Raw genomic sequence first — 72,089 nt, 5'->3', positions numbered from 1 at the left:
TTGGAGAAGCATGGGAATCTGAGATGAACAAAGCTCTATATTACGCAGATATTATTGTTTAAATACTTCAATTTCATTATGGTCACGACATTGATGGAAATTAGAGTGCATACAACATATTTATTTACCTCTGCATTCCGCCGTTTGTGATAGGCTCTTCTTACTTGTTTCGGTTTGACAGTTGTGGTGCTGCTGCCACTCGGATCTGTCGGTAGATTTTCCCCAGGCCTAGGGTAAGAATAATGTCTGGTACTGCTGTCGGCTTCAGTCTTGCCCTGGCATTTAAATATCCCAATTCTGCACGTCTTTCTGGATCAACTTCATATTGATCTTTTGAAAAATGAAGGCTGCAAAGTCTATGAGTTACCGGCTCAAAGTTCTCACGGCGACAGTAATGGATCCAAGCCTTTCGTCGGATTTTGTCTTTCGGAAATCGGAAAAAATTACCTGTTGAATTGTTGTTGCATCCAAACGCTGCACAGTGAGGCATTTTGGAAGATTCTTGGAAAATAAACTCGAATACAAACACTAATAAGCTGCCTACACTCAAGCACAATGGATCAACAGGATGCTGAGCAATGGCCGATAGCTGCAAAAGATCCTGTGACGTCACGTTTATTCAGCCTCGTTTCTACTCGACAAATATGCATATCGGAACGCTCGCGCAATTCATTCCCTATAATGTACTGTAAATATTTTTCGGTGTAACTGGGTCGCCCCAAACTATTATTTAATTTATCTTGGGCAACAAATGAGTAATATAACCACAACTTTAATTGTATGTTCCCTATTCCTTTAATGTGTTCTGTGTGCAAATATATTGTGTCATTATTCACATATTGAATTTGTAAATTGAAATCCGCTGTACTCGAGTTGGAGTCCATACACTTTTTTATTTGCTTGTATTTCTCCCACCTAGAGTTAGGCCGTCTCAAATTATTCATTGGATTTCTGCCAAAATCTCTAAAAATGGTTGTTCTTCCCCCCCCCCCCCACACACACACACAGTGGGGATTTACCGTGCAGTGCGAGAGCTGCATATTTAGAGCGAATAGAATTAGAAGAGAGACTTATTAGATCCTTTGTTTTCGTGTTTGTATGTAAAGTTTCCTATATGGGGTGTTTTCCCCGACTCTTTCATAGCCCCATGTCGTCATTATCTCGTACTTTTCCCATATAGTTTCTCTGTCCCGATAATTAAGATTTGTGATAGGTTGCGTAATATAATTAAAGTCTATTTGATTATTTAATTTTAATTTTAATGGATAATAAAAAGAAACTGAAGCTTTTTAGGAAAATTTATAAGAAATTAAAAGGGTGGCGGCTACAGCAGATTCCAATCCGGGGTGGGGGTATGGGGACAAGGGTTCAGTTTGTGGTGGTCCCCTTTAAGGGGAGACTATCCATTGCCCCATCTCCCTCCCCTTCTTTTCACCCTTTGCAGCCCCGTCCCTCCCATTCACAAATCTTCCTAGAAGGTCTTTTTTCTAATTAATTTGAAAGGATTACAAAAAATTGGCCTATTCATCTTTTTATGTTTATGACTTGGTCACATGACATCATGGTTTTACTTATGTAATCTGTTATTTTTCCTATTAAATTTTTGTTAAAGTTGCCGTCTTGATATAAAATTTGGTTTCTTCTGTATTCTTATTTCTTGGATATCTCCATAATAATTGTATCCTGTCTTGTTTCCTAAACTCGCACTGTGCTATCGCATGATATTTCGTGGAGTTCGCACATTTGCACATGAGATATTTTACATGTATGCGTATCATTCTCCTTCGGAGTGCCACTTTACCAGTCAGCCATATGTCGTGTAGATATCTGAATATCAAGCTTTGTATTTTTGGAGAGCCGATGTTGGTCCAGTACCTCCAAGGTCTGTCCCAATTAACCGAGATATTTCCTCCTCTACTTTATTTTTAATTTTAGAGGTTAAGTTTTCCCTTATCCAATTATATGTTTCCTTAGTTTCAATTCCCCAAAGTAACTCATTTTCCCTATATTTACATAAAAGTTCCTTTATACTTCTAAAGGTCCTTGGTTTTTCTAGTCTTTTTACCAGTTTATTATTTTTGTAGATGTCACTTATGTTTTTCATGCTAAAACCAAACCCGTAAATGTATAAAGCTTCCTAAGGGGTTTTGGGTTGGATATTTGCTTCTTTTACATTATAAATGAAATACTAGAGAGGAGGCCTAACTCGAATTGGGAGAAACACAAATAAATAAAGAAAGTGCGGACCCTGAATCGAATACAACCTGCCTCATTTTGAAAATAGACTTTAATGTGAGAAACGCCACGCCATAGTCACTCACATAAAACAATAGGTTTTATTTTAATTTCAACTGGTAGTATACCGTTCATCTCGCCGGAATTCTAAATTGAAATTAATTCAAAAGCAACTAAATTTATACCAGGACAAACAAATAAATTTGAAAAGTCCATAGAAAAATATATATTAAGACAACAGGGACAAATTTGACATAGTATTGCTGTCCCTATACACAGACTATGTAGCATACACACACCATAGCATTGATACACATAGCATACACGGAACATAGGAAATCCTTGGCAAAGATCACTAAAAATCAAGGATATGAAATCTGAAAATGGGAATAAGACCCATGTTTCAGACTACTACCCTTTAGAAAACACTAGGACTAATTATAAACTAAACGTTTGATCAAAATTCCTTTATTAAAACTTTAAACAAGCACACACATCTTGGGGTATACAAGAGTACATGAAAACACTTTATTTTTTTGTGGTGGGGGGTGCATCTCTCTGGTGCGTCCCCCCCCCCAAAAAAAAAATAAATAAAAATAAATAATAATACTTTCGTAACCCATACTAGCGAAAGATTATCATTTGCAGTCACATTGTATGTTCTTTAAATTAATGATTTTTTTTTTTTATTTGCGAGATATCGTCGTATAGTTAACCTGGATACAATACAATCTTGGTCCGTTTGCACCTTGTAACTTATCATGCGTGAATGGCAGGCGCCTTCAAGCAATCTGGTGATATTTTCGTTTCTTTTGCGATATTTTTTTTTATCTGACATTAGCGATACACACACAGTAAGGATGCATACGCATGCCGGCATCCGCTACATTTACGGAGTTCGTTGATATATTTTGTTCTCTAAATTTCGCATGACGAAAAAAGAAGGAATACATTATAACAATGCAAGGTTAGTTTCTTTTATTTTATTTTCCATCAAGTGTTTGTTTATCGTACCGTGCCGGGGTGGGGTGGGGGGTGGGGGCACAAATTCAGCACAGAATTAGTTCTTTTCTTATCTGCATGGAATAATGGAGCAAATATGATTGACGATATTGACTAGTAATAACAAGCTTTCAATTTACACACACGAAGACAACTTGAAAAATAGAAACAAACAATAAAATTAACTGGTAACTTCGCACTTGTTCAAGGTTTTGTAGTTACAATGGGGGGGGGGGATTTTCTTTGCTATTCTTTGGTTAGGCATGACTATTTCGCAGAAATACAAACAAATCTTTTGAGATGAGCATAAAAGACAATTTCTTTTCCTCCATACATTTACGATGCTCTCAAAGGACCCATATATTTAGGTAAAATTATGACCGTTACCAGGCGTTACTGAGTTGAAAAGATGCCGAGTAAACTTACGAATTACGCCACGTACAATGTATAAACAACACTTAGCAACTTTTAATGATAAAAGTTGGTGTTTTTATTTATTTACTTATTTATTTAGTTATCAGAACTCTTTCAGAATAACAATGTAATTGCCGATTATACAGCTCGCCTCTAAGAAGATTTTCGTAGTTTCCAACTGCCATGCATAAAATAAGTTTATGCCAAAGTGATCGTGACCTGCATAATGTTGGCCATTGTCACAGGGCATAACATTCATAAAACAATAAAGAGCATTCCTTTTTGTTCTATCAAAGCAGCGGAACCATAATGAGTTGATAAAACACAAGGATATTTGTTGTTGTTTTGCAAACCATTGCTAATAAAATCAGCTTCAGAAACTATTATTATTGTCCGCCCTAGAGGAAAGATTTTACAAGGTGGAAATCACTGACTGTCAGTATCCCTGGAATGACAACCAGTATGACAACTAGTTTGTGCATCAGTAAATAATCTTGAGTAGCCACTGCACCTGAAATGCATGCAGTCCATTCATCGAATACCTCCTATTCATTTATTGTATAATACACATTTTACTTACTAAGAATACCCTATCACAGTATAAATGTTTAGTCATAAATCGGGAAAGTTTACAACTGGATATGCATATTTATTTCTATTTTAACCGTACTGTCATAAAAGTACTTCTGTGGAGGCTAGTGTGTATATGTCATGATGAAAGGTTATGTCATCAATAGTTTTCTTTCTTTGCTCTTTACAAAAAATCAAAATAATAAGACTTTCGTTCATCTTTTGTTAGAGTTCATATTTTCTTGAGAATTTTTTAAAAAATGTATCTGGAAAGTAAACATAAAAAAATACGATAATTTAAAAAATGAAATTTGGGTCTCCATCTAAAGAATTTATATATTCTTAGTTACTACTCAGTAATTTTTAATTATTCATAAATGATTGTAAGAGAAATTAGTTTTACAATGTAAAAGTGCGAGTTTGCTCCGTTTACAGAAGGGTTTACTTGCTTTTCTCTTTGTATAATTCTCCCAGCTTTAAACTGCAGAGACAGAACATTACATAAGACGGCGAATTTCAGTCTTAACCTAAAGCTCGATGCTGGAGAAGAGGTCACTAAATTACCGTTTCCATAGTTACACACTGATCAGATAGAGCAGTCTCCCGCAGGTATCATTCCCTATAGATGAATTAGAGGCCAAGTAAACTGCCTTCATTTCATGAGCTATACTAGTGTAGTATAGATGAAATAAGTTTTAAATTGCAAAAGTTGTCTCTTTTGTAACAAAGTTGTCTCTTTTGTAACCAAAGTGCAAATCAATAAAGGAATATAATGACATGTAAAATTACATGAACAACAATGAAGGATCTTTTACGAGAGTCGCAAAAGATTGAAACTATTTAATGAATTTCATAAATTTCATTTTAAATAATCTTAAATGTAAGATTATGTTATGTGTATCACATGACAGAAATGATATTCAATAAAAAGCATAAAAATAGGTTACATAATTGACTTTAAATTACAGTCGTCATTACACCTTCAATTCATATGTCGTCATGCCGGCATTTGCTGAGTTATTGGGTGTTATTAAACGTATCATATAGTTACGTATGATACTGGAAAATATCATATGGGTATATTAATCTTAAGAGGAGCCACATTGGCTCAGTGGTTAGCGTCTCAGACCTGCGACCGAAAGGATGCAGGTTCAACCCCTGCCATCGGATCAAATCCTCAACCTTATTGGAAAATAATGAGATAACAAGTACATTCTACAAAGACATGGAACCTATTACTTCCACTGAAACGTACGAAATGATCATCTAAATTTGCAAAAAGTGATCAGGAGAAGTGCGATCTGTTGAACTCGCAAGTTAGATATGTTACACGTTTAAAAAATTATGATAAACAGTTACCGCATTTTGAAGTTAGAAATCAAACTTTTATTTCTGCCATCATTATATATAAACAAGAAATTATTGATGTAATAACTAGTCTTGACCTAAACAAAACCGCTGGAACCAATCCAATAAGTAATAAACTTGTACAAGTATAGTTGAAGAAATGTATGTTCCATTGCAAATACTTTTAAATAAATCACTCCCAGCCAGCGTGTTCCTAACATAGTGCAAGCTAGCGTATGACATACCGATGTATAAGAAAGGAGATAAAACACTACCGTCTAAATACAGACTAATTGTTGACTTCGGCTAAATTATATACACTATTCATAAGTCCAACCTTAGAATATACTTCTGGAGTCTGGGATAATTGCTCTATTGAAGATTCGGAAAGATCAGAACAAAGGGAGGAAAATCAGATGGAAGATGCACGGATCGTTCCAGATCTATACCCATTAATTCTTCTAGATAGTCTCTTTATGCGGAAACTGTTTGGTTTGCACAACGAAGGAAAAGGAAGAGATTATGCATTATGTATTCGATTATAAATACTCAAGTACCTAACTATTTAAGCGAACTTCTTCCACAAAGGAGATATGAGGCATCTAATTATCGTCTACGTTACTGTCAAAGTATCACACCAATCTCTACCAAACTTTATATTTTCACACGACCTTTTACCATATACGATTCGTCTATAGAACTCTCTCCCTGATGCTATCCGAAATCCTCCAAATCTTTCTATTTTTAAGAAACGTTTCTCTAATTTAACTAACGGGTCATCACACAAGCAGAAAGACATCTTATTGTAGCTGGGTAGTCACGTCACTTTTCAATGATAAATCTAGACTTAACCAAGAAGTGTGTTGAAAGGTAGAGCGAAAGAGCTGGGATCTTTGGCATTAGGTAAGGGGCAATAGACAAAGTGCTCAACTTCTTCATTATCATAAGCACATGCACACGTGAAAGAGTTAACTAAATTCACCATGTAAAGGTCGGAATTCAGGAGACTACCTGCTTATCTAAGTTTAGTATGTAGGATATTAAAATGACATTTGTCAGTAGCATAATTTTAGCGTGATGACCCGTTAGTTGAATTAGAAAAACGTTTCTTAAAAACAGAAAGATTTGGAGGATGAGAAACCTATAAATTGATATCAAATGTGTTAACATCGGTGGTTCTTTACAATTGGCATAACTTATTTGATTATATACAAACCATCAAAAAACGGCAAGGGTAGAAGCGGGTGGCAAAAATATGAAGATCGGTAAGTCTCAAGCAATACCGAGACAAAAAAGGCAACTTTCAAGGTAGCATTTTCACACATTTATATTGACACGGGTCGTTTTAGACTAATGAGAAACCAATAAATGGATATCAAATATGTCCAAATCTTTGGGGTTTTTTTACGATTAACATGACATATTTAGCCTTATAGAAAACGATCATGTTGCAAGGATATAGGCGCACGGACAGAGAAATGAAGATGTACTTAAGATACATACACATAACGTTTACTGTTTTATTGCTTAAGTATATGCTTCATATCTTTAGTATCAGCATCGAGATATGGGATACCATCGCAAAACATCAATGGTAGAGGCACGTAACAAGAATATAAGATTGGTAATAGTAAAGTCGCAAAGGATAATTGGTAAAATATATTAACTTTTCTAGGTTGCATTTTCACACATTTCTGTAGGCATAGATCAATTTAGACTGATGAGAAACCTATCAAATAATACCAGATTTGTCAAAATCTTCGTGTGCTTACGATTGGTATGACTTATTCGACTCTAAGATAAACGTTCGTGTTGTAAAGATCTAGGAGCACTAACATTCAAATGATTATCATCGAACTATATGGTACCATCTCAAAGCGGCAAGGGTAGAGGCACGTAGGTAGAATATGATGATCCGTTGATGATCCGTAATATCGCAAGCGACACCGAGTAAAAAATATCAACTTTTTTACTTGCATTTTCACACATTTATATATTTCACAGATCAATTTAGATTGATGAGAAACTTATCAATTGATATCAAATTCGTCTAAATCGCGTTTTTTAAAAAAAATACTAATGTTGTAACTTATTTGCTTATATGGACAACGCACATTGAGAAAGACATTGAGCTGACATACAGACACATAAAGATGTACTTTATAAGATGCATACACATATTATATACTGTTGTATAGCTTTCCCTATATGCTTCAAATCTATAATATTAACATTGAAGTAGGTGGTACCGTGGCAAACGGCAATGGTTGATGGACGTATCAAGGATATGAAGATGGTTAAAGTCGCAACCGATACTGAGCCAAAAATATAAACTTTTTTATTTTGCATTTTCGCACATTTACGTTGGCACAAATCGATTTAGACTGATGAGAAAATATCAACTGATATCAGATTTGTCTAAATCCGGGTTTATTTACTATTGTTATGATTTATTCACCTATATGGAAAACGATCGTATAGGAAGAGAGGGCGAAAGGACAGACAAATGAAGACGTACTTAATAAGATACATGCACATATTATTTACTGTTGTACAGCTGTAATTACATACTTCAAATATATAGTATTAGCAACGAGATATGTGGTACGATCGCAAAACGGCAATGGTAGATTCACGTACCAAGGATATGAAGATCGGTAATGTCGCATCCAATATTCAGTAAAAAGAACAAAACGATTGATTTTGCATTTTCACACATGTCTATTGGCAGATCGACTTAGTCTCATGAGAAACCTATCAATTGATATTAAACTTGTCAACATCGCTGGTTGTTTGCGATTGCTATGACTTATTCGCCTATATGGAAAACGTTCGGATAGGAAGGCACTGTGCGCACGGAGAGACAAATGAAGACTTACTTAATAAGAAACATACACACATATTATTTACTGTTGTACAGCTTTCATTATATGCTTCAAATCTATAGTATTATCATCCAAGCATGCGCTATCATCGCAAAACGGGAAGGGTGGAAGCACGTAGCAAGGACATGAAGACAGGCAAAGTCGTAATCGATATCGAATAAACATATACCAATTTTTTAGTTTGCAATTTTACACATTTCAATTGGCAAATATCGATTTAGACTGATGGACAAAATATTAATTGATATTAAATTTTTCAACATCCGTGGTTGTTTATGATCGGCAGGACTTATTCGCCCATATGGACAATGCTCGTATCGTTCGGATCTTGGCGCACGGACAAGCACATGAAGACGTACTTAATAAGATACACATAATATTTACTGTTGTATTGCTTTAATTATATGCTTCAGATCATTGGTATAAACATCGAAGTATGCGATGCCTTCGCAAAAGGTCAAGGATAGAGGTACGTATCCAATTTATGAAGATTGGTAACGTCGCAAAGGATACGGGGTAAAATATACTTACTTTTTTAGGTTGCATTTTCACACATTTCTATAGGCATAAGATCGATTTAGACTGATGAGAAACCTATCAATTAATATCAAATTTGTCAAAATCTTTGTTTGCTTACGATTGGTATGACTTATTCGCCTCTAAGGTAAACGTTCGTGTTGTAAAATGCTAGGCGCACAAAACAGACAAATGCTTATCATCGAATTATATGGTACCATCGCAATGCGGCAAGGATAGAGGGCACGTAGGTAGGATATGATGATCGGTAATGTCGCAAGTGACACCGAGTGAAAAATATCAACCTTTTTACTTTGCATTTTCACACATTTATATTGGCACAGATCCATTTGGACTGAAGAGAAACCTATCAATTGATATCAAATTTGTCAACATCGGTGGTTGTTTATGATTGGTATGACTTTTTTGCCTATATGAAAAATACTCTTTGAGGAAGGCATTGGGCGCACGGACAGACACATGAAGACTTACTTAATAAGATGGATACACATATTATATACTGTTGTATAGCTTTCCTTATATGCTTCAAATTTATAGTATTAGCGTTGAAGTATGTGGTACCGTGGCAAACGGCAATAGTAGAGCAAGTATCAAGGATATAGATTGGCAAGGTCTAAATCGAAACTGAGTAAAAAATACCAACTTTTTTATTTTGCATTTTCACACATTTCTATGGCACAGATCGATTTAGACTGATGCGAAACCTATCAATTGATATCAAATTTGTCAACATCGGAGTTTTAAAACTATTATTATGACTTATTTGCCTGTATGGAAAAAGTTCTTTCAGAAAGACATTGGGCGGACATACAGACACATAAAGATGCACTTTATAAGATGCATACACATATTATATATTGTTGTATAGCTTTCCTTATATGTTTGAGATCTATAATATTAAAATTGAAATATGTGGTACCGTGGCAAACTGCAATGGCAGAGGCACGTATCAAGGATATGAAGATCGTTAAAGTCGCAACCGATATCGAGTCAAACATACAAACTATTTTATTTTACATTTTCACACATTTCTGTTGGCACAGATCGATTTAGACTGATGAGAAACCTATCAATTGATATCAAATTTCTCTAAATCGGGGTTTATTTACTATTGTAATGACTTATTCACCTGTTTGTTAAACGATCGTATAGAAGACATTAGGAGAAAAGTCAGACAAATGAAGACGTACTTAATAAGATTCACGCACATATTATTTACTGTTGTACAGCTTTAATTATATTCTTCAAATTTATAGTATTAACATCGAAATATGTGGTACAATGGCAAAACGGCAATGGTAGTTTCACGTAGCAAAGGATATGAAGATCGGTAATTTTGTACGCGATATTCAGTAAAAAGAACAGTCTTTTTTATTTTGCTTTTTCACACATGTCTGTTGGCAGAGATCGACTTAGTCTCATGAGAAACGTATCAATTGATATCAAACTTGTCAACATCGCTGGTTGTTTGCGATTGGTATGACTTATTCACCTATATGGAAAATATTTGGTTAGGAAGGCACTAAACGCAAGGACGTACAAATCAAGACGTACTTCATAAGATGCATACACACATATTATTTACCGTTGTGCAGCTTTTATTATATGTTTCAGATTTATAGAATTAGCATCGTAAAAATGTGATACGATCGCAAAACGGGAATGGCAGATGGACGTAGCAAGGAATCGATGATCGGTAACGTTGCAAGCGATACTGAGTGAAAAATATTAACTTTTCTATTTTGCATTTTCACCCATTTATATTGGCACAGATCTATTTAGACTGATGAAAAACTTGTCAACTGATATCAAACGTGTTAAAATCGTTCTTTGTTTGCGATTGGTATGACTTATTCGCCCATATGGAAAACGTTCGTATAGGTCAGATGTAGGCACACGGAAAGGCAGATAAAGACGTGCTTAATAAGATACATACACATATTTTATAATTATGTACAGCTTTAGTTCTATGCTTCAGATCTATAGTATTAGCATGGAAGCATGTGTGACCATCGCAGAACGGGAACGCTGTATGAACGTAGCAAGGATATGAAGATCAGTAAAGTCGAACCCAATATTCAGTAAAAAGTTCACTTTTTTGTATTTTGCATGTTAACACATGTCTATTGGCACAGATAGAGTTAGACTGATGAGAAACCTATATAATAATATGAAATTTGTCAAAATTGGTGTTTGTTTACTATTGGTATGACTTATTCGTTTATATCGAAATCGTTCGTATAGGAAGGCATTGGGCGCACGAACATATATATGAAGACGTACTTAATAAGATACATACACATATTATTTACTGTTATACAGCTTTAATTATATGCTTCAAATCTATAGTATTAGCATCCAATTATGTGCTACCATCCTAAACGGCAAGGATGGAAGCATCAAGGATATGAAGATCGGTAAAGTCGCAAGCGACAATGAGTCACAAATAGCAACTTTTTTATTATTCATTTTCGCCATATTTTTTTATTGTGTGTGTGTGTGTGTGTGTGTGTGGCATAGATCGATTTAAACTGATGAGAAACCTATAAATTGATATCAAATATGTCGAAATCGGTGGTCGTTTACGATTGGTACAACTTATTTACCTATGTGGAACATGTTCGTGTAGGAAGGCATTTGGCGCACGGTAAGACAAATGAAGACGTTATTATATATTAACATGTTATGCTGTTGTTTAGCTTTAATTTTATGCTTGAAATCAGTAGTGTCAGCATCGAAGTATGTTGTAAACTCCCCCTCCCCTTAGTACGCTACTGCAAGCACACTTTGTCAAATTCTAACAGGCACTAACTTTCTTGAAAATTATAATTATCAAAAAAATTCTGGATTCGTATATTATAACTTTATAATGCGCCTTCATTTTCCCTCAGGTAGGTCTCCAGGTCGAGTTGTCAAGAACAACAGGAACCAATATCGTACATTCTTTGTTAAGCGATCGCTCCGGTGGTGCAGTGTCTCTACAGAGCGTCCGCCTTGGATGCGAGAGGTCGCGGATTTAAACCCTGGCCGAATCATACTAAAGACTTGTAAAAATGGTACTAGCAGCTGCCTCTTTTGGCGCCCATCATTAAGAGGTTAGTGTTCGGATTGGTCGGACAGGTGTCAGGATAATGGGATTGGGTGGGACAAAATGCTGTATGTTTGTGGCATGATGCCACATTGCTACACATCATTATAAACTGTCACAATGCAGACATGGTAGCGATATGATTGCATTTTTTTAAAGCTACGTAAAAAATTACACACACACACACTTTGCTAGGGTATTTGCTATTTAAAGAGATGGAATATTGTTCATATTTCAACCGCTTTTTATTAATGATCATAGCTGTGACCAACATATACGATAATAATAATCCCGATGATGATGATGATGGTTGCTGTTCATGATTTGTTTTATTACAACTGCTCCATGGTTTTATTATATATCGAACTTGAAAACAGAAGCACTACCAGCAATAAAGTAACTTTGAAAACAAATCGCACTTAGTCGATATAAATAATATTGACATCAAAATGAACGTCAAATGCTCTTGTGCAAATGTATCGAAATGAACTATCACAAGCTGGGTTTATATCTTATTTTTATAATTTTTTTTTTTTTGTTTTTTTTTTCACATTTCTAAACCGAAATAAGTAGTACTTCAAGGCTCTGTCTATGGTATAAATGTGTTCATGTACACTTTTTCCATTGTAACTTTAAGTGTATAGACTGCAAATACGATGAAGCACAAATCGAGGACGTCGAGTGGTAACATTGGAACAATATTACTACTTCGGTCCAGAAGGATAGCGACCTATATATATATTCCTGCCCACTACCATGTAGGATGTATCAAACTGTATATTACTCAAGCGCTCTTTGTCGAGCGTGCTGGTGTGTGTGTAAATATAATAACTTTAACTGAAATATATACAATTAAATTATATTTAAAAGTGATGCGGCACCTGGGAGTAAAGCAAAAATGGAAGAAACAAACTTCCGGATCGCTACTATCAACAGCAAGGGGATATACAAAGCGAAAGCAGACAAAATAGCCAAAGAAACAAACTTTGAGATAATAATGATACAATAAACACACTATGGAATTAAGCCAGAATTCAAAATTTTAGTAGAAGACAAACTTAACGCAATAAAGATATGCAACAATTTTACAAACAATGATATTAGAGTGGGTTGCAACAATAATATTTTTTAATAAAACAGGCAGTAAGCTAGTAAAGGTTTGAGGTGGGGGAATTTTTTTAAGGGACGGTTGCTACATGTTAAAATGTTGAATTGCCATATTATAAATGTGTACATGCCAGCTAATAAAAATAAGAAACTAATTTTAAAGAAAACTTATATACCTACCTACAACAATATTCGATGGAAATCTAATCATGGGGAAGATTTCAACTGGGTAGGGGACGAAATTGACAGAACGACTGACCTAACAAGTGACAAAATATACCGAACTGAAATGGTAAATTTATTAAATAAACACAATTTACATGACATTCATAGAAAACTGAACATTTTAAGAAGAGAATTTACCTTTAACTATAAATAAAACCAGTCTAGCAGGTTTTATAAATTTTACGGGAATTTTTATGATCCATTAATATATATTAATGCTGCAATAATCAACCAAAAACTATCAGACCATTTCATGTTCACTATTGATCTAAAAATGAAAAAAAAATAATAGAAAAATATGGGCCAAATAATAAAATAAAAAAAGAAATTGAAACCTTCAAAAATGAAGAAAATATTAATATAATAATTGATTGGGATGTTTTTGAAAAACATAATAAAAAGAATATATATTCAGTACTCAAATAGAGGGCGGAAAAACAGAAAAAAGACAAACACGAACTCAAATTTGAACTAAGCAAAACAACAAACGACGATGGAGAAAAAAAAAACGATTGACAGACAAAATTATAATCGTTGAAGAAGACGAAAATCAGGGGAGAATAATAAGGGCGGGAAAATTTATAGAGATCTACAACAAGGCAAAAAACTTCTAGAAACGAGAAGAATTTAGAAAAGGGGGTGATACAATTTTAAACAAAATCAAAATAAACAATGTAACCCATACTGTAAAAGAAGATATCCTAAATAATATTTCCCAATATTATAAAGAACTATACACCACACAGAACATATACTTCAGCACAATCGACAGCTACTTAAAAAATGTCGACTGTGAGATGACATCAGCAGTACATAGAGACCAATGTGATGACGTCATCTCAGATGAAGAAATCACAAAAAGTATATCTACACTCACAGCAATCGCCAGGGAACGATGGACTCACCGTGGAATTCTATCAAAAGTTCCACGGTGAACTGACCCCGATCTTAAACGCTTTGTATAACAATATATTTTTAAGTAAAAATAAAATGACTAAATTTATGAGGGAGGGAGTTATCACACTTATATACAAAGGGAAAGGGGATAGAGACGAGATTAAAAACTGGAGGCCCATATCACTTTTAAACACGGACTATAAGATTTTAAGTAGTATTTTAACAAATAGAGTAACGGGTAGGATAAACAAAATAATTATTGTAAATCAAACTTGTGGGGGAGGGATATACAAAACAAAATTTTAAACATTAAAACTATAATTAACTAGATAAATGAAACATGTATGATGAGTGTTATGGTACTCTTCGACCAGGAGAAAGCTTTCGACCGATTTGAACAAAACTATATAAAGAATGTTTTTAAAAAATTTGGTTTCGGACCCAATTTCCAAAATGGACCAAAATCCTACACACTGGGATAATTAAACGGGAAATGCACGAAAGAATTTGAAATACAGCGATCAGTGATACAAGGATGTCCACTATCAATGCTAGAATACGTAATGGCAATATAAATCCTACGTCACACGATAAGAAACAACCCAGATATACAAGCAGGGGCGTATTAACCATTAGGCAGACTAAGCACTTGCTTAGGGCACCAGGGCCAAAGGAGGCACCACAAAGTTGAGAAAAGGGTGAAAAGAAAAAAAAAAGCGAATGAAGATTTGTAAAAACAAATTGATAAAACTAGTGCCAATTGATCATAATGTTCTGTTTCTTGATCATGGTACACCCTAGAGTTATCTTCCAAGGTGTACGTTGAAAGGAGAGGGTCACCAAGATTTGTCAGTGCTTAGGGCACCAGTGAGCCTTAATCCGCCCCTGAATGCAAGGCATACAAATACCAAACCTAAAAAAGAATAAAAAATGCTCTAACATGCATATGATTGCACCAACTTTATAAGAGAGGGGAAATGCTATATGCATCTAGTAGAAGAATTTGAAAAATTTGGTAAAGCGTCGGGTTCCAAAATAAACCACAACAAGCACGAAATCTTAAAAATAGTAAACTGGAGGGGCAACCACCCTGGATTGCCCCCCCCCCAACACACACACACACCTACTGAGAGACACGGTAAAGACTCTAAGGGTTTACTTTGGTAAAAAAGAAAAGAAGCTGTAGAAAACTATGAACATATTATCAACAAAATAAGAGAAAATATGAAAATCTGGCCATGGCGCCATTACGTATCATGGAGCGGGCCCAAGTGGCCAAGACTTATTTATACTCAAATATTAACTACATAATTAAATCCATATATATGGATAATACTACTTTAAACAAAACAGACAAGGAAATAATAGATTATATATGGAATCATAAAATACATTATGTAAAAAAAGAGACATTATATAGGGCCAAAAGTAAAGGGGGCTTGGGGTTGCCGAGCCCCCTACTACTATAATTAACTAACATAATCAATAGATTAAAAAATTGCAATCAGACCCAGCTACAGCGTGGGAAGCACTGTACATCTATTGGTTCGGCTTCACCTTGAGAAACCGACCAGAGATATACAAAAATAACAAATTAATATAAAAAATTGAAGTGCCACGCAAATTTAAACATATAAGAGAACTAATTTTAAAATATAGAGACAAAACAGATTTATGGAAAATAGAAATAAGTAAAAGTGACGCTTGGATTAGAGAGGAGGTAACCAAAAATATAAAATGTAGATTAGAGCAGGACAACTGGGGGGTAAATTGGACAAACACTTGGAAAAATTGGTGAAAATAAGATCTGTCAAACACAAAGTATAATTTTTTAAATACCTGCACAACACCTGGCTAACAGACGAAGAAGCAATCAAACGTCGTATGCACAGGATAATGCCGAAATGCCCTTTATGTAAAACAGCGAACTTCACCAAACTACATACGATTGCCCAATGTGAAAAAACTAAACATAATAGGATAAAGTTAATAATGGAAATTTGCAAAAACAATATAAGTATAAAAAAAATAACATTTTATTCATAGATGTAGACTACGAAAACAAAATCGTTCTAAAAATGTATAGACTATATAGTAACTACGATGATATCCTGTGAACAGGTGACAAAGATTTTTAAATAGGATACGCCGTAAAAATAAGAATATTAACCACAATACGAACTCAGTACGTCTTACGACGAACAGATACTTACCGTCAGGCTGATATAACGCAATTTATGTTGGAATTGGGGGAGAGAGGAATAGGTATGACAGACCGAAGGGTCGCGTAGCGCAATTGCGAGCTGATGCCATACCCATACCCCCTCCTCGCACCCCACAACAGCCATATTTTAAAGAAAATTTCAGATTATATTTCAAATATTTCAAAGAAACCCATATAACTTTTTTTTTAAAAGAGAAAAGGGAAGAAAGGAAGAAAGAAAACAATAAAAGAATTTTGTAATTATATTTTTTTTCTTTCTATGAAAAAAAAATTCTAAAGACATATATAGTAAGGGATACAGGGAAAATATAAGGGGGAAGTAAATAGCAATGACATCATGGGGCTAAGTCACATGGCGCTAAGCGAAGTGGACAGGCCCATCAAAAGTCTTTGAAATCACGCCATGTAGAACATAAACAGACAAAACAGAGACACAAATACATACCGTATAACACTTAGTTTAAAACCCTACTAACTTCTTCTATATCTTAAAATCCATACAGCTCCCGCACTGCATGGTTGACCACTGCACAATAATGTGGTCTCATACATACGTTTGGATCTTTCAATAAAGCATAATCAGATAAACTAAATGAAGGAAGCCTAACGCGACCCAGGAGAAACACATAAAGAATAAAGAAGCGTGAACCTTGGATCGAGCGTAACCTACCTATCAACATCTTTAAAACCTATTATGAGGAACGACACATATTATCACTCGAATAATAAAATGAGAAATTATTTTTTTTTCAAACAAAATCTAAATAGTACACCATTCCATCGTCAAAATTAGAAAACCATAAAACAAATTAAAAGATACAATATAACATCATAAAGGAAGAAATACAACTGGGAAGATAGTTGATCTATACTTGCTGTCTCAAACATAAAGAAAATATAGCATACATACAATATAGCACCATTACATATAGCAAACACTGAGACCTAGGTGACATATAGCAAAGGTCACAAAACATTTCAAGGGAAGGAACTTCGAGCAAGGTGAGGAAAACCAGACTCGGACGAACAACCCTTTAAATAACACTATGGAAACATAAATACCCCATCAAAATATCTACAAACTAAATTTTTTTATATAAAATTTTGTTTTGAATAAAACATACAACACATCTGAGGGGGAAAGACACAAACATAAAATACTTTTTAATTTTTTGGAAATGGGGGGCATATTTCCGGCGCCCCCCCCAAAAAAATGTGTGTTTGTGTGTGCGTGTGTGTGTTACTATACCCATTACATTACTTGCAAAATATATATGGTGCTGACATTTTCGGCAAGAGGGAGACATACCGATATTCTGCATATAATTATTTTAATGTTTGTCAGAGCGAGAGTATTGGGGCCTGATCTGTTCAATATATTTCTCAACTGATATAGCGGGTATGATAGAGCCCCCCCCCCCCCCCCCCCGAGTTCGCCACAGAGCGCTCGTGTAATATACGGTTTAATACAAAATACATGATCGTGGGCAGGAATATACAAATTTTGGTCGATATACATGATCGTTGGTATCTATTCAAAAGAGGGCCATGAAATACATTAGCAAATCCTTACAGTATTTAAGGCAGGCGATTACGAATTATTTAAACCACATTCTTCATCTGTCACAGATTTTATAATCATTTTGAAGTGGCTGCTTTATCTCGAGGAAAACGAGCGGTAAGTGTTATATAAAACAAAATCTTAATAGCAATTTGATCACTTTTGCGTCATTTTACAGTAAGAATAGTAACAAATAGAGGATAATTTCTTTTCCTACGTTAGGCCTAATACCTGGTATGTTTCTTAGTGTGATACACACACACAAAAACCAAAACAACACCAACAACATTTTAAAAAACCCACAAAAACGAGTGGCGCGCCGAAGCCACGGGCTAAAATGTTTTTTTTAAATATTTATTTATAGTATCAATCACAAATTGAAATATATCCAGTATTAGCGTTGGAAAAGAAAGTTTTATTTTTGTTATATTTTTTTAAAATTATCTCATCCTAGCGAAACACTTTCTGCAAATGACCTTAATGAAGGAAAATAATAAATTAACCTAAACCACTTTGAATGTCGACCGTAACTTGTATTTACACGGCATCATGCGCGGAAAAAAATACCAACTGAACCGGGATTTCAGACAGCAGATGAACTTGATTCGTTGAACTTCATGAGCACAATCAAACAAATGCAACAGTGAAAAAGTGGAACTATGAAAAATCGAGAATGTTAGATTTGCGGAGGATTTATTCCAAATTATTGTCTGCTAATAGAGAATTCATGTCAGTTGCTGTGTCAGGGATGCCCACACAGCACGCTGTCCAAATGTGAAGTTGCGTCGTGCTGAAAAACATAACACTGTGCCATAATTTATCTTATGTCATGTAAAGAAGCTGCTTAAATTATAGTATTTAAAATTTTCTTCATTTTGTAAGAGCTCAAGAAATTAATTCTGGTTTGAAAGACAAGATGACGGTAAAACTCAGAAGACGTAGCTGTACAGTACCGTTGGTGTTTGAGACATCATAAAAAAGGTAACTGCGTTAACCTCGCTTTTTGTTTGGTAATATGTTGGAGATCATCTTTTGCAGATCTTCTTTGAGCTTGGAGTAGCTTTTACATTCTAAACATTTTTATTTGCACTTCTCTGCTTAACATGTATTGCTGGGATATCATATAGAATATGAAGTCAGTATAATGGTACTATATTTTAAATATTTGAATGATAAATTACTGATAAATGATATAATGATAAACTACAAAATAAATAATTTGCCCATTATCCAAAATATGTTAATTAAAACAAACATTGAATGTAAATTCAGATATAATGAGCAGTTGTAAGAAGTCAGAAATAACATTTTATCAATTGAACCAGTTATGTGTTATCATCATCAATTGTAAAATAAACACATGGAGACAAGTATGCTTAAATTCTAAAATTAACACACACACACACACACACACACACACACACATGGTAGTTTAATTTAATACAGAAAAGGTGACATTGATATATGCAGACCAATATTTATTTTCTTTTTCAGATACAAATTAAAAAGCCTAATTCTGAGAGTTTCACCTACAACATTCATGATGGGAAAGGGCCACTAATTAAGAGCTGACATATGTGGAAGAAAAATACCATCCATGTTGAAAAGGGCTAGAGGTAATGTGAGAAAACATAATTTATCAATCTGAATTAACATTATTGTTGCTATTTTATCTCAACTGGTCAAAAGGCTAAGTGGGTTTATGTAATGGTCCAGAGTGTGTTATTTATTTCACATCTCTTCTGTCTTTCAACAGTAAGAAATTAGCTACTTTGGAGTCCATAGTTCTGATCAATTTGTTTATATAAAACTTGGTTTTGGGCTTAAATCAACATCTTGGATAAATCTAATAATGAGCAAAATCCAAGTATATACACGAGGTGATCATGTATAAGATTAGTTGAGTTCTTTTAACCAGCCTAAAAGCCATACTTCCACAATATAGACTAAAATCATTAAGTTGTCCTAGAAGTTTGGTGAGTGTTAACCATTAATAATAATAAGGTGATCTTTCACCTGACTGAGCATGTTACCACTGCATGCAATATTTATACATATAGTGCAGTTTTTACTAAATTTAAAATACATGCTTATATAAATGAGATCTAGATTGAAGAAGTGAAGATGCATACAAATACACGAGGTTATAACCACTACTGCTGATTCAAGTTTGATCATACTTGGCCATTGGGCTTGTATAGTCAAGCTTCACAATGATGCTTATTATGAGTGTGATAAAATATGTTAATGAAGTGACCTTGCATCTGATTGGCAGAGTTTCTTACGACTTGCACAACAGTGTTTATGATCAAATTTAGATCTGACTTGTTTAATTATTTGCTTGTATGTCTGAGGTGTAAGCAAATTATATGCAAATAATGTGGTGGTTCTACATCTCACTCGCCATTCTTGCTACTGCTCTTAAAACTATTTCTCATTAATTTTATCAGACTTGGTAAATAGATTTATCTCATCAAGATATAGCAAAGGAGCAATTTTGTAAAAAAAATATTCATTCATATTAAACTCAAATTCTGCATCTGATTGGTTGACCTTGCAAATGCTATAAGGGCTCTATTTCTGACAAAAAGATTATTTTGATCTAATGTAGCAGAAATGCTTTTATGATCAAAACATCTAACATATTTGATAACAAATAAGAAATAGTTTTTCATGTAAATTTGATAAACATTGATAAATCGGTTCATATCATTAAAAGCTTGGAAGAGTTTGATTACATGCGAGACCTTCACATATTAATCATGCTTTATTTAGAGAATTATTTTTGTCAGGATTTAGTAAAATAGGTAAAATCAATATGGACTGGTTTTGTTATGTACAGCAACACTAGTTGTTTACTGAGTACTGAGGGAATTGGAGTAAGGCAAGGGTACATTGCAGTAGGTAACCTGGTTGACTTGATAACAGGATTGTAACACAAACATTTTTATCAGGAGTCTATCATACATACCACTGATTCACTGCAGATCCTGCCCCCATTAGTTACCTTTTAATACATAAAGCATTTGGGTTTTTTATGTCACAAATCCCATAGGGATTAAAATTAACATCATAGGTCTCACTGGATAATTTTGTATTTTGACATACACCTAATTTTTAAGGTAGAAGGCATGAACCTAATTATCACAAGCCTAGCATTTCTAAATTCACACATAAGCTAAATCTATAATGTGGTTTAGATTTACTCTGAGTTAGGCATGGAAATAGGTTGGCTTGTTAGTGACTGCCTGTCACAGTTAGATGAGCATTGGAGATCAAATGCGTAACTTGATCTGCAAATGAGCTGCTGACCTTTATGTGTGTCTACTACAGAGGCAAATATAAACAAATCTAGATGGTTGAGGGTTGATGAAAAAAGTATGCTAATTTGTTATAGTACTAGTGAACTTTATTCATGCATAAGCCACATACTGATTCTTTTAGCTGCCTTGTCACAGAAAAATATTGAAAATAGCTATTTCTTGTCAAAAATGAATGTAAAATTTAGGAGATGGTGGCAGTGATGGTTCAGTATAGAAATCAATAGCTGCATCAGGAATTAACCTGATTACTGCAGTCAAAATCTCACATGTATGCTTTCTACAAAAATCATTAGTTTGTTTTTGTTAGTATCTTCAGTGTAAAATTATTCTCATTTTTCTGTAATTGGTCATTGTCGGATGAAAATTCACCAGATAAACTGTCCAGTGAGACCATAAAATACACAATTAGAAAATAAAATAAATTTATTCTAGAAAGAAATATTGCATGCAACTCTGTGACACAAATGAAATTAATGAGAAAACACTTAAACAAATGGCTAACATTACTCATCTGGCTTATATAACTTAACAGTTGGCCATTTCACTGTGGATAAGTCAGGTATATCTAGTATTGTAAGAACAGAGCCTAAACAGTAATCTCAAAACTTTTATCAGATCAATTGCATACTTAGGTTTGGAAAGTATTACATGGGAATTATGTTAATTTTTAAAGATCAAAATGTACCTGCATGTTTTGACCCTACCAGAACCAAACTAAAAGCTCAAATGTGTGCAGTGCTTTTGCTCGTCACAACATAATTGGGATTATAACTGATAACCCTACCCTCTAGCACACATTTAAGATCTTTAGAGTTTTTAAATACAGCCTTCTAATTATATAAGTTTAATTACATTGGTTAATAATTAGTCACATGTGATGACACTTGTAACTAATCAAACCACAGCCACTGAGAGCAGACTAAGCACTGATATTTATATGGTACAGTGGCAATATACAGTCTGTCTGCTGCACAGTTAGTTACCTGCCCATTAAACTGACAACACATGAAACAAACTGGAAAATTCTGAAAGCCTTGAATTTGACTTTATTTATCTGTATGGTAGAACAGAACATGAGTTGAAAAGCTTTTAATGAAAGACCTTGATATCAAACCTAATAATAACTGCAGGAGTTATATTATGGATAATTAACCATTCTCTCAGTTTCAAACTGGGCATTCCATCCCATGGGGTTCTAAATGTAAACCAAGTGTAACTGATATCCTAATGAACTGTAAAGACCATAGCAGCACAACAGCAGGGGACCAGATATGTCCAGATCCAGGAATCATAGGCCAGTTTCAAACTGATAATGAGCCACATAAAAATGACACATCTGCTAGAACTTATGTGATGAAGATAACTTAAACTGCATTATTATTAATCCTCCTCCTCCACATCATCATAATTGAGATGCATCATATATGTTTTATTGTAAAATAGTTTATGCAACATAATTCAGTGAAGACCTTTACTGCCAATTTACCAGTGAACCATTTGTTTCAATGAACATATTTTATGTTGTAACAAGGAGCATCATTTAAACATTATGATACACTTATCATACCTGTATATGAAATCTTAATACTAACACTTATACTTGCAATACTACTACTAATAAAAACACCTGCACTGATAATTTGATTATGTTCAATTGGACTTGTATCTAAATGATCACCAGCTGTATGAAAAGACATATTTTAATATATAGATATTGGATGGAATACTAGTTACCACAATTGAATAGTCATATGATAAATGATATATTATTATTTTAAACAATTTATATTTGCAGTGAAACATACTTTTACATTATCTTCCCTTAAATTTCATTTATAGAGCAGTATACTCTGCATTCATTAAATTACTGAAATGGTTAATAATACAACAACAAATACTGCAACTTCCAGAACCACAAAAATCAAAAGATATAAACAAAAACTTCCCTACATGTATCAACAGTTGTCACTTTATAGACAGAACCATGAAGATTTAGGACAGGATGTTAACAAATTAGGTATTCAAGTTAAAAAGAAAAAAAATAACAAGTAAGCTTACTACCAAAAAAATCAAACATTAACAGTGAATTTTAGTACATTCCCAGGAAACAGAATATATAATTTTTCTTAACTTGATCTGATACATCTTAAATCTATAGAAAATGTTTCATATTGTATGACTAAAATATTATGTAAACAAAAATTCCATAACTTTTCTCAGATGCAACATGCATACCCCAACCCATCCTTCTTGATCATAAAGTATACCAGCATTCCACTATAAGATGGGGAGCTATAGTTGCTCAGTGGTTAGCTTTCTGGACCTGTGAAATAAGGTAGGTTCAAATTCTACCATCGGACCAACCTGGGTTAGCTACCATGGTGCGTCCTTGGGCAAGGCACTATACTTAAAGTGCCTTGGCACTAAATAACTTACTTGTGTTGCTTTACCATAAAAAGCCAAACCAAACACAAAACAACAACTTTAAAATATGAGTTGTGTCACTACTAAGTAAAGGAAAATCATACTGAAGAAATGTTTTTGTTAATACAGTTTAATGGATCTAAAAATCTCTTTCTTCTGTAGGAGTTTAAAATGTTAAATTAAAAAGGTCATGGTACACATTGCTTTGTTCGTACACATCAGGCTCTGTATCCCATATCCAGCTAAAATTTTCAGTAGAGTCTCAATAAAAAATATTTTAATCTGGATGATAATATTCTTTCTCCATTCATATATTACACCAGCAAGATTGATCCAGATAATATTACATTTTACTATAACACTGGTGATGAATATGCCTCATAACAATTGACAAATGTGGAGAGAATGGAGTTAAAATGAACTCTGATTTCTTTTCAGCCATAACACAAGATGATCATTTATTATGAAAAAACCTGAATAAAGTTGGAGTTCATAACCATGACAGTCTTGATATAATATAAATTCAATATATTATTGTTGTCTTGAGGTATAGTTCTGTATATTACAATCTCACACAAGATCAGGGTATATTTTAGTACCATACAGTTAATTCAGGATTGTATTAATACCTATTCTGGTGAATGAAAACTGAATAAGTTTTACTATTTTGGAACCAGTTGCAATAAAGTTCACTACACAAGAGAAAATATGACTTTACTGTAATATCTAAAATGTAAAATCTGCAAACAGAATACTTGCTTGACTTTACACTTCAACTATATCATAATATTTATTTGAAATGAATTTATACAAATGGCATTAAATTGGGTTTCAGGCTGGTAATGACAATGGTCACACTGACTTAGACCCAGGGTGGGCAACCTTGTCACCAATTGCCACAAGTGGCAAATTGGCCATGTAAGTTTGGCTCAGTTGTGGCATCGTATGATGTTTTTCACTTCTCATTCGCCACACCTGTGGCTACATTGAAAAATAGTTTGCCCACCTCAGACTTAGACAACTAGTAAATTATGAAAGAAAAATGTCATTAAATTATGCTTTTCTGGATTGCTAGATTAATAAGTTATTGTTGACTTGAAGTTAGAATATTATGTCAGTGAAGATAACACTCACAGTGACTTTGACATTTTGAGCTTTTTGTGAAGACATTGGAATTATGTGTGTGAAGTGCTAGATTAAGTGTGTGTGTGTGATTTGGATTTGTTACATTACAAAAAAATGTAATGTAATTTAAAAAATTACTAGTTTAAAAAACCTCAATCATATCATGGATTAAGTAATGATTAAATTGTATTGCAAAGATCAAATCAGCAAGGACAACACTCACAATGACTTGGGTATTCTATATCCCTAAGAACATTTTTGGACCTATACTGTATAAGAAATTGAATCATGTATTGCAGCATAAGAAAAATTTCTCTGGCATAGAATTAGAGTCTTAAATACAGAAAATCAGTACATACAAAATAAACGTGTTGGTGTGTGAAGATAACACTCACTTGACAATATAGCCAAGTTCTTATAACAAATGATATAACTATATGTAGTTTGCTTGTAAAATAAGTTAGGAATGAATATTAATTATATAATTTAGAATAGAGAAAAGCACATTAAATTCCATCAATAAATATTTTGTGCTTAAATAAAATCTTAAACAAAAATGTACAAGTCCAAAATATTTTGTTTTAGTGCTATGTCTTACTACCCAAAATAACGGCCATGTATATGTGTTCCAATGTCAATTGTCATCGGAATGAATAGTCCAAGTTTCAGGAATAGCTCACACACTTGGCAGCCTATATCGACACTCTTCCACTAATTTATGTGTAATTAATATACTTACAGTGCTGTCTTTATCCTGGTGGAGTGAAAATATGACACCAGCAAACGGACACATTTTCATGTTCCATTGACATACTTTGAATTTTTTGCAATGCAACGGTAGTCGAGGTACGCCAAAGTTTGTTTAAGTAGGTTCATGTGGGGAATATGTTTCTTGAATGAAACAAAACATTGCTTACAGTTCCAATAGGCAAAACATATTTTTATTTGTTTCCTTAAAGAATAATGTTTCAGCTTAACCCGATTTTGGCATTCCTGACTTTCATCGCTTTCCAGCCAACTGAAATGTGGGCCAACAAAACTTGGAAACAGGTCCGGTTCTTTTGTGAGAATTTGAATTTATTAGAGAAAAGACATCAGGATAAGTAAAGTCTGACAAAAACATTATAACTTTACTTTGTAGAAATGCATTGTTATTGGTTACCAGTTGTGTGTGATATTTCTGAAAATTTGACTTTCATTACACTGTTAGTCGACATCAAAACGCTCCACACAGCACCCTTCGTTAGGCAGTAAGACCCATCAGCCCCCCAACAAATATATTGGGTGATGTGTCTTATGTTATCGGACTAGTCCAAAATATTGCTTAAAGTTTCTAAACTATATACAGAACAGTAAGAAACAACTTAAAGAAAATAAATAACTTTTAAAAAAGCTCATAGTAATTGCAATATTAGTTAGAAAGCTGCTGAGCTGTCTTCATACATGCAGCCCACAACACCTTATATACTTATGACATATTGCATAAAAACCCCAGCTTGTTAGAACCTTTAAACAAACATGGGACTTAGTATCGCAAAAGTACATTTAGTAAATCTGCACAATAATTATATTTAAAAAATTACCAACTTAATAGTTTACACATTAGTACCTAATGATTTTATAGCCAAGAAGAAAAAAAGTTGATTTCTAGTGGTACATGCCATGTTTACTGCTGCTGCTCATAGCAAGAGTTCGAAACCTGTGTTAAGCTATGCATTTTTACAGTATGATCGAGATACACCACATGACAAGATTAGTCAGCATGTGTTTGTATCAAGTGAAATAAAACAGAGAAAATCAAAATTTAAACACAGTGACATACAGAAACTTAATATTGGTATAAACACATTGAGAGTAGCGAAGTGGGACGATATAGCGTCAATGGGACTTACCATTAAAAACCACCCTGGGACGATATAGCGTCAATGGGAAATTTAACATTGTGGAAACCCCTGGGATGATATAGCATCAAGGGGAATTTAACATGGGAATATGGGACTGTTTAGAGTCAAAGGGAATTGAACAGGGTGGGACTGTATAGCGTCAAGGTGAATTTAACATGGGCAAAAAAAAAAAAAAAATCTTGGGCCTGTTGAGCGTCAAGGGGAAATGGAGCAGGGTCGGGACCCTATTTTAATAAGGTCCCGACCTGATGGGTCTATGGAAATGGAACAGGCGAAAATTGAAACAGGGAGGGGTCTCTATTTTTTATTTTTTTTAAAACAAAAAATAAAATAAAAAAAGGGTAGGCAGTGAAAGTCAAGATCTTTTCGAGACCTATGAGTGGCCCTGAAAAGGGCCTTTGGGTTTATGTTAATATGCCCTTAACATAAAGGGCATCTGTGACTTCTTCTTGTCCTTAGGCTTCGCCTGACTGCAGGACCATAGACTAAAACTCTTTTGAGACATCCTTGCCTCTCCACATAGATCCTACGTATCCATAGACTGGTATATGTCCTATGGACAACTGTCCACTTGGATCGGACGTACATCGGTATGTCTGTCCTGAACATCATCGAAGACACAAGCGTAGAAGATTGAACGTTGGTCCACATGTTGAGGCGCCGAGAACAGGTGAAGGAATGCAGTGAACTGCACTTATTTATAGGGAGAGGAAGGATTGAAACGGAGTTCATTGACCAATCCAAACACGCGTTACAAAATTCAGTCAGCCCACATCCAATCCGAAGAGAGCAGTCTGTGACGTCATGTGGTCTATATAGATTTGCTAGCACCTGTGTGCAGTCAATTCATGCGACAGTTTTTCAACATGACGGAAACTCAGAAAACGATAAATTGGGGTGCACCAGCTGTGGAGACTACCCAAGGGAAACTGGACTTACTTTCAGAAGAGGTGAATTGGGATTTTGTGGATTTTCTTACCTCGCAAGAATTTGTTCCGGAACCTTCGTCACCTTCTCCTTCATTACCACACGTGGAGAAATTTAGACAGAGACAGAAAGAAGAATTGGAGAAATTTATACAACAGCAAAAGGAAGCGGAAAAAGCTTTTCTCCTACAGCAACAGCAGCAAAATGAAGAGGTAAGAAAAAAACAAGAAGAAGAAGAAGCAGCAGCAAAGAAACAAGGGTGTGAAAATCAAATGGTCACGGTACTGTTAGACATTTTAGCGGAGTTAAGAAGTCTGAAACAAATGTTATCAGACTTCTTTATTACGAACAAAGAGAATACGACCTTCCCGAGCTAAACACTCCAACCCTGTGACTAAGCCTCCTGTGCCACCCTTAGTGATTTCAAACAAATCATCATCATCAACACTACGCAGTCCAGAAGTAGGCCTTGGCCGTGGCAAAGGCTTAAGGCAGTTAAAGTTGATTGCTTAAACTCACCCCTACACCAAAAAAAGGCCCTTTTCAGGGCCACCCACATCTATCGAAAAGAGATAGACTTTCAATTGCCAACATCCATTCAAACTATAAAAAAAAAACATTTTACTTCTATAGTACATGTGTATGAGTGTGTGAGTGTAGGTTCTTATTTTAAAATCAAAACCCAAAGACACTTACCTTTTAATACCTAATTTATTCTTTTATAAATATTTACAATCCAATTCACAATTCACAACAGAGCACTTTAAAAAGTTCATAAACTTCTTCTGTCTCATTGTTCACTCTCTCAGTTTTTTGAATTTCTTCACCACCACAGTCTTTTCCTCCTATTCCTCCTCACTTTTTTCTCTTCTTCTTTTCTTCTTCTGTATCTTTTTCTTCACCTGTTTTCTTCCTCTTCTTCCTCTGAAGAATCCCTCTCTTCTTCTGACTCCTTGTTTCTTTTTTGGGCAATCTGGAGACCAGTGTCCTTTTTCTTGACAATAATAACAGGTATCTTGACTTCTGTCTTTTCTAGCCCCTTTTTTTCTTTTTTGACGGTCTGGACACTCTGAAGACCAATGCCCTTTCTTCTGACAGATATAGCAAGTATCTTGACTTTTATCTTGAAAGGAAGGAGAGTAGTCCCTCGGCTGGTCTGAAGAGAATATTTGGATGACCCCTCGCAAAGCTCTGATGAAACGTTCGATCTGGGTAGTCTCTTCCATCGTTGTGCTCGGTTTGAGAGTGAAATGAATAGTGAAAGGACAAGACACATACCCTTTTATATACGCTGGTCTGCTATGACTATAAATTAGTCCATGGTGTTTAAACTTTAGTCATTTGACTTTTTGCTATCAAGATGAAACGATCCAATTCATTTGAGAAGAAAGAAGAAGAAAGTAAGAGGCAGAAACGTGCTTTATCGCCTCGTACCAGGGCTGAAGTCTTGGCACAAATTCATGCCAGTGATTTTGAAGAGGACATGAGTGAACCAGAATCCAAACCCTCTAAACAAACTTCACCACCCTTAGTCAACCCTGAAAAGTACTATTCCATTCAAGAGACGGAAGAGCATCCCTCTAGAAAATTTAGAACTACAGCTTACAAATACACGGTGAAGTTTAAAGATTTCAAGTCCGAAGTACTGTTAGAGAAAGCAGAAGGGTTCATCACCGAGATGTGGATTGAAATGCTCAGCATGTTTGGCTTCTCCACCCTGTCTGAGCGAAGGACAAGAACGAGTGCATTGTTCAACTGGTCTGCACACGTTTGTCAGCCCTGCCTGTTACCAACAACATTTGAAGATGCAAGGTTCACAGAAGAAATGTGATTGTCAACTGCTGAGATTGTGCCCTACCTGTGGACAAGGCATACTTACCAATAATGACAAGGTACACCTATGTCGAGGAAAGAAAAAATGTCACATTTGCTGCCACATCGTGGACTTGGAACACGAATGCTATGTGCAAAAATACCAACCCCAACCAGAGAAAGAGATCGGTCACAAGAAGAAAGGCAATTTCATCTTTTTCGATTTTGAATGCATGCAAGAGACTAGTATTCACATTCCTAATTTCTGCGTGGCTCATCGAGCATGCGAGAAGTGCATTCAAGAACCTATTTTCAGTCATTGCCCTCACTGCAGCAAGATTTCTGGAGGACGTGAAAAAATCTTTTGAGGACCGAACACACTAGCTGATTTCGCTCGATGGGTCTTACACCCCATCGACAAGACGTGGAGCCAAGAGGACATCGAACGTTACGGAGATTGTCATCGTCATGCCACAGTGATGGCTCACAATTTCTCCGGATACGATGGACAGTTTCTTCACAGATACTATACAGAACATGGCACCGAACGTCCTAAAGTCACTTTGAATGGAGCCAAAATCATTTTCATGCAAGTGGGACAAGTACAGTTTAAAGATTCGATGACTTACTTAGCCATGCCTTTGAGTCGAATGCCTAAAACGTTTGGAATGACAGAAATGGCTAAAGGGTGCTTTCCACACTTTTTCAATACGGAAGCCAATCAACACACCGTTCTACCCCATTTGCCTGAGGCTCACTATTACGACCCTGACAACATGCGTACCGAACAACGAGAAGCTTTCTACGCTTGGTACCAGGCTCACGCCTCTGACTCTTTCGACTTTCAGGAAGAAATGCTAAAGTATTGTCGTTCCGACGTGGACATTTTACGGCGTTGCTGTGGAAAATTTCGAGAACTGTTCATGGAACACGGAGGGGTCGATCCTTTGAAAGAAGCTTGCACCATTGCCAAAGCATGTTCCTTAGTGTACCGGCAACGATTCATGCCTGAAAACACCGTGGCTGTCATCAGTCCTCAAATGACCAACTATGTCAAACGTCAATACTCGGTCAAAGCCCTACGCTGGTTATATTACTTGTGCGACAAGGAAGACAAATGGATTCAGCATGCCCGCAACGGAGGGGGTGAAAAGACCATCAGAATGCATTCGGTCGATGGTTGGGACTTAGAAAACCCCAAGATTGTGTACGAGTTTAAAGGTTGCTTATTTCACGGATGCCCCGTCTGTTACCCTGACCGTGGCACTAAAAATCAGTTTTTACAATGAACCATGGAAGACTTGTACCAGGCCACATGTCAGCGACGCCTAAAGTTAGAACAGGAAGGATACTAAGTGGTGGAAATGTGGGAACACAAATGCCATCACCGTTTGAAAACCGATCCCGAGTTTAAACGCCTCGTGGAAAGTTACCAGTTCATGGACCCCCTGAACCCGAGGGATAGTTTGTACGGTGGAAGGACCAATGCCACCAGTTTGCTGTACCAAGCCGACGAAGAGAAAGGAGAAGAAATCAAATACTTGGACGTGTGTTCACTGTATCCCTACGTGTGCAAATATTGTCGCTTTCCTGCAGGGCACCCACAATTGTTGACGGAACACATCGATTTGAAAAACATTCGACAATACGAAGGCTTGATCAAATGTAAAGTTTTGGCTCCCACTGACTTGTACCATCCCGTTCTACCTCACCATTGTCAAGACAAACTGATGTTTCCTTTGTGCCGTACTTGTGCTGAAATGTGCAACCAAGACCAGCCTTGTCAGCACACCCAGGAAGAACGGGCCTTGACGGGGACGTGGGTCAGCGTAGAATTGTTCAAAGCTCTGGACATGGTATACCAACTGTTAGAAGTGTATGAAATTTGTCACTTCCCCAAGACAGAACAATACAACAAGGGTGACCCCACTCAGAAAGGCATTTTGGCAGACTACGTGGATGCCTTTTTGAAACTAAAGCAAGAAGCCAGTGGTTATCCGTCCTGGTGTCACACTCCCGAAGACCAAAAGACATTCAAAGAGAAATACTGGGCACAAGAAGGCATTACTTTAGATCACATCGATAAAAACAAAGGCAGGCGATCGTTTGCCAAAGTGATGTTAAATTGCTTGTGGGGTAAAATGGCACAACGACCGTGTTTACCCAAGACAGAATATTTGACAGAACCTTCCTGCTACTTCCAGATGATTCACAACAAAACTAAATTCATCAAACATGTGGACGTCGTTCGCGAAGATTTGATCTTAGTCAATTACGAAGAAGATCTGGACTTTGTAGAAACCGATCCTTTTGGAAATGTCATCATTGCAGCTTACGTGACAGCTCATGCTCGCTTAAAACTGTACGAAGCTTTAGAACTGTTAGGGGAACGCATCCTGCACTTTGACACGGACAGTTGCATCTACATCGATCACCCGAGTCAACAGCACCCTAACATCGAAAGAGACTGTTTAGGAGCCTGGACAGACGAGCATTCTGACGACAAGATTCTAAGTTTCGCCAGTGGCAGTCTTAAAAATTACGGCTATGAATACCGGGACAAACAAGGAGAAGTGCACATGAAGTGTAAAGTGAAAGGATTGACTCTGAATTATCGTACCAGTCGAGTGGTGAACTTTGGCGTATTGAAAGAAGCTTTGCAGTCCAGAGAAGATGAACACTTTAAAGTGACCACCTATCAACCGAACAAGATTGTACGTTTACCCACTCACCACATCGTCAGTCGACCCTTGGAAAAAGTCTGTCAAATCGTGTATCAGAAGCGAGTGCGGCTTCCCAATCACTTTACATTGCCATATGGACATGTCGGTATAAAACATTGGTTGTAAGTGGATAGCCACTCACCAGAAGCATGACTACGCCACAGCAAGAATCAAGAGAGAAACCTGATGAGAACTCCAAGTTCAAACCCTACCATTTTCCAGTCTTCTTACCTGACTATTGTGATTGTGCCCGTCGATTGGACACATTTCAAAAATAGTTTACGGATAGGGAAGGATTACCTTCTTCGCATGTTTTAGCTAGAACAGGATTTGTCTACTTGGGACCTGAGTCAGGATTGGGATACGAAGTACAGTGTTTCGCTTGTGGACTGAAGTTACGAATGGATCTATGTATCTATAAAGGTTCAGCTATTCTGGAACACTCTCGATGGTCTTTGCACTACCCTTACCTTTCTATGGCCTTTCCACCCATTACACTACGGTACAATTATGACGGTACCTTAGAGACAGTACCTTCAAAAACTAGATATAAAAAAGGAACGATGTACAAGCTTGAGACTGCATTGTGACTAGTATAAAAAGGGGCTATGGTCAAGATCGATAGTTCATTGTGACTACCAAGACCAAGCGAACAAGATGAATACTTTCAGAGAAACACAAAACAAGTTCAGAAAGGCACAACTCAAGTTTGGGGCTTCTGAAGTGGAATGTGATTGTGAGCCTTGCGATTGGAACGATGCTGTACGCTGTGACCTTAGCGATGCCGTAAAGCATCATGAGAACTTTGTTCTCACTACCCCTCTCATGGAAAGTGATGCTATGCGTGTCAAACCTGAGGGATGCGAAAGCGATGCTGCTCGTCCTCTTGGACACTTTACTGGGTTTCATTTTAAATGTGGATGTTCACCTTCACGTCTACCCCCCTACGGATGTCATCCAGCCCTGAGCAAACTCCTGTCCATGTCACCCAACCCTCATCGAAACGAACCTGTGAAAGACGAATATTCGTTCCCTGTGTGTTTGTCGGAATACTGCGACTTTGAAAATCGTCTTCAATCATTCAAAGGAAAATGGCCTAAGTATCTGGGAGGACCGATCCCCAAAGAATTAGCCAGAGCCAGATTTTTCTACTTGCACGAAGGGGATAAAGTCAAGTGCTTCAGTTGCGGTGTGTCACTTCACCACTGGGAACCACAAGATTCGGCCTATCTAAAACATGCTCGTTGGTCACCGAATTGTCATTACTTACCCTTAGTGGGACCGAGACATTGAAGTAACTTTCCATGTCGTGAAAGAAGAAACCAGATTGGTTAGGAGTCAAATGTTGGACATCATCGAGACCAGTATTTAAACTTCATTTCAAAAACGATATTGAATCATTACCTAAAGAACTGCAAGAGAAGATTTACAAGGAAGTATGGCAGGGGCTTGCCAGAGTGAAATCTCAATGGGTAACTGTAGAACTTTTATTCCGAGAAATTCACAAGAGATAAGTGAAAAAAGTCAACCAGTGTGTTAGATTTCTCTGGGTCAAAGGTGCATTCATACTATTATATCGCTTTAGACCGTTTACATCAAAAGAGTTCAATGAGATTCTTGAACGTTACCCTGAATGGCAGTGGTCTGAAATTACTCACTATGTGGATTACTTTTGCTCTAGGAGAAGATTGTGAATTGTACGTTTTAAGTGATGATCTTGGTAATATAAGATTTTAGTCTTAGGGGATGTTTTCCTTCACGTCCGCGCTTTAACGATAAGAACCCACAGTAATCGTCATTCAGACCGTGTGATCGACGAGAGAATCTAATCCGAAACCGGCTAAGCAATGAAATTATCTAAATTACACTAATAAATACTTACATAAAATATATATTTATCAAATTTGGACCAATGGCGAAGACAAGAATTCGGTCTCCCCGAACTCTCCATTTATGAGAGGCGAGTGTGATCGACGAGGGAATCTAATCCGAATCTAGCCAAAAGTATTACAAAATAAATACACTCACAAAACAAGTACCAAATTCTGAACAATAGAAAAACTCATTTTATCAAAACTAGCCCACTGACTGATAAAACTCTACAAACAAATATCATTAAATTAAAAAACACATAGTTCAAATACCAGGAAGAAATATACAGGGGGTGGGTGGTGGGAAAAACAAAACAAACCTTCTCCACTTCTCCTAACTTAATACTCACCTAACACCCTAACTAACAGCTCCAAAAGTCTATCTTCTACATAGGTGACAGCTAAGACAAAAACTAGGTATAACCATATAGTCCCAAAATAGAACGTATAAGGTCGTCGCAAGAATAGACCATCAGGGATCCCCCGTATTAAGACCCTAAACTTACACATATAAGGTAGTCAAAAAAAAAACCAACGACTATCGGGCCCGGCGGCACAATGCTGCAAATATAACAAATATATAGAATACCACCCCAAAAATTACTTGTATAAGGTAGTCAAAAAAACCCAGTGACTATAGGGCCAGCAGCACAAGGCTGCAACCAAAATTTACAACTAGATAATTAGGACCCAAAAACAATTACTCAGTAAGATGGAAATAACACCAACTCCATCCAGGGCCAGCAGCACAAGGCTGCAAAACCAATCGACAAATACTGTCACCTAAAAGCTAACATCGACCTCAATAGACTCTATCTCTCATAAAAACAGCACAGAGTTTTTATGATTCAAAATTCCAAAGACGGAAATTTAGAACAAAAATACCCTGGATCGGAAAAACCCTGCTAACCTGTGGCAAGACAACTCCGCCCGAGCCTGACCACTTTCACCCTTTGCGACAAACATACATCAAAACACATACGTGCAGTGCACGCATCATAAATTAAAAATACGGACTAGATCGGGTCCAATCCTACTAGTCGCTAATCAATGCAAATGAATGACAGAGTGTGTGCTGGGTCCAATCCCACTCAAACAAAACAAAGGCCTTACAATCAGATCGACGTGTACACAAAAGTACCTTGACCTGACGGCCCAATCAATTAGTGTTCTGTGAACACATATATGCCTGGAGGAAGTGGCTCCATTCCTTCCTCCAAGGAGTAATCAGTTAGGTGCCTGTGGCATCATAAACCAGTAGTACATGCTCAATGCGAAGCGCACGCCACTATAATTCAACTCAACAACAACAACAATCGTTCAGACCATTCCACGGAATAAACAAAGAAGATGGAGGTGACAAAATTATTCAATCTATTAAGAGATATCTATTTTTGGATAATGGATGTTGAATATGTTGTAGGAAGAATAGAAAAGGAATGGAGTGATGGAAATAGGCAAGACTTGTTAACTATTCAAGTCAAAGGACTAAAGGTGGCCGGAGATCTCATCGCAGGGATGATAGAAGAAGAAGTCAACAAGTCAAGAGGATTTACTGACCCACCTTATGTCAGAGTGGGAAGTTTGAAGGAAGCACTGGACCATGTCATCCAAGTCGGGTGCTTCCTGGAAAAAGTATTGTATTGGATGGAGTGGCGATACGTAAAATGGGGGTTTGACCAGTTGACAAAAACGGAAGAAGTAATGAGGAAAGTGCTGACGGAAGAGATAAAGAACATCAAAGAAAGGTGGTCTAAGGAAAGAAAAGAAGAAGAAAATAGAAAGAGAAAAGAAAGCTTTGAGAAACTCAACAATAACTGGATAAGAATACAGGAGAAATTCCGAGTGATAGGTCATCCTGACTGGATGCATGAGTCAGAAATAAAGAAGAAGATGACAGGAATATTGGTAAAAGTTAGAAGATGGTTGAAGAAGTGGAAGAGTTAGAAGAAGAAGAAACCCAAAGGCCCTTTTCAGGGCCACTCATAGGTCGCGAAAAGATCTTGACTTTCATTGCCTACCCTTTTTTTTTTCTTTTTTTTTTTTTTTGTTTTAAAAAAAATAAAAAATAGAGAACCCTCCCTGTTTCAATATTCGCCTGTTCCATTTCCATAGACCCATCAGGTTGGGACCTTATTAAAATAGGGTCCTGACCCTGTTCCATTTCCCCTTGATGCTCAACAGGCCCAAGATTTTTTTTTTTTTTTTTTTTGGCCCATGTTAAATTTCCCTCGACGCTATACAGTCCCACCCTGTTAAATTCCCCTTGACGCTAAACAGTCCCATATTCCCATGTTAAATTCCCCTTGACGCTATATCGTCCCAGGGGTTTCCATAATGTTAAATTTCCCATTGACGCTATATCGTCCCAGGGTGGTTTTTAATGGTAAGTCCCATTGACGCTATATCATCCCACTTCACTACTATTGAGTATATATTTATAAATCTGAAATGGTTAATTAAAATAGTTATTAATCAAATTAACAAGGATGCCAGTTACTAGCTTTGATACTCTGTTTTTGTTAACTGAAAACATGTAGACTCAAGCCACATCTATAATGATAATTTCTGGCACTTTCAAGGCTGATATAACCCTTTCATTAAAACCTGCAAACATTTTTGACAATTTTATCTGCACACATAGCTGTACATTTTATACACATCTGACTTGCCAGTATTTCTCCCAGCCATTGAGCTACCATTGGCAGAAGAGATCTTTTTGCGAAAAATATTTCCAAATCAAATTCTGTTTGGTTACTTGTAAATCGACATGGAATAGCACAACCCTAGCACAAATATTACTATCCCTACTTCGTGGAGACATTGAGGCTATGACATTGTAGCTACTCAACCTTCTGTCCTATGACCATTTTGAATTTTGCGCTAGATATGGCTGTTACCAAATACCGGTGTCTAAACAGTACATAGGTGCTTTCTGGAAAGATTTGCATGCAGTAAGATTGCACATCAGATCCACAATATTTCCATCAATATCAACACAGATTGGAGGGGGGCCTTTGAAATTGTTTCTACATATTTAAACAGGTTTTCAATGAATTGTTGCTTTTTGTTTTTATTAGCAGGTATTTATACATTTATAAAATGAGTGTCCTCTATCACAATATGTATCAATCTTCCTGCAAAAAAGTTTCCCTTGTTTTTTTGCTCCCAAGTTACTCCCATTTTATTCTTGATAAAAGTAGCTACCCCTCCCTTTACATCTCCTTATAATCATTCACAATTATAACCCCATTTAATTTTTCCTCATATGAAGTTATTAGTTCTTTAGTCAACTTATTATGTGTTTCTTGTATGAAAATCATATCATAATTTGTCTTGTTGTTTAGTTTATTATTATTTTTTTCCCTATTTATTCAGTTTAAATTTGCTCAGGCTATATGGAAGTTTTTTATATCCATTTTCGCCTCTCCACCAGGTTGTCGCATTTTTGGTTATACATTAAGTATTATTAGTTTTAATTTAGAATTGAAATATCACCTAGGGGATCAAATAGTAATTTATTAGTCAACATGTAGACCCACTCCATGACCTTCTTGAATCTGTAACCCAGAAATTCCGATTAACTATGCATCTTTTAGAATCATACAATACATTATATAAAATATAGCAATGTATACCTTAAAACAATACTGCATTTTAATCCAAGTTTCCAATTGTGCAAGAAGTTGTCCCGCACATGCAAAATCATCCGCTACCCAATATGTAAACTTGTCGCCAGAACATAAATTTTCAAAAAATTCCCCAGCGTATAGTCTGTTTCTAAATTCTTTAGTAATTTTCCCCCATCAACAAGACGCAAACACATTGCATCCTATTTCATTGTTGTTTCTCTTCCACATAATAGCTTATTTTTTATAAAATGTTAAACTTTACTAATCTTTTTTCAAGATCACTTTAGTTTGCAAAAATATATCTTGTCATTTATTGGCATTCTACATTGAATTTTGTAAACTAGCTATGAACCTGACCTAATTACTCAACTTAACTGCTGACAGAAACAGTCTACAGTAAATGTATTTCATTTCTATAGCTCGATGGATAAACATTACATCTTTTCAAAGCTGTGCACAGAATAGGCCGACATATCAAGAGTCAGGAAAAACATGGGGGTGGTATCCCCTGTGTCCAAAATTAATATCATTTTAAATAGAATATTCTAGTGACAGTTGCCTCTTTTCAAATGGTAAGCATTGCTTTATTTTATTTTCGTCAATCTGTCAAATTCGGTATGCATTTTGCTTTAATATTTGAGATGGAAACCTTAGGTGCATAGAAATGTCAGACAGCATTGTACATCATGGATGGTGTCCAACATACTTTTATGATCAGAAAACAAAATCCCATTGTTTTAGTTATGGCCACTGATTTTAAAAATATTCATCGAAGCTAAATATAATAATAATAATAATAATGAGGACTTTGTATAGCGCCTAATCTTTAGAAGTTCTAAGCGCTTTGCAACATTCGACAACATAAAAACATACACAATGATATGATTGCAAAAACAAACACCATGAAATTAGATAACATAAAAAACATGCTGAGAATATTTAAGGTAGTTAACATTATTAAGTCTTTAAGTTTGTTTTTGCAGTCAGAATAAGTAGTTTTGAGATCACTCTTGAATGGGATCACTGAGTCTTTGTGTCTAAATTCAGTGGGCAATTCATTCCATGTTGCTGGGCCCTGGTATGCAAAAGAATGCTGTCCATATGACTTTGTTTTCATAGTGAGAATAATGAGTATATGATTGTCGGAAGAGGGGCGTAAGTATCTTGCTGGTGTGTACACATAGGTGAGGTCGGATAGGTATGTTGGACTAGAGTCTGTCAGTGAAACGTAGCACAGAGAACAAATTTTGTGTTTGATTCTGGATCGAATGGATAGCCAGTGTTGGGTACAGAGCAGTGGGGAGGTGTGCTCTGATTGTGGTACTCTAAGTATGATCCAAGCAGCTATGTTTTGAACTTTTTGAAGTCTCTGCAGTAGATATTAAGATGAACCAGACAGAATTGAGTTACCATAGTCCAGTCTTGAAAGTAGTAATGAACACACAAGTGTTTTAGTGGCATCAACTGAAAGATATCTGAGAATGGAGCTGATGCGTCTCAGCTCAAGATATGCAGCCTTGCATATGTTCATGACATGTTGGTGCAATGTGAGAGTACTGTCCAGAGTAACACCTAGGTTTTGTACTGATTGTGTGAATTTAATATTGATGTTGCTGATATTTATTGTTTGAGGTAAAGGATGTGAATGAGAAAGTCTTTGTGTTGTGATCAGAATGGCATCAGTTTTATCATCATTCATCTGCAGCTTTTTACAAGTCATCCATGATTTCACATCAGAAATGCACATCTCTACACCTTGGATGGTAGCATCAACTTCAGTTGGGTGGATAGATTTGTATATTTGGGTGTCATCAGTGTACAATTGGTGAGACACTGGATGATGATCTATGACACTTGAGAGCAGCTGAGTGTACAGAATGTAGAGAACAGGTCCAAGAACAGACCCCTGTGGAACACCACAACATAGATCAGCTGGGCTGGAGTGTAATCTATTTGCAGACACAATTTGTGTCCTGTGGCAAGGGCGATATGCAGATTGTACATTGCTAAAAAGACTGTTTGAATTCAGACAAGATACAAGCTGGGATCGATAAACCTTTTCTAAGATTTTTTTTTATGAACTGGAGATTAGAAACCGGGCAGTAGTTCTTTAAATCGTTATGGTGTAGTGTTAGTTTCTTCAGCAGAGGTTTTACAATGGGAGTTTTGAAAAATGATGGAAATTATGCTGATGAGAGAGAGGTATTAATAACATCAGTTAGTGAAGGCAATACTGGATCTAAGCACTCAAGCAGCAGTAATGTTGGAATTGGATCAAGTTCACATGACTTTGGTCCACTCTAGGATTATTACTTAAGAATGCATTTATTGGTGGTGAGAGACTAAATACATGACTTGATACTTGTGTTTAGCATTAATTGGAAAGCTGAAGATTAGTAATCGTTTGACATACATATCTTAATTGTACCATTTAATTTGCAAAATTCAATGTAATTTGCATTGGTAAAATGTGTAGCACAAGAAAAGTCATTATGAATCAGAGATAAATCATATCTTTGTTTTGTCTGGAGCTTGACTAATTTATTGCACATTTCTGTACACTATTTTGTCTTTGATCCAGGATTATTCACTGCATTCGGATGCATTTCATGGTGAAAATTCACCAGCTGGATTTAAAAGTGGTGAATATTGCTAGCGATTGTTCTGCAAACCCTGTATGTCACAAGGAGTCAGTGTATTCAAGGACTCATACAGTATTTACAAATTCTCATTGATATTTCAGATGAAAATGAAGAACTGAAAAAAAGATGAAAATCTCAAGTGGAAACCTTTCTGGTCAGCCATCTCATCCAAAACCTCCTGAAATGGAGAGTATTTTGCAGACTCCAAGATTTCCTCTTATCCTGCTGGTATGTTCTATCTAGTTTATCTGGTCTCTTTTTATTTTTTATCAATTGCTTTTATACCATTCCACAATTGGAAATTCTTTATCAAAAGTATGTATAAATTTCATCATTTTTCTGTCTGTTTAATAAGATGTGTTTAAGAGTACTTACTTACTCATGATGCTGTATATATGAGATTAGATGTTTTGTTAAAAAAGAATGCATTTTGTGATATATTGTATCACTGCTTTATATACAGTGGTCATTGCAACCAGTATGCATTTTGTTTACATGCCAAAAAATCCAGTCTGATTTCTTTGTTTCTTTTTTACTGCAATTAAGGACTAGTGATCATTTTTATACATTTAGCTGCATCCAGAAGGACAACACCATCACCATCCCCATCCACTCTGGAGTGGAGAATATAAAGATTTCTCTCTGCCAGTTCCTCTGCAAGTAGTAAGTATTGAGGATGGAAAAAAATGTACATTATAGAATAATGAAACAAATACTACAGGTGTTGACTTTTATATAATCTCTTATTTCATTTACAGCTCACTAAGTACGAGTAAGTCAATTATACACTGTATTCATAAATTTAATTCTCATCTAAGGTAGTAGAACTGTTTTATGTTTGACAAAATGTTGGGTAATTTGTGGCAGTACACTAAAAACACATTTTGTGCATTTAAAAATGCTTATGTTCAATGCACGTAAAACTCATTGGTTTGTTGTCACTTCAGTTGATAATAGTTTTGTCATCTTGTAGACATTTTGAATGTTAGTGTTCAATGCTAAGGTCATATACATTGAGTCAACATCAAAATTTGTTTGGAAAATGGAAGATTATGACATGAAAGCACAAGCTCTTGTAGCTTAGATACTGTTATTTCAGAACATTGTGAGATGTTAATTAATTAAATTATAGGTCATAAAACATACTGTTCAAGACTTATTTGTGCAAATAAACAATGAATTGTTTTTCATTGATATGTCGACTGTTCATCATTCCATTGGTTTTTTTTATTTTCCTTTCTTATGTATACCATTGTTTTCTGTAAGTCAGACGCCTAAACCATCTACATTGAATGCAGACTTTACAGACACCAGCAGTGAAACAACATATCCAGGGAATAAAAACATAAAGGATTATAGGGAAAAGTTTTATTTATTTTCAAATAAACTGTACAAAAACCATGTATTTCATTCCATAAATATTTTTCATTGTTAAACCCATGTTCACTGTACAGATCTTTATAAGGAGTTTATAATAATGATCTTGATCTTTTCAAAACTAATTTCATCACAAATCTCTTACAGATTTCCAGTTCAATTTACTTATGAAACTGGACACAAATGTTGAGAATTTGTTGGAGCAGCTGGCCCTCCAAGTTCATACACAAGGCCCAGACACAGAATATAGAGCAGAAATTCTTGCAATGCCATGTGATTCAGTGGAGGAACTAGAGGGCCTTTGCCAGAGGTTGGAGGAGAATCCCAAACTCTCCAAGAAGATGGTAAATTGGGGCCTTATTTTCTATTTAAAAAAACTGTTATAACCTTTATTTGCTGTTGTGAACCTCAATATGCACTATGCATGTTCTGCGGTGCCTGTATAATTATTTTTGGGAGTGGGGTGAACATGTAGTCGTCAGCTGTTTTGTCTTATGGATGTAGGCCAAAACACGTTTAGAGATGAACATGCAACAGGTATTTTACTACATGCACTATTACATATTATGTGGCTATTTTAATTCAATCCTTGAGTGAATGTCATTTATGAAGTTAATAGATTCACGGTGGTTAATTTGGTTTATAATTGCTGTTAGTACATTGTGTTGCATAGTTAATGTTATCAAATTTTTTTCAAGTTAGAGAAAATAAATTTGCTTGCAAAACCATGGCAAAAAATAACCATATACAAGCATATTTTGTCACATCGATCATGAAATACTACTAATAATAATAATATCAGAATCAAAAAATAGTAATATTATTATTATTATTATTTTCAGATATGCTACTTGAGCTCCCTTGGCAGGTTTACAATTGGGGATAGCGTCTGCAGGATGATGAGAAAGCTTGGAACAAAATGACTGGCCAGAGTATAGTCCAAAGGGACGTAAAGGGAAAAAAGCATTTCAAGAGCTTGTGATATGTCAGGTTTTGATAAGTAAGTATGGCTTGATTTAAATTGTGTTTTTCATGTGGCTTGCCAGAGATTTTTAAATGAACTGATAAAGTAACTTGAGACCACATTTCAAAGTACATGTTTTAAAAATATTCCATTAATTATTGCTGGCATTTAGAAAAATGCAATGCATCCTTTGTTGTGAAACTTATTTTAAAACATTGTATTACTCTTGCAGAAGCCTGCTTGAAAAATAATGGCAAAGCAAAGGCAAATGGAATAGAAGAGGCCATATCAGAGACCCTCAAATATGCACCCAACCAACGCAGAATGATAAAAAACAAGGTAATCCAAATGACTCTTATTTCATCAATATTGGATTCAATTTCGTCTTTTAAAGCATAGTATTTGCAAAGCAGATGTATTTCTAAACTGATAACAAAATCAGCTTATCCTATTGCCCAGGACTATCAGAGCTAGAGTACAGCTAACTACAATATACATACATCTTGTCTGATCGGACAAGTTGGTCCTTTTGGAATTTTTATTCACATGAAATATTTGGACAAAATAAATTCATCTATGCGCAAATTGATTGCACTGTCCACTTGCCAGAAATGACAAGTGCAAAGTTATATTGTATCATGGCTTAACGATATTAAGGGAAGCACAAGTGCAGTGAAGAAAATTTCATACATTTTTATAATGCTGATTAACATGACTTCTGCATATATAAGTAGTGCTGAGATGATATGACTTTATTTAAGCATTACAGTTTTGTTTTAATTTGCAGGTGCCTGAGCAGAAGAAGTAATATATAAACTTTGCAGTGGAGTTGGAGACTGATTCTGATTCATAATCTTAATTAAATCTAGAAAATAAACATTAAAGTCATATTAAAATATCTGTTGTATTGTTTCCTTCTTTCATTTTTCTCTTAAAAACAAATGTCTGAACCTTTAGTCTGTAAATTCAGTGGATTCCTTATCAGCCCATCTACTTTTACCTTACACCATGCTACTTTAAAAAAAAATGAATTATCCCCATTGGGGTAGGTCTTCCCAACCCCTCACCCTACTTTGTCAACTCACCTGCCACATTTAAATCTAATGGAAGGCCCTGCTGTAAAGCCTGTTAGTAAAACTACCCAACAAGAGGATTTCATACATTTGGAACTCCTAGATGGATGGTAATGTTTTCATTTTTGTAATGTAGATTTGGACATTCTTGCCACCAGTATGGAATATGTGTTTCAGAAACACAAGCAGCTTTCATCAGATTTGCATATAGGTTTTATATGTTGTGAGTATGTTGTAGGAAGTTTGTTTTAATAACATTATACAGCATTCCAGCAAGTTCACCAAATCACATTGCCACAACGTTATATGATGTTGCTACAATCTTATGGCAATGTTATTTCAACATGTAACTGTTAGCTCTGTTACACCTCTCCATGATGATGACACCGACAGCCTGGAAGAGGACCCCTCCCACAGACTATTATGAAAGCAAGTTCAATTACAAATTTTATTAAATCTCTCTAGGTCTTCATTGCTTTCATGGCCAAATACATGGAAATGGAGGAAAATGAGGGTAGATCATATGATCTGAAGCCAGTGGAAATGGCAGAAAAGTGTCTGTATTGTTCACCAACTACACCTTGTTCTTACAAAATGTGGCTGTTACACATTCCCATGATGATGTCACTGACAGCCATCAGTGAGGAATGCCCCAACAAGCATAATACAAATTGCTTCCATTGTAATTGTTACGATTCCATTCTGACCGCTCCGATGTCCTAGTGGTTAGAGCATCCGCCTCAGAAGCGGGAGGTCATGGGTTCAAACCCCGGCCAAATCATACCAAAGACTTACAAAAATGGTATTAACAGCTGCCTCGCTAGACGCTCAGCATTAAGAGGTTAGTGTTAGGACTGATCGGCCTGGTGTCAGGATAATGTGACTGGGTGCAACATCACACTACATGTTTGCAGCATGATGCCCCAGTGCTATACATCACTATAAACTGCCACACTGCAGACATCGTAGCAATATGACTGAAAAATTATTCAAGCTACATTAAAAATCCAATCACACACACAATTCCATTCTACGATCCAGAACCGACACTAATTCCATGCTACAGTTCTTGCATTTCAATCCGATTTTACTTTTGAAATGTAGTGCCACTCGATTCATAATGAACCCATTCATTTCAAACACTCACAAATACTTACTATTCCTGTCTACAACTGAAAAATATCTATATAAAAAAATGTGTAACTGTGTTTTATGTAAGGGCATGGACATGCACAAAAAATTGCACCTGAAGCTTGAATAAAACCCCGACTTTGGATAAGACTTTACCCATCGATTACTCCAGCTTGGGTAAATTCCGACCATGGCGATTTATTATATATCCATTGACTGCTCCAGCTTGAAGGCAAAATCCAAACACATCCCTAAAAAGATAACAAGTATAACTGCTCTTTACCTTCTGTAAATGCAACTTGAGCTTCCTGATGCTGTTGTATCTGCCATTTGACAGAATCACAAACGTGGATATATTTCTTAATTGCCTCTAGTTGTTGAGCTAGTTTAGGTGTATGAAATTCCATAGTGCAGACTCACTTGTTATTAATATTACAACAGTGATTTAATTACACATCACCTGTCAGCACACCAATGATAAGTCAGTTATTGTATAACACATCAACAAGCTTGCCCCTTGCACCCCCCCCCCCCTTTTTATTTGGGCACCTGTGGACATGAATCTGCAAGGCTCAAATTGTCATTTTTAATATAAGATCTCAACATTTTTAAGGCCTTAATTTTAAAGACTGATCCTTAAAACCCCCAAAAGGTCAGTTCAACCCAACCCGTCTGGTGGATACAAGGCTCAGATCGGCATTTAACGAGGTTTGTTTACCCCTGTCCCTGCTGGTTAGAAGTACATAATAAATACAAAGTAGAACCTTGGTTTGCATTTTCTTTGGCCATGTTTCTCATTTCCTCACACTTGTTTTGAAATCCTTATGTTATCAACTGGGTCACCAGCCTTCGTTTAGAGTAACAGCAAGTACATATATATGTAGGTCAAAGGAAACACAATAAAAATGTTTGATTTAACAATGACATATCTGCCTCAGGTCTGTGATCCTGAAGTGAATATTAACTGTCCATTTATTTTCTTGGATTTTCTTTACTAGGAAATTGATAATAGAGATTTCTGCGATGGTGAAGACAATGTAAAAATTGGTTACTATAACATACTTTTTATGCCATGTTTGAAAAAGTAAATCCAATGGAAAGGTTATAGTCTGAAAATCTTCATTAAATTAAGTTAATATAGGGGAAAAAACTTTAAGAATTCATAAATATTTTTCAGTGCTGAATAAAGATATAACATAACACTTTCTGCTGTGATTTTAATAGTTTCTGGCAGCATGAAAACTTTCTAGAACTATAATGTATAAATGTTCTCAAAAGATTATGTTAATATGGGGAAAAAATCTGTTATGAAATAAACCGACAAGATCTTGTATGAATTCATATTATCTTTAAATATGATATTTGTGTGAAAATATCTGGAAGAAAAAACAAGATGGTGCCACTCACACATACAATGTGGTTGCCACAGTGGCCATATTAAGAAACTTTTTATCACTACTTCTGAATGGATAATTGTGTCAGTGTGTCAACATGTGTACAAAATACTTATGTTGATGTCTAGCAGGTCCTGAATGAGAATTATGGTGCTGTACAGACATCCTATAAGGCCACCAATGTGGCCATCCTGAAAATCTTGTTATCACTATGAATCGTCATATCAGTGAAAGACTTCTTATGTCTAGTTGGACGTAAATGAAAATAGTGCCAATCTAACCTCCAATATGGCTGTTTTAATGGGCATCTGGAAAACCCTTTCCTTGCTACTTCTCCTAGATGGCTGGTCATTTTGACATTGTGCTTTCACTAGATGACCTATTTGATGTCTAGTTGGCCGTAAATGGAACCATGCATATGGTTTTGATGTCTAGTTGGTGCTAAATGTGGTTTTTGCTCATAGACTTCTAATGGTATTATAGTTGGTTCCTTAATGAAACTGCTGTACAACATTAAAAGGCCTTCTCGCTTTCTACCAAGTTTGGATACAATTATCTTCACCAGCTAGGATTTCTTGATCCTCTTTTTTATACATCAACCCTTCGCATATGTAGTTAGCTAAAACAGTATTTTGAACAATTAATTGCCCTCTTGCAAATAAAATCCCAATTGCATGCTTTTACCAATGTGAGAGCTTCTTATATAAGTAGCTAAGTATTCAGTAACTGAATTTCCACATCCACATGCATCAACTCAGAATTAAAAGTTGCAAAACATATACAAATTGGAAAATCTTGAGACATGTGTCACTTTGCATGATGGGTGTTATGATTTAAATGCAACAAGGATTTTGAATTAGGGTTAATTTCTTTAAGCTGTATTCAATCATGGGGCCCTTGGTTATAGAATGGTCTAGGCATACACATCACTCAAACTAATCAACTCTCTAGTCCAACCAATGTGTATATATGAGAAAGCTTGCCAGTAGCGTTATGTGTGTTGATTTCCTCCAATAAATATGCTGGCTGCCATGTAAAGCCTATTATGTCCTGAAAAATGGTGTTAAGCTCCATACAAGCAAGCTAAACAATCAATGATGTAATGGAACAGTAGACACCATTTTAGCTAAATATGCCAAGAATTGATTTAGAGACTTGGTCAGTGACGATGACTTAAAATTGGCAAGAGATTAAAAAGATTAAAGAAAAGACCTTTCATGGCACTGTAATATAACAAATGAGAAAAAACAAAAGTTTATTGCATCTGAACCTTTTGCTTTTTCACAGTTTCAATTTAAGTCATAACGCCCCTTATTTTGCCTTACCAAACATATAGCAAGTTATTACCTTAAGCCCTAGCACTGATAATGCCTCACAAGTAAGCAGTCTTTTATGCAGTCTCGGATCTGAGTATATGTCTAGCAATACTTATGTCCAGTTTGTTTATAAAATTCTTTCTCACATGGTACAGTTTTCAGAGAGACACGATAAATTCAACAAGTGTGGTAATGAAGGGACAGGCATTCTTTATTTATGCACACATCCCAAAGGGACATTGCTATGTTTGAATCAACACTGAACTGAAGAATGGAGCATCAGCTGCATCAATTAAAATATTGTGGCCCACACACAATACTGCAAGGACTGTGAACTATTTATGAGTGCAATGGGCATGAATTACTGTAGCAGACTGGAGGAAGTAATCCGAATTTATTAATATCTTGAAGCTAAATATAGTAAAGTTTTCATCTATAATCTGTGGAATCGTTTTTGCACACAGTTTGCAGGATTTGTCTTTGGGTCATTGTTTTTCTTTTTCTTCATCTTTCTAGCTTATGGTATCTTGACAAGTCTTATGGTGCCGTGCAACTGCACTTGATGATTACCATAGCCAGTGACATTTTATCAAATCTTCTGGGATCAGATGATTCAATGTAAATTCCACATAACCTATCACCATCCGACTTAGTAAGTTATTTTGCCTAAATAATAATAAAAACAATGTGGTCTGATGTATTGATAGTGTTCTGAATGACCATAATATATTCTCTGTATCTACCCTAGAAAATTCTGAGTGGATCGCTGTTTGGTTTTAATAAACCAAAGTAATCCAATGAAAGGCACTTCACAGACACAAGTGTCTGTTTCCTGTATGCAGTGATTAAATGATAGTATTATGTCTTTAGTTTTTAAAACTGATGATACATATGATCACCTTCAATATGCAATATATAGTTATATTAATTAACGAGTGGGCAATATTTGAATTTCAAAGATAAAGTGTATGCCATGATCACTTTAGTAGGATGATTTGTCAAGTGAGGTGATCTTTTCTGTTAGAATAAATATTGTTAACTAAACTATTTTCGCAAGTTATGACATAAGAATGATTCAAAGAAAGAAAATTTATTAAACTGAACATATAAAATGTAAGACTGCAACAGAGTCTAGATGAACTATTTCTTCAGAGACATAATCCAGACTCTATGGCAGCAAAATTATCAAATAGGACACAACTAAGAGACAATCACATTTTCAGTCACAATGGTTTGACAATTATCAATGGCCTGAATTCATTGACTATGAAGGCAAAGTGATTTGTAGTTACAACAAAAAAAGTTCCCAAACTGTCACAGATTTTAAATTCTACCAGTGGACTTGTAAGTGTAACTGACAAATTCAGGATTTAATCAAGCAAGTCTCATGATAGTTTTATACCTAATAAAGCAAAATGTAGCACAGTATATTCATGACACTTAGGCCATCATGTACAAAATATTCCTCAAGTTACAGTTGTTAGCACTCCACTAAGAAATGTCATTTTATAATAAATAAAAATGTAATGGAAAAAAAATCGATAAAGTGATTGCACTCTTTAACATAGCCTACTACCTAACTCAATAATCAAAATGATTTGGTTCATTATATCTTTGTGTTTTATGAAATAAATGCATACATCTGATTGAATTTTAGGCAAGAGACAACTTTTGGGTTAAGTTAAAATGTATGTGGAACAAATGCATTTTCTAAAACCACTTGTATCAGTGTGCATTGTGACTTTTCTTTAAGATAACTCTAAATGGTACTGGGTATATATCATTTTCTTCAACTGCACACTGTTGTCTTCCATTTGATTTGATGACTTACAGCTATACTGTCTACACAGTAGGCCTCAGCATCAGGAAGAATTCTGTATACTTCAGTTACAGCTGAAATAAGTTTTGCATTAGCACCTGAATCAGACAAAAAAGGTTGTGTTCTGGTGTGTGAATAGAAATGGCTAAAAGTAATATAGACAAAAGCCATAAGAGTACACAAGTTACATATGAAAACCACAAATTCGCTTGCATGTGTGGCATACAAGTTCAATGATTTGCTTCACGTTTATTTGTGTACACACATTATTCAACTCATAAGATATTTTAAGAGCTATTTCTCTATTGTATGCATAATTCATTTACAAATATGATAAGTGGGCCACACCGAAGGCTATACTATTAGTTCACTTGGCAATATGGTAACGTCAGCTGAAAAGCATAATCATCCATTAAAAGAGCAATATGATATGAAAATTAGGTATTTAGAACATATAGATTTTTCTTTTCCAAATGGAGTCCAAGTAATTATTGCCCAAACCAGGTATAATTTTGTACACAAGTAAAGAACAAAATAAGATAAGTCTTCATTTATTTGCAATTGATAATACACTTCTTAATGAATATACACTTTTACATTTATTTTGTATCACTTGAATAAACAATATTTCTTTCAGTTCATTTTAAACTTTTATTTTATATCACTTGAGTCAACAGTATCTCTTTCGTTTCATTTAACACTTTGAAACAGGTTCTTCCAGTTACAATAATCAACTTTGGAAACAATAAACAAACTGGAACTTTTGACCTAATTATGTTACATTTACTAGGGTTAAAACAATAAATTCCCTAACATAATAAATTAACAGTTCCAGTTAATCAAACACAAAATCATCTTTTATACAGGGTGTGAACTGTTAATATTTACAGGATAAAGCTTATAGTTTCCAAATCGATTGAAGCTTACATGTTGCAGTTGTTGGCACATATCTATTTCCAGCATGGTTTGCATACATTCCACCTTTAATAATTTTGTTACTTCCCCCCACCCCACCCCATTCAGTAACAAGTATCAAAAATCAGGATCATTCTAAGGCAAAGTTTGTAACTTGTGTACCACAGTCATCAGAGAGACAAAGATGCAAAACTTTATGATGCCTGTCAAAGGAAGAAAACACTTTGTTGTTTTCCCAAATTTTGAACCAGTTAACTTGAATTCTCAGACCATCAATTGCTACAGCCCCACTAATTACAATTGTTAGGGAATAATGAGAACTCACCTTCAGTTATCTGTGTATATATATAATTTTAATAACCAAGAATACCGTATGCCTAGGAACATTATAGCATTCAATGGTAAAATCAGAACTGAGATGAGAGAATTAAACAAGCATAGTACATGACATAATATATCCATAAACTATTGACTGGGAAAAATACTACAGAAAATACTACAGAACACCATTTCTGCTGGCAGTAAGATGTTGAACCTATATGTCATAAATATCATGTTGGACATCTAGGACCAGTAATATTCATAATGCGTAGTAATCCCCCCGCCCCGCCCCCGCCCCCCAATTGAGAAGGGCCTGATTTGTAATCTCAGCCACGCAACCTATCACAGTCTTTATAGTACTTGAAACAAATATTCAGTAATAGTAAAACAAACTCTGAAAGTTATTAAAACCAATTTGTCATATTTCCATAACTCTGCTTAGTTAACTGTGCAAGCAGACTTAAACATATCAGTGTATGACAGTTAAATTGAGCTATAGCATCGATTAACAGAAGCTACGAATTCATCAACAAGCAGTGAACAATCATCTTCACAATAAATGTCAAACATTAGCATCCATAAGCTGTCAAGGCAAGTTGTTACACTGGATATATAATCATCCATTTATTTCAAACAAGCTGTGAAAAACGAACCTCACGTCCGCTATATGTACGCTGGCCATTGCAAAGGATTCTTTAATAGATTAATGTTTATCGTCGTGTCTTGACAACCATTTTGCGCGCGCACACCGGAAAGTCATGCTATATATTTGTTACTTGTGAACGTATTTGTGGGCAGTACGCTATATATTGTTCCCGTGGGCGTATTCGCGGGCAGAATGCTATATGTTTGTTCCTCGTGAACGTATTTTTGGGCAGTTACTTTGTCAACTTCAACCTAAAGGTCAAAACTGCCCATGAAATTTATATATCTGCCCACGAACCGAAAACATGAATAGGGCTATAACATAAGTATATATACTTATTTTCAACATATACATAATTACTATGTAAGAAATACAACCTATGTATATATATTTTGATTTGAAATGTAAACTATATCACGTCCTTCCCGTAAACCCACTTTCGGGATGACTGCCCACAACGCACCTAAAACGTGTATATATATATATATATATATATATATATATATATATATATATATATATATATATATATATATATATATATATATATACATATATATATATATATATATATAGTCAAGTACACGTACAATATATATATATAGTCATACCTAACACGAAAATAGAAGCAGTGCACAACATCATAAAAAGAAAAACTTATTTTATAATTTTAATATTTAAAATTTGGCTGTATCTTACATAATTGAGTATCACAACACATCGTTCAATGTCGTATTTATCTCTCATAACAGTAACCTTTTTTCTCATAATCTTACATTCTTAAGTTGTTCATTATATCTCCATTACGTTTACCTCCTTTGTGCATTCATTGTACGTTATCATTTGTACCTCATTTGTTAGAATCTTAGAATTTGACACCTTGTGTTAGTGTTAACAAACACTGATTCTTGGACATGTAAAAAACAACACAAGTAAGGTATTAGTAAAATTATACATTTATCCGGTACACCCATACGTCCCACATCTAGGTCCTCTTTCAAATTCGAAAGTGTGGTCACAGTCGACACAAATAAAACTATGCATCATAACATCACGTGAGTCAGAAAGAAAAATTAATTCATGCTACATCGACTATGCATCAAAACAATTAAGATCACGTAGGAATGAAATAAAAATAAATAAATTGTATGAAATACAAATTAATAATTTGTATATGGACTATGCAATAAAACAATTAAGATCATGGTTGCATCAAAATACAAATGAAAAACTAAATGTATAATGCATTAGAATATTTAAGATTGAGGGCATTGAATGAAAATTAATAAGTTGTATGAAATAAAAATGAATAAATTGTTCATCAATTATGCACCAAAATAAAAATAGAAACCTTCATCTGTTGTGCATCATAACAATTGAGATCAAGAGGGTATATAATGAAAATTAATAAATTGTACTTCCATTATGTATAAAAACAATAAGATCATTTGGGTACGAAATGAAAATGGATAAAATTTAAACTTTCTATAGAGCCTACATCTTTAATATTGCCGACGGACTTCGATTTTCAGCCATTTTATCTACCTGTAGAAAAGTTGGAAAGAAACTGATGGCAACTGATCTCCAGGTGGACACGACACTATTAGTATTCTCTGAAGTAAGGGCAAAACAGAGAGATTTCAAACAATATCGCGAGCTATTGATTATATTATTATTCAAAATATCGTTCGAGGTGGTATCATTACATACTGTCGCAGAATAGAAACCGAGTGGGTTTTTGGACTAAATGAATAAGACAAACACAATGTGTGAAAGATTGAAATTTATGAAATGAATTAATAAAAAAAATATATGGTGTAACAATACAATGATTCTCTCACGCTCTCAACATACGATTGACCCAATCATTCTATACAAACATTCACACATTGAAAATAAACCAAGAATATGAATTCAATATGAAATACAGATCCAAGAAACCACATGGACTGCAGATACGCTGCAAATAATATTATACATTACAAGAAAGATTCACATAATCTCAAGTATGGAATCCGATTAAGATTCAAAATAATCTATGATATTCAAATGTGTTTCAAATAAACTATGAGAGATTCACATAATCTCTTGGAACACAACTAAGATTCACAATAATCTTATGAACATAAAAATGCACCCAATTGTAAAAACAATTTAACCAATCGTATACTTCTAGACCCTTGTACAGTCGCACGATTCCTTGGGTTGGCCCACACTCTTATCGGTCGCTCGCACCCTTCATGGATCCACTAAATGTACAGTCATACGTATACACACGTACAGACAGCATACAGCCCCCTTTGAATTAGCTACGTCTACGTCCGTGGCTCCACCACATGTACATACATACGGACATACATATCGACAGCACGCAGCCCTAATTACTCTGGAAACTCCAGACAGCTCTAAACAGACTTAGACAGCTTCAGACAGCTGTAGTCAGCTCTAGTAATAGTCAGCTACAATAAAACCAAATTGGTTATAATAATAATTTCTGTAAAATCTCTAGAAATATGCTAATACATTAACCTCTAATAGCAACTTGTAATTCAAAGTTCAAATCTGCGTTGTAGTAAATGCATTATTACACGACACGACATTAAAACACTGAATAAGCTTCGCATATCAAATGAAATATAAATTTAACACTTACCCCTATGGCTGGAGAACAATGGAGAGAGTACACTCCTTGACGTGATCCAAAACGACCAGTGTCGGTTTGAAATTGATCTTACTTAAATCGATAGGAGAGTGAGCAATTGTCAGGGTAAAATACCCGTGCATATCATGTTTTTAATGTCCCTAGTCGCAAGTAATTTCCGGCGAGGTACATGTTAGTACAGTCGCTTACCTGGAGAAACACTTATTCACCCTATATACCTCTATTCAAGTGTATGACGTTAAGATTCATATAATCTCACGCAATGAAAGCAAAGTTAAAATAATCTCATGTAATTATGAAATTTCATGTAATGAAAGTGAGATTCAACATATATATATATATATATATATATATATATATATATATATATATATATATATATATATATATATATATATATATATATATATAGATATATATATATATAGATATATATATATATATTCCAAGTACTTAACTCATTCTTATTTTCTATGTTCTTGTTTAGATAGAGCCTAAGATGAAATATTTGTTTAGTTTTTGTATTGGAATTAAAAAGTGTTCGCTGGACTAAATAGTATTCTGAGGTTATGATGAATTTATTCAAATTACTTCAGAACAATTCCTTTGTGATGCCTGAGACTGTCAGTTCATTAGACATTTCGAGCACCTAGGGTTCATTTATAAAACTCTGTTCTTTGCTCGACCTGTATAGCGGAACGTCTTTATGAAGGGAGTCCTGAAGGACAATTGTGATTTTCTTCTCAAATGTATCCCATATCTTCGTTAGCTGACATAAGCCGAAATACAAATACGAACGAATACTCTCAAACCAATATTCCCCAAGGCATATTCATATTATCAAGTAGATTTAAGTGAAGATTATTTTGGATTTAAGATATTTCTTTTCGCGCACAGAGCCAAAATATTATTATCACTCAAATCCTTTCAAAATTCTTCGTTCCATATAACCCAACTTTTCTAACTGCCTACTATGTCGCAATGCTTACAATAAGAAGCAAATTCGAAGGTATATTCATATTTGCAGGGTCCTTCGATATTCCATCGCAAGTAAGAAATGAATGTACTACGCAATTCATTGTCATTATTTCCATTATCGTGGACTTCTCCTGCTCCATAATCATGTTCCTCACTGGTTACCTCAGCTCCATCCATACCTTATATGGCTTGTCCATTCACCGTATATATATATATATATATATATATATATATATATATATATATATATATATATATATATATATATATATAGTGTTCAGTGATCAGTTTCTCCGTTCTGTTGTTCATATTTCTTTCAATATACCAAGCATCGGATAGTAAGTTCTTTTTTTAAATACGTTTCACCGAAGAGATTGCCAATTTACTTCGATCACATTAAAATTGGAATAGATGTTTTTATTTTTATTGAGAACATACATGCATGCATACATGCATACATACATACATACATACATACATACATACATACATACATACATACATACGTACGTACGTACGTACGTACGTACGTACATACATACATACATACATACATACATACATACATACATACGTACGTACATACATATGTATATATTGTTATGGAAAAAGGCTAGAAAATATTTTTTTCATGCCTTAGGAGAATTTTGTTTATGATTTCCTTGTTTCCTACATCGCTACCTAGGAGGAATTCTTATTTATTTTATTTTGGGGGTGATTACAATGTTGCACGATGTGCACGGGTACTTTAATCCTGGTCGTGTACACGTCTTTTGTTTATCCCTTGGAGACATATTGTCTTATGCGACACAGTGAATCCTTGGATCTTATCAAGGAGTGTCATTACGATTTACTACAGCCATAAGGGTAAGTGAAAAATTATATAAGTCAAATTTGTAAGTGTATTTATATTTTAAATGATTCCCGTCAGTATACCGTCTTTTATAATCATCCTTTGGATTACAACGCAAGAACATAATTGATATGTTATAATTCGGTATAAGTATAATCTTAGTCGAGTATTTAAACATCTGAACATACAAGTTATATGGTCATAGTGGCGACACCATTTTTATCGGCAGAGTGGCAATTTCAATATTGGAACTACGTTATGTTTTCATTTGGGACTACGATCTACTCTGTCAAATAATATTCAGGACTGTATTTTCTGTTCACTGCCCCCCATTAGGGTGATATTTCAATATACGTCAAGTCTGTTGATCTTTTGTTATAACTGTAAGTAATAAATGAGAACGTGCACTCAATAATAAATAGAAATGATCTCTAAACAAACAACATAATACATTACGTATTACGGTCTGTTATAATTGGTTTTCCACATGAATCATGCCAGTGGCTGAAGTTACAGGACCTGGTGCCTTTCAATATTCCGTCACTCCTAAATTTCAAACACATGGTATACTCAAACATAAGCGATACACAATTTTAAGAAAAACAATATTAATTATGGAATAATCGTATTTATTGAGAAACTATTGAGTAATTAGAAGTTTTAGATGTCATCATAGCTATAATCAAGTCCAAAAATGATGGAAATCTGAAGAATTGGTTAGTGTTAATTGCAAACCGAAAAGTGTCTATAACCGATATTGACTGCCAGTTTGCCAACACAAAAATATTCAAGTCTGAATGAAGGCATAACATAAATTATAATCTGATATTGTATGATGTTAAACTCTGATAGTTGTGATCTTTCTATAATATTTTTAGTACCAACATTAAAGCAAAGGTTGATTGTATCAATCAGCGCATGAAATGCGCTAAAATTAAAATTCTTCCTTTTCATGCATAAACATTCAATAATTTAACAAAATAAAATACACAATCTGAACTCATTATATGTACCATATAAATTTGTAAAATGTGGCTATTCTAAAAGTATTGCAAAAGTTGGGAACTCCCTTTGAATCGATATAATGCAGCCGTCAATCGCATTGGGAGAAATGGAGAAAAATCATTCAAATGAATTTTTTGGCCCAAAATAACGATATGTAGAAAAAACAAAAATACGTCTTCGAGTAGATATAAAAAAATATTTCAGTCTTAAAGTGGAAACAGTTTGTATTTTTACTCGTGTCTTTCGCACTCGTCACAATTAAATGTTTCCACTTGACTCGTATACATACTCCATAAACGTTATTAATCTCTTTGCATCTATTGTAAAGATCTACCTTAGTTTAATCACATAACGTTTAGAGCCAAAAAACCTTCCTACGTATTCCTAAGCTCTGTTGTATATTGACACTATTTCTTCTTAATAGTCGACAACTTGCTGATATAGCCTTAGACCTTCGGCGACTAAACTATTGTTAACATTCTTCACTCATTGTGTTTAAAGCATCGTGATGGTTGTTTATAGGTGTGATTTTATTGTCTGCGACATTCATTTGACTGTACTTAAAGAAGACATAATGCAATCTGTGTTACCAAATATCGCTTAACACATCTCAGCCGATGACGTCACACTTTAAATAACTTGGTATGTTGTTTTTTGGTACGTGGCATTTTAGTATGCGTGATGATCATTAAAAGGATCATTAAACTAAAGAACAAATAAAAATAAAAATGAGTAACATATTAAATATCTTAAACAGCTCAGCCGATGACGTCACTATTTACAATGCCCAATAGAATGAGGGTGCAACGGGTGGGAAGTTGTTGAGTATTAGCAAGCGTGACAAAGAGTGAACCAAGAATGTCCATTTCTTTCTAATTCATTAGTAGGGTGTCATTTCAAATTAGGTTTCTCTTCAGCTTGTCAGTTAAAGAAGTACATACATAAAACAAGGATTTAATATTCAACCCGGCGCACAAAGAGCAGTGCGGGTATTTGGGGATCAGATTGTCAAACTGATTTTAAACTAAGGCATATTTTTTTAAAACTACATTTTGCATCGCAATCAGTGATTTTATATGCAGCATTGCACGTTATGCACTATGAAAATAGTATAGGCCAAAACCGGTCCCATTTATCGAGTATTTCATGATGTTTAAACATTTTAGTAATTTTTCTGTATAGACAGTTTATAGTCTTAAAGATTATCAAGCAACTCGAGGAATGATAGGAATAGAATATCATTAAACTGGCAGATCCTGATTTGTTTGGCAAAAGAATTAAACAAATAATTTCCCTTTCCCCCTCATGGAACTACCCTTAGACTTTCAATTCGGCATCAATTACACATCAATAAACATTAATAGAACATGTTTTGTTCCCGTCAATCTGACATCTGTTACATTATTGGAGGTTTTCCATTCGGCATAAATTACGCTGACTCAGTAAACATTAATTAGGGCCTCTTCTATTTCTTATTAATTCGATATAAATTACCCTGACTCAAAAGGCAATAGTAGATCCTCTTTAATTCTCAATTCGAAATCAAGTAAGCTGACTCAAAAGGCAATAATAGACTATATTTCGTTCGTATCAATTCGACATCAAGTTGCCATGACTAAAAAAAGCATATTAGTTCCTCTTTCGTTGTTATAAATTCGACATCAATTACACGAAGTCAAAACGCAATATTAGTGCATATTTCGTTTTCAATTTGACATCAATTACCCGGACTCAAAACACAGTATTAGAGCCTCTTTCGTTTTTATCAATTTGCCATCAATTACACGGATTCAGCAAATAATTATTGCAGCCTCAATCATTACTTATATTTTAACTGCAAATATATCAATATCCACCGTCACATGAAAGAACGACATGTTGACACTAATTTTGACAATATCGCCATTAATCACAAGCAATAAGGCTTCAAAAGGTTTCTTTGGCCCTATTGTGTATTGACATTTGTTTTTAATAGTGGCAACTTGTTTACAGAAAGTAGGACTTAGCGACTATTTTCGTGCTAACATTCGTAGCCATCATGTTTCATGCATGAATAATCGGGTGCGTTCATTATTTGTTTGTGTAATTTAATTGTGCGCTACAAACAATTACAAATCGGTCGATTGTAATGAACGAAGAAAAATAAAAATTGAGTAACTCATTTAACACTTAGCACATCTCAGCCATGATATAACACTTTACGTAACTAACTGGGAGTGTTGATTATTCGTACGTGGCATTTCATTCTGCGTGATGACCATTACAATAATTATTTGACTGTAACGAACAAAGTTTAAAAACAGTTTGTTACACTTGACACATATCGAAAGTTATTGACCGTAGTCAGAGGGTATTATCAATGAATGAATGAAGTAAGTCCTTTTATTGCAGTATATTAGGATGGTGTAATTTCAAATAATGATTTAGTTAAGCTTCTTCTTGCAAACAAGTACACAAATAACATAAAGGATTTAATATACAATCTGGCGTACTAAACTTAAGCTGATGGGTTGGGAATACGGATATGGAATCAGGTTGACTATAAATACAAAATTCTGTTCCAAACATTTAGCTTAATATAATCTGTGCAAAGGAACAAGATATAAGCAATGATTGAAACTTTCTTGACTACTCTTTTGTTATTAAAATCAGCGACGTTATTTGCAATATAACATCTTATGAAATAGGAAAACAACCTAGTCCAAACTGCACCCATTTATCGAGTCTTACATCACGTTGAACCATTTTAGTACCATTTATGGATACACGGTTTATATTATTGATCATGATCGTAATAGATAATGGATGACTTGCATAGAATATTGAAACACTACCTAATCAGCATTTACTGGCCAAATAATTAAAAATTCAATTTTAGTTGCCGATGTTAAAGAAACAACTCCCCATCTTATCAGGACTGGATTTTCCTTAGCCTTTTAATTCGGCATCAATTACACTGACTCAATAAACAAATTTTAGAGCCTTTTTCATTCCTTATATTTCAACTGTATACATATCACTCTCCAATTTAACCTGTAAGGACTATATATTGACATTATTATTGATATACTCGCCGTTACTTTCTCCCAAAAAGTGGTGCTTGTATGTTTAGTACGAGACCATGCCATATGTTTCGATGATGTCCAGCATTTTCTGCCGTTTTGAAAGTTAACACTTTTTCAACGTTACACAGAAGCAAAATCAACAATTTTTATGAATGTCATATGCACACTAATATTCAGCATTCCACAGCCATTTCATTTTGTAGTGCTAAATCAAATAATACCCAAGTCAATCAGCTTTGTTAGCAAGTACTAACATTCACCTACACATCATATAAAGGAAAGGTTTTGATAATATATATCCCGAAAGAATCTGTCAGTTTAGCTTGATCCATCATTGTGTTGCGTAATGGGGCAACCTACTTTATTTTATGATCAATCTTTTTGTATTGCTGAGTCGTAAAACACAACAATAATTGATTCCGCTGTCAAGTGTAGATTGTCAATATTACTCTAGGGATGTGTTTCGCAAAGTGGGCGGTACAGCCCCGTTAGGGTCAGTGGGATTAGCGATTTGGGCGCTAATGCTGAATAATGCTTCTTACGGGGTACGGTGGGTGCGCTGATGGTAACTAAAGGGGCGTTAGCCCCAAACAGTTTGGGAACAACTGCACTAGGGTGTTAACATGTCTCTTAAATAATGCGATTTGACAAAGCTATTGTCCAATTAGGCTAAGCGTTATTTAATGGAAGAAAACCAATCATTTTACTCGTTTTTCTTTGTCGCTCAGCCTTGAGCAAACTGATTTAAAAGGTTACGTATTACTGTTAATTTAAATATAAACAGCAAAATAAGAGCATTTGTATTTCGTCTACAATCGTTGCTAATACAATTACATAAATTCTCAGTCAGCTGGTTTCCATATATCCACGACATGCGCGTAATCTGAATAGTATTGTAGGTCATTACGTTGGAGAGAAAGACTTAGGAGATAGGTGGACAACCTCTCATGGAATTCCAACCCTACATGATGAAAAAAAACACGTTGTCATTGGTTCTAGAATGTTTCTTAGTGTGCTTGCCGAATCAATCGTTTCGCTCCGAGAACAGAAAACAAGGCATGTTCCGCCTACATTATACTGTCTACTCCTACCTCAAACGTCGTGTGGGTTGCGTCCTCAAAACGAGTTTATTGACGGATATTGAACACATTTATTTGTGTAAGGGCGATAACAGCTAAAGACGATTGCACTCGAATGAAGATCATTTGTCTCGTGTCTCATTCAGTACATAGCACATTATGCATACACATGCCTGAACTAATATGTGCTTCTACACGTACACGTATACATACATTACTATACATATAAACATACATTTGTGAAAATTCATAACTGTACATATGTATTTGTATCCAATATATATGTTGCTGACAATTGCATTATATCATGTTGTAATTATGCCAACACATACAGCAGAATTTGTCAATGTTGAGCATGTTTCGAGTGAAACAAAAGTCTGCCAAACTTTACTACATTAGCGTTAATGGAAATGAGTGACGTTCGTGTTTATCTTGAGAAAATAAGGACAGAAAAACAAACAGGTAATTGTATTAACTATATCATCCTTATTTTACTCTATGGAGTCTTTCTACATGTTTTCGAATCTTCCTGGCTATGGGAGTGTTTATTGGTTTCTACCACAAACTTTTAGAAAAAGTAAACAATTTTTTTTTCTCTGAAGATATGAAGTATTGTTGGAAGTTTAAAGTCTAGTTCGACTAATCAATAAGTCCTACGTTCCAATGGGTCGCCTAATCCTCCACTCCATTATTGTATAAATACTTCATTTAATGCCTGTGCAATGTTTGCCTTTAAAGCAGGAGGGTTACACGTTGATAGATGAACATAAAACAATACTCTAAATAGAATAAAAATGTTTCTAATGCATTCGAACCAATTATCACTTAAATTGGAATGTATATCATGCAACACACATTCTATGTGGATTCTTTATCATTATATATATAAATCCGAAATGCAATCTTGCGACATTTCATATAAATGTAAAGAAGTTTCACATAAATGCTCAGAAAACATACAAGAATAACCTGATGTTCTGATTCTGAATGTCTTTATCAATCTTCGTTATTTTATGTGACAAGCTACAATAAGCTAACTATTTTCGAACCTCCAGCCCATACGTAAAATTGTGTGATCGCACAGTTATAACTGTAAATCAACTGGTGTTTATTCTACTTTAGAGCAGGTGCATGGCTTTGTGTTATATTACAGCATTGTGCTTTACGGTTTGTTTCTAAGAAAAAGCCGATTGTGAAGAAAGTAGTACTTCTGCACAAAATTATGCGCACGTGCAAATGACGTTTCTATCGTGTTTTTATATTTGAACTTGATAAAATTCACGATCAACGAATGTACTAGGCAGAATTATTGTATATTTGTTTAGATTCAATATATACTCTGGAAAGGCTTGTAATTATATTACGTGTTCTTAACCTCATGTTTGTAATAAACCAAACAAAATAGTGGAATGTCTTAACTTGCGCTATCAATAAAGAATTGCTGAGCATAGTATATGTCGCGCAACTAAGCATGTGTAATGACATATAATCTTTTATGACGTACCCTGCCGAATACGAATATCTCTCTCTCTTTCTTTATCTCTCCCTCTCTCTGTCTCTCTCTCTTAACATTTATGTTTATTACAAGTTAATAATTACACGAAGATCACATAAAAAAATATTTTTCACATGCATCCTCATTATATTAGAGAAGGAGTATCGTATAATAATACTTACCACTGATTCAGAATCTTATATATTGGTGTTTTCTGAGACTGCGACAAGCCAAAATGGATAATTTGTTTCGTTGTCTCATTATAGCAAAACCTGAAAAAACTGTACAGCACATTAGCACCACCACCAAACCCTACGCACCGGAAACAAGATAAGAGCAAAATAAGCACGAAAGGAAATACATTAAAAACAACAAGACAACATTAGAAGTCGGTTGTAATTGAAGTTTATTATATTGTGTATTTTAATATGCAGTTATATATCAGTGTGTCTTACACTCGTAATAGTCATCGTAAGCAAGACACAATTGTACTATTAGCACGTGTAGATGGATTCTCGTGGGTCTATTTTAGCATCGACTTTGGGTTTCAGATGATTTGAATATTTTCCGTTAGATACCTGACACAAATACACATTATTATTATTATTATTATTATTATTATTATTATTATTATTGTTAATATCTCAAAGGTATAAGCATGGTCACGTAAAGAAATAACACTTCCAAAGATGAGGGGCTGACGTTAGCACTGTCACCATTCCATACATCCATCCATCTGTCCATACATTTATTAACGAACACAACAACTGTAGAGTGATTGGAAGACATTGGTATGTTCACTGACAGCTGACACAATACTTTATATATATATATATATATATATATATATATATATATATATATATATATATATATATATATATATATATATATATATATATACTTTATTGATACTTTTATGCAAGAATGCTTACCTGAGCGGATTGCATTTGATTTTGTGTCCGGAGTAGTTATTGACAGCCAACGATACACACTAGCATTCATTTATATCCCCTAAATTCAATATATGGCACTATCCATTTCATGCCAAACATTTGTGGACAGGTGGATTTCGATTTGATAATCCCATTCTCTCAGCTCCTTGAAAGGCAATCTTCTCTATTGTTTGATGGAATAGTAAATGGCGGACGGACAACTTACCTGGAAGGAATTTATATCATATATAGACAAGAAAGCATGTTTAACCCACGACGACTGCGCCGTTCTCTCCGACTGCTAACATCATATATTTACAACGACGAGGACCAGCCATATTATAAATGCTATTCTTTCTTTGTTGCTCCTTTTCATGAACCCAATCAGATAAATCATTTTGAATACATTTAATTAAATTCATCATATTTGGAACCTATTTAATAGTCAGAGAAACATTGGTGCTAATGATTCTCAATGATAAACTCTGCTAAATTAGCGATTCTTTGAAAAGTTCCATCCTCCTCATTGAAGATTACCAAATACCCACAAAATACTATGTCTTAATTTATCCCCCAAATGTATGATTACTCAATACGTGCATTCAGGCCTTAACCTGAGGATTTGGACGAAATATATGCTCAAATATGCCGATTCGCATGTACATTGAACTATAGTCCCCTGAAGGTAAAGAGTAGAAGGAAGATTCCATTTGCTTTCAGGAGGGCAATTGACAAAAACTGGTGCAGCAAACGAACGATCTACTGCAGAAATGTCGCGGGCTTACACAATGTCTCGATCGATCTTGCTGATCAAGCTTCGAATGCATGCCGATTGCTGCTACCTTAAAACATTCTGATTAACCATCGACCTGTGTTCCTTTCGCCTCTTTTCGGCCAATCTCACAATCCACCCAGTCATATATATAACAGAGATGGTACGAATCGAGTTCAGTTTCATTTTCTACAATTAAATATTTTGCGAAAAAAATGTATGGGTTATCTGCAAATTTCTACGACAGTACCCATCCGAGACTTTTTTCGTTGCAGAAATAAGTCAGACAGTCTTTTTTATATATCATGCCACTAAGGCCATTTTAATGCAACATACGGTGCAGTCGTGAAGACTAAATTAGGGTGTTTTAGAACCAAATGTGTCTACTTTATTATGTTTTCTCATATTGGTGGTAATAGCGTTCTAAAATATTAAAATCGTCACGATAGCACAGATGATATTGGTCGAATGCTTCTTCATACGACATCGACAGTGATTGTAAGAGACTAAATATGCTCAAAATTCTAAAATTAATGCTTTAAAATATAATTTAGTATGTACACGTAACTCAGAACAGTTATGAAGACTTGACAAGATATTGCAACATTATGCAAAAAGAAAAAGAAAAGAAAGTTTAGATTAAACTCCTATGACCAAATATATGTATTCACGTAACTAGATTCAGTTAAGTGAAGTATGTTAATCTCAAAGGCACAGCTTTGTAGACTGATTAAGTAAAATGTTGCTCAAGTCTGTAAGGTGAAATAGATAAATTGTGTAAGGCTATATTAAGACTTGGGTAACGGTTGCAAAGTAATGAACGTATGGATTGTTCCTTTTATGCCAAATTAATGATTTAAATTAGCAAAGTATCGGCACATTTTTCTTAGGTTTATATCTTACCTGAACGTAAACCAAACTTCCCTTGTTGAAGAATGATTCATCCGCTGTTCTTCGATTGTTCTCATTGTTTCATGTTCTCAAAACTTATTCGATAACATTTCTAAATTTGACAAAGGGCATTCTAGCCTGATGATGTTTCAAATTTGTTCAAAACTAATTTCGATCTGACCTAACATATGACACCAGGAGCTAGGCTGTGAAAAACGTGAAAAATAAATTTTGATCAAAACCTTGAACATAGCCTAAGAAATATTTGTAGAAAGCATCTTTGAATGGAGGTCTTCTGGTGCCAGCTACATCGTTTTAAAAACAGCTTGACAAATATTGAAAACACCTGACCGAAAGAATCTGGCAGGAAGAATTGTTAAATAATACAACTATCCCTATCTATTATCAAATATTTGCACCATTTCTAAACTGAAAAAAAAAAACAATGATACGGACTTCTGATCAAGCAACATTTGTCTACTTCAATGTCGATTTATTTATTAAGGACATGTAACTAAAATGAGCACAAAGTTAGAAGGATTGGTTGAATGATAGATGACGACTTTGTTTTGAGCTCTTAAGACAAATCTGAAATGTGTTCCTGTTAATTAATATGACATATTTTTAATGTGTTCAAAGAATTATGAAGAGAAATATGTTAATGAATTCAGCACAAACGACTATCATATGCTTGTCTAAATGCGCACAAGAAAGCAAAGTAAGGAATATAACGGTACGTCAATAATTTGAATAATACAATAGAGTAGGAAGTATCTGAGAACATATCACAGTCACTAAAATCATCGGATCATGAACGAGATTAAAAGTAATATAATCAAGATGTGATGTGATTTCATTTTTTTACGTAGCGTTAACAATATTTCATTAATTTTGCTACGATGTCTGCAATATGGCAGTTTTGTTATTAGTCAACGATTATAGACCTACAATAATACAATAAATTGAAGTCAATATATCCAAGATCATTAGAAAAATGTTGAATCATTCAATATGGTTATATGCACCATTAGGACAATATTCAGCAACATTTCTAATCTCATTTCATTCATAGGCTATACCACCCAATACGAAAGAATTGATGCAGTGATTATGAGCATAACAAGTGAAGATAAAGTTGCTCCAGCATCAATAGCGGAAGAACACGTTCTATTTTTACGTTGTTTTTCACATATTTGTATAGTCTTATTTCAGTTATCGTTTACAAATCTAATTGTGTCAGCTTTCAAACTAGAACCCAGAGCACATAAGGCAACCAGAATATAAATGACAAAATCTACCTGAAGTATCTAGATCTGAGCAATGTCATGTATTCCATTTCGTTAATTTGTATGCTGCCTACGACGTCGATTTGAATAGTATTACTTATTATACATGTTAAATTGCACATTACTATAGATACCAAACATTTGGAACTTGTTGCAGCCCGAGCATGTACAATGACTGCAATTGTCTTCCGAGTTTATTTATCTTCCATTTGCCCATTTTGTTCTTTTGTTGGTGAAGTTTTGTCAGTTATCGCTTTATTTGTTCTGTTTGTAGATGCTACGTACAAATCCGTTTTGTTCTATTTCAAGACAGTATTTCTAGTTGTATTTGTGTCTGTGATGTACCTATTTATTTCCTATTGAACTAATTTCAAAACGGTTGAAAGTCATGAAGGTATTTTAAGTAAAAGTGAAAGTCCTGGATAAGAAGATGTCGATATTCAAGCTGTAGATTTACAAGTCCAAACATAATTATATGATACTGAATGTCTTGTTAGTCTTTTGTAACTCTGAAGAAATCAATTAGGCAGAATTTAAATGTAGATTCAAAAGAAGTATTATAGTTGGTTTTAAAAGAGACGAAATACAGCAATACTTAAAAACACAGATTTAAGAAATGACGATAAAACATTGTATATTTACAATTTAGCTGGAAATGCTACTGAAAGCAAGTGATGAGTACCAGAAAGGAATAAAAATAGCCAGTAGAAGAGTAAGAAATGGAGATCAGCAAAACAAAGACCAAACGACGAAAACCTGCACTGCAATAAGAGTGGAGAGAAATAAAATTTAAAAATTAATGCAATTAATGTTATATTGTAGCAGTTAGAAACCATTTCTAAATATAATATTAAAAATAAAACCTGTTCAAATATGAGATAACCATGTGAGGACAGCTTTAAGCAATTATTTGAAGAAAATAATGGAAACATTTCTTATGTGGCGATGGCAATAGGGTAATGACACTGACTATGTGAACACATTTTATATCTAAAGCAATTTCCATAGAAGATGCTAAAGTCCCTGTGCTTACACCTTACTATCTGTATTACGACCTTTTTAACCAAATCCACATGTTCCGTCAATTCTAAGTGATCTATTAAACTTAAAATATCATCCCTTAGACGGACATTTGCTCTCGTGCAGAAATAAGTATATCCAGTTTGTGCGCTGTTCTTTGGAATTATTTTCATTTGATGATAATGAAAAATGTTCTCCTGTCTTCAACATTACCTGCACGACAGTTATAGTGAAGTTTCTAAACAGCAGAATCATAACAGATGGATGATGTCCAAAGTATAAGCGTTGCCATCTTTTTATCGACTAACACGAATTTGCTTTATTACTGCTTATATTCCTTTATGTGTAACCAGTAATGATTATTAGTATTCTTAAATTGTTAAGTTAATTAAATGTATTAGTAGCAAAGATTTACTCTTTGCTTGACATCCAGCGTCATGCACTATTTTGTCTACAATAGTTTAGAATTAACCTAGTAATTGTATCAATCTTTGCAAAAAAATATAAACGGACCTTCAGTGAATCAGCGTCTACGTTATTTTCATTGTCATGTATTTTCTTCAATATGTATTAGTCAAACTTATAATATTTATTATTGTACTACGTATTTTGCAATTTAAATATTGTTTTAATCAATATTTTATTTATATGACTTTTTATTTGTTCCTCTCCATTACTCTTGAAGTAGAATGTTTTCATTGTAGTTGCCTTAACACATTTTATTAATTCTCTGTAATATTTGTAGTGTTTTTATTCCACCTGGTGTTCTTATTAATACAAATTCAAACGGCCTACTACTTTTCGATCGCCCACAGAAAAATAACTATTCACTATCCTGCTTACTCTTGATCTCTGCTACTTGTACACCAAGGTATCCTTAAAATATGATAAAGGTATCATAGCATGCATGGATGCATGAGTTGATCGTCCCGATCGTTGCACTCATACGTTCTGTTTGGTCAAACGATTAACAATTTTGCATTCAACAACTAACGCATCCTACATATTATGGGAACGGCATTTAACGCTGAAATGATAATAATAATAATAATAATAATAATAATAATGAGGACTTTGTATAGCGCCTAATCTTTAGAAGCTCTAAGCGAATTAAAAAATTAACAACACCTATAAGATAAAAAACATATAATGATATGATTGCAAAAATAAACACCATGAAATGAGAAAACATTAAAAAAATAAACATGCTGAGAATGTTTAAGGTAGAAAACATTATTAGGTATTTAAGTTTGTTCTTGCAGTCGAAATAAGTGAGTTTTGAGAGCACTATTGAATGTGATCACTGTGTCTTTGTGTCTAAGTTCAGTGGGCAATTCATTCCACATTGCTGGGACCTGGTACGCAAAAGAACGCTTTCCATATGACTTTGTTTTCATAGTGGGAATAATGGGTATACGATTGTCAGAAGAGGAGCGTAAGTATCTTGCTGGTGTGTACACATAGGTGAGGTCGGATATGTTGGACTAGAGTCCGACAGTGAAACGTAGCACAGAGAACACATTTTGTGTTTGATCCTGGATCGAATGGATAGCCAGTGTAGGGTACAGAGCAGCGGGATGGTGTGCTCTGTTCGTGGTACTCTAAGTATGATCCGAGCAGCTGTATTTTGAACTTTTTGAAGTTTCTGGAGCAAATATTGAGATGAACCAGACATAATTGAATTCCAATAGTCCAGTCTTGATAGAACTAATGAACACACAAGTGTTTTAGTGGCATCAACTGAAAGATATTTGCGAACTGAGCTGATACGTCTCAACTCAAGATATGCAGCCTTGCATATGTTCATGACATGTTGGTGCAATGTGAGAGTACTGTCCAGAGTAACACCTAGGTTTTGTACTGATTGTGTGAATTGAATATTGGCTTTGCTGATATTTATTGTTTGAGGTAAAGGATGTGAATGAGAAAGTCTTTTTGTTGTGATCAGAATGGCCTCTGTTTTATCATCATTCATCTGCAGCTTGTTCCATGTCATCTATGATTTCACATCAGAGATGCACCTCTCTACACCTTGGATGGTAGTATCAACTTCAGTTGGGTGGCTAGATCTGTATATTTGGGTGTCATCAGCGTACAATTGGTGAGACACCGGATGATGATCTATGACACTTGAGAGCGACTGAGTGTACAGAATGAAGAGAACAGGTCCAAGAACAGACCCATGTGGAACACCACAACATAGATCGACTGGGCTGGAGTGTATTCCATTTGCAGATACAATTTGTGTCATGTTGACCAAATAGGACTTGAACCACAGTAAGGCTGTATCATGAATGCCAAATACATGCTGGAGACGGTTAAGTAATATATCATGGTCTATTGTGTCAAATACTGTAGACAAATCAAGGAAGGCGAGGACTGTAATCTTTCCACTATCCAAAGCAGAGAGAATGTCATTAATTACTTTTAGAAGAGTAACTTCAGTACTGTGTCAAGAGCGATTTGCAGAGTGTACATTGCAAGAAAGACTGTTTGAATTTAGATGAGATACAAGCTGGGATAGAACAGCCTTTTCTAAAAAAAAATATATGAATGGGAGATTAGAAACTGGGCGTTAGTTGTTTAAATTGTTATAGTCTAGTGTTGGTTTCTTCAGCAAAGGCTTCACAATGGCAGATTTGATGATGCGAATTTCCCGGATCAGAGAGAGGTATTACTAACATCAGTTAGTGAAGGCAATACTGGATCTAAGCACTTAAGCAGCAGTGATGTCGGAATTTGATCAAGTTCACATGACTTTGGTACACTCTTCATTAGGATTGAACGTACGAAATCCATAGAGACATGTTCAAATCCTTAAATCAGTAATTGTTTAGACGGTGTTGTTATCAACTGTTTCCAAGTTGTTGCAAAGGAGCTACTTCACAGCGTATTGGCCATGTCACACGATCAGCATTGAATATGTGAAGAAAAATGACTTTGTGCCATATTATAGGCTCAATTCTTAAATCGATACCTCATGATAACTTAATATAAAAAGAGGTCCAATTCATTTATTTGTCCTGAGACTTATATGGCTACCTCCCTGTAACTACTATACCCAATCCGAGAAAGGTCGTCGCTGTGTTATATCATGCCTTGTTAAGATAAGTTAATTAATTATGTTTATAATAACATGGAGTCATATTCTAGTCAACTTAGATGGCAACTGGAAGCACACACACGCACATATCACATGTATAGGTTGCCCTATATAAGTTAATGCGTATTTGCTCACCAATGATCATAGGAATTCGATGAATGCACTGAATGAATCATGTTTCTTTTAATTTGAAGTCCCATGTTTTGTAGCTAAGACAGGTAATTATTTGTGCATAAAAGCTGTTTGCCACTCCAATGTAACTCAAAGATTGTATCATTCACCCATAAAACGTTGATTCCTAGCAATCCCTGATATAATGATAATAAACTAACTCTGAAGTAAAACTTTTTGCAATGATTTCCCTCCATTTTAAAATGGAAATTTACTATAATTTTTATAAAATCTTTATGGAACCTCACCTTTTGAGTTCCAGGCTTGTCGCAATAGGTAGACGGAATGTCGGTGGATGAGTGAGTTAGTGAGTTGAGTGGTTTGATAGATATATGGTATAAGAAAATATAAGCATAATATAAACACCTAATAGCAAATTTAAAATTTTGAATTTAATTCAAACAAGGAGACTTCAAATAGTAAGATTATAAGTATAAAAATGACCTGAGCAAAGAAGCCGACTTATATTTAAAGCTACGATAAAGTGATTTCTTTAATCGCTGGATAGATTCATCTGACTTGTATTTTGTATGTAACAACTAGGCTACGTGTTTGAAATTTCATTTGTCCAACAATAATTTGTACTTGCTTGGACTAGATTTGGTAGGGAGTATTATCGCTTATATAAAATAAAGTCCCTGTAATGTTTATTATTATTGTCATTATTATTAGTAGTAGTGGTAGTAGTAGTAACAGTAGCATTAATTTAGTACTATATTCCATTAGATTTTAACTACGAAGTTTGTTTTGCTTCTTTAGTTCTTCTCTTTTATAATTGAATCAACTAATATCCACTCTGTGGACGACATTTCTGGTATATCCCAATAAATATTTAAAAGGAAAATAAAGTCCTGTGAATGATACAATACTTCCGCATGATACTCTTTAGTTTTTGTAACAGCGAAGCTCGTAACTCATTGAAACAAGGGCACGATTACCCTGCGATGTTTTCCACAGTGTCAGCAATACAAATGCAAAACCATTTCGCTTCTTTTGGACAACTTTGACGTTTTTCTGCTGAAGTATCTGCGTCTTTGATTCTTAATCCGTGCTCTGTATAAGAAGTATACTATTCTATTTAAGAACAAGACATTTATCATTAGAAGTATGGTCATGGTACATGGTTCAGAAAACTGTATGAAAATAAACATGTAGAAAGGACCTCTAAGGACTTGGTGGTAGATAAAAGCATTCATTATGTTTTGAGATACTGAAGCTGATTGGTAAAATGAAGGAAGACAATTTTGTTCCTGTATCCGCTCTACGACCAAGGCAACATATACAATTTTATTCCTTGGCACATGATAATATTCTCCTTACCACACATTTAAATATATTTAATG

At 34.9% G+C, this 72,089-nt stretch overlaps 1 protein-coding gene and 1 long non-coding RNA gene across 3 annotated transcripts in view; one reads left to right on the top strand and one right to left on the bottom strand.

The window, feature by feature from the left end:
* Positions 1–257, bottom strand: part of LOC149775453 (uncharacterized) — a 4,440-nt gene extending 4,183 nt beyond the window's left edge. Inside the window, exon 1 of the mRNA XM_089943274.1 lies at positions 129–257. The gene's annotated coding sequence lies outside the window, so the exon portion shown is untranslated. The remainder of the gene's footprint in view (positions 1–128) is intronic.
* An 18,435-nt stretch (positions 258–18,692) lies between these two features.
* Positions 18,693–43,805, top strand: LOC149775452 (uncharacterized). Of its 2 annotated transcripts, XR_016416583.1 has the most exons (9): positions 18,693–19,073; positions 19,587–19,708; positions 23,636–23,750; positions 40,577–40,703; positions 41,049–41,138; positions 42,000–42,196; positions 42,695–42,852; positions 43,049–43,155; positions 43,604–43,805. It is a non-coding gene; the product is annotated as an uncharacterized LOC149775452 (long non-coding RNA). The 2 variants fall into 2 exon arrangements; XR_016416584.1 differs by lacking the exon at positions 23,636–23,750.
* Positions 43,806–72,089: the final 28,284 nt, after the last annotated feature.

Source organism: Sinohyriopsis cumingii, chromosome 19, assembly GCF_028554795.1.
Source record: "Sinohyriopsis cumingii isolate HCF-2022 chromosome 19, ASM2855479v2, whole genome shotgun sequence".
Taxonomy (NCBI): domain Eukaryota; kingdom Metazoa; phylum Mollusca; class Bivalvia; order Unionida; family Unionidae; genus Sinohyriopsis; species Sinohyriopsis cumingii.
Note: the sequence above shows the minus strand (reverse complement) of the source record. Positions and strands in the feature narration are given on the sequence as shown.